Raw genomic sequence first — 72,089 nt, forward strand, 5'->3', positions numbered from 1 at the left:
GCATATCCCTAGGAAGGGGAAAGAGATAAAATTTCCTTGGTAAACTGGGAACACAAGGGGAGGAGGTTGAGAACATGAGGGAATGAGATGGTCAAGTTTGGGGAGGGACAGAGAGAGAGAACAAGGAAAGAGATATCTTGATAGAGGGAGCCATTATGGGTTAGGGAGAAACCCAGTACTAGGGAAATTCCCAGGAATCCACAAGGATGGTCCCAGCTATGACTCGAGCAATAGTGGAGAGGGTGCCTGAAGTGGCCTTATCCTGTAATAAGACTGACAAATATCCTAATTGTTATCATAGAGCTTCATCCAGTAACTGATGGAAGCAAATACAGAGATCCACACCTAAGCACTGGGCCAAGTTCCTAGAGTCCAGTCAAAGAGAAGGAGGAAGGATTATATGAGCAAGGGGGTTCAAAATTATGATGGGGAAACCCACAGAGACAGCTGACCCGAGCTAGTGGGAGCTCATGGACTCTAGACTGACAGCTGGGGAACCTTCAGGGGACCGAACTAGGCCCTCTGAATGTGGGTGACAGTTGTGTGGCTTGGGTAGTTTGTGGGGCCCCTGGCAGTAGGACCAGGATTTATCCCTAGTGCATGGCCTGACTTTTGGGAGCCCATTCCCTATGGAGGGATACCTTTCTCAGCCTTGATGTGGTGGAGGAGGGCTTAGTCCTGCCTCAACTTGATAAGCCAGCCTTTGCTGACTCCCCATGAAAAGCCTTACCCTCTCTGAGAAGTGGATGGGGTGTGAGGGGAAAGTGGGGGCTAGGAGGTGGGGAGGGAAGGGGACCTGTGGTTGCCATGCAAAATGAAAAAAAAATTGAATAAAAATACTATAAAATTTTTTAACAAAATTGATAAAAATATTTTATAAAGAAAGAAACAAAATATAGCCAGCCTTGTTGGTACATGCCTGGGATCCTGGTACTTAGAAAACAAAAACAAGACAGTTTGAATCCCAGGCCACCCTGGGTTACGTGGCAAGGCCCTGTTTCTTTCCGCTGTAGGGAAGATACAAGGAATACTTAAGATTTTGATCCCATGAAAAACTGATTTTTCCAGGACAAAGTTTGTGTTCTAATCACTTCTGGATTACTTATTTCTCTAGAAGCAACTGTCATGTATTTAGTGCAACCTTCCTTTTAGAATGCTGTTTATTGGTATCTAAACTCAGCCATCCTAGTCTTCCAGAATTCAGGCATAGCATCATAAAAGAAAACTCATAAACATAAAAGAAAACATCATAAAAGAAAAGGACTGGCTCAGTGGTTTGAACACTGGCCAAGCATGTGCAAGGTCTTAAGTTGAATACTTAACAACACACATAAACAGAAAGAGAGAGAAAAAGAGAGGAGAGAGAGAAACTTAGACACATTTAGAGCAATGATTATCAACCTTCCCAATGCTGCAATCCTTTAATACAGTTCCACATGTTGTGGTGACCCCCAACCATTTTTAAATTATTAATTTTAATTTATAAATTAATAAAAATTATTATGGGCTGGAGAGATGGCTCAGAGGTTAAGAGCACCGACTGCTCTTCCAGAGGTCCTGAGTTCAATTCCCAGCAACCACATGGTGGCTCACAACCATCTGTAATGAGATGAGATCTGGTGCCCTCCTCTGTATACATAATAATAAATAAATAAATCTTTTTAAAAAATTATTATTAAATTTTTGTTGCTATCTCATAACTGTAATTTTACTACTCTTATGAATCATAATGTAAATATCTATGTTTTTGATGGTCTCAAGAGATCCCTGTGGAAAGGTTGTTCAGCCCCAGGGAGTCATGGCCCGTATCGTTGAGAACCACTGATTTAGAGTCTTCCAGACTCTTCTCTTTAGTCTATCCCAAACAGTTGTAAGAAGTTCTATTCATTTCCCTTTTCACCTAAAGAACCTCATTGTCTACCTCAATTTGCTTCTTACCCCACGGGCAATTAAATAATCCCTCCAGGTAAGATATTACCACAATCTATGTTCACACACACAAGAGTTCTTTTCCCTCTCTTTCAAGTCAGCTCTATAGATGTACCTGTGTTGGAAGCTCTTTGTGAGGAACAGGGATACATTTCAGATCTGTGCAAGACAGGATGTATAATGGGAAACTACTTCTCTACAGTCACTGAAAACAAGTTTCATTCATGCAGGAAAGGCCACATTAGAGATCAGCTTTGCCTGTTGCTTCCTTCTGTTAATTCCTTGTCCTTCAGATTCCTTGTTTTCCCTGAAACTGACAAATTGGATTTCTTAAATTTAAAAAGTTTATATATAACAAAGAAATATGTTAATCAAATGAAAAGGCAGCCTACAGAATGAGAGAAAAATATTTGCCAGATATGCATCTTACAGAAGATTAATATCCAGAATATATAAAGAAAAAACCTAAACACAAAGAAAACAACCCAATCAAAAGTCGGCTACTAAACTGAACAACAGAAATTTGTTCTCAAAAGAAGAAATGCATATGGCTAATAAATACTTCAATAAGTAACATTGCTAGCCACCATGGCCAAGTTAATTACACTACTTTGAGATTCCATCTCATCACAGTCAGGATGGCAATTGCTTAGAAAAACAAATGGCAACAAATGCTGGAGAGGATCTGTGAAAAGGGGACTCTTTATTTACTGTCAGTGGGATTGTAACCTTGTGCAGCTACTAGGAAAATCATTGAAGGGGTTTCTCAAAAAGCAAAAATTAGAACTTCCATATGATCCAACTGTACCATCTCTGGGCATATACCCTAAGGACACAGTATCCTAGTATGGAGATAGTTGCTGGGCTGTTTTCTATTTACAATAGCTAGAAAATAGAAGCAGCCTAGATGTCCATCAGCTGATTAATGGATAATGAAAACATGATACATATACACAAAGGAATTTTATTCATCTATGCAAAATATTATAAAATTATAATATTTTATATTATAATATAATATAATTATAAAATTATAATATTTGCAAGAAAATAAATGGAATAGGAAAATATTATATTAAGTGAGGTAACTTGGGCCAAGAAAGGCAAATGTCATACATTTTTTCTCATATGTATTTTAACTTTGAACTTGTACATTTTTATATTTAAGTTGAGGGGAGTAACTTTATAGGACAAGAATCAAGAAAGTAACCAAGGAGTTGAAGGAGACATTAAGAGGGGGAAATAGTAAAACACATGATATATGAAAGTAGAAGGAGAATAATAATCATAAAAAGAATTAAAGAGAGAATTGGGGTGCAGAATGAGAGAAAGGCAGAGGTAAGGAGAAATAACTAAAGCAAACAATGTATAGAACAGCCATATAGAACCCTACTTTGTGTTTGTTCAATCCATGCTGTACCCACTATAGCTGTGGTTACCTACATGGTATCTGGGCAAGAGGAAGACAGTTATAAATTCCAGCATGAGTTGGAGGGGCTCCTTAAGGCTCCACATCTATCTGAGGAACTATTAACAGTTTTTGGCTGCTGGAGGAGGGACAGTCACTTTTCTTTAGGAGTGTAGCCATTGGTAGTTTCTCAATGTCCCATCAGGTGACCCCTCACCTTTGTGCATATGAACAGCACATTGTTCTCAGTGGGATTACAAAGAATGAAAGACTTGAAGCTGGGAGAAAGACATGATGGGGGTATTTTCTGAGGAAGTTCAAGGAAAGAGTGAGGGGTGGATATGCATGTGTGAAATTTTCAGAGAATAATTAAATTTTAACAGGAAACCTATTTTGTAAGTTAACTAAAAAATATTCTTAAGAGTTTTGAACGAAGGTTCCAAACATGAATTCATATTGTTCCTGGAAGTTACAGGGTTTTTTTATTGAAAATCTCAGGGTCAGTTATAGAACATCTCCCTCTGAGATGTTCATCAGAGAGTTCTCATGGGATCCCAAAACAATATAGTCTATTGTCACTGCTCTTGGTTGCCCACCAGAACTGAACAGTAAGATCTTACTACTGAAGGCTCCACATACTTTAGTTACAGTTAACAGAGAAATCAAACTGGAACCAGACTGGAATTGCAATCCTTGCTCACTAGCACACATTGTGCCTGAAGGTAATTATTCTGGCTGTACGGGAAACACCTGTGCATATTGGGTGCTACAATACTGGTCTTCCAGATAAGATATGCCTATGTGCATCAATGGCATGACTGTTTGAGGGGTAAACAACTACTCATTAAAAAATCTGATTTGAGGCCTGCTCTGTTGGAGGAAATATGCACCTAGCACTGTAATCCAGGTCAAACACTGTAACCTTAGGGAGAACCTAATGTGATTGTTTGTTTTGCCAAATGACATACTGTCAAATTGCCTTCTAAACACATATATTTATACTCATAGACTAGTGCTGTTTCAATCATAGGCAGAAATGTTCCTTTTCAGTCATTCTTGAGGTGAATGAAGAAAATTAGATCTGATCAGCAGATCAACAACTGATGATTATTGAGAATGCAATGAGAACTAGACATGTATATCATACCTGCTGTTTTTAATAGGGTTTCTATTACTATCATCAAATACCAAAAGTAACTTGTAGAGTGTCTTAGTTAGGGTTTCTATTGCTGTAAAGAGACACTATGGCCATAGCAATCCTTATAAAGGAAAACATTTAACTGAGGTGGCAGCTTACAGTTTCAGAGGTTTAGTCCATTATCATCATGGCTGGGACCATGGTGGTGTGCAGGCAGACATGGTGGTGGAAAAGGAGATGCTACATGTTGATATGCAAGCAACAGGAAGTAGACTGAGTGTCACACTGAAAAAGAGAACTCAAAGCCCAACCCACAGTGACACACTTCCTCCAACAAGGCCACACCTACTTCTAAAAGGCCACACCTACTTCTACAAGGCCCCACCTCATAATAATGCTATGCTTTTGGGAGCCACTTTCCACTACCACATTCCACTCCCTTGCCCCAAAGGCTTATAGCCATATCATAATGCAAAAATGCAATTAGTCCAACTTCAAAAGTCCCCATAGTCTATAACAGTCTCAAATTTATTTAAAAATCTAAAGTTCAAAGTCTCTTCTGAGACTCATGCAATCTCTTAACTGTATAGTCCCCTGTAAAATCAAAATCAAAATGTAGATCACATGCTTCCAATATATTATAGTACAGGATATACATTACTGTTCCAAAATGTAGAAAAGGGAGCATAATGAGGAAATACTAGACCAAAGAAAGACTGAAAACAAGCTGGGCAAACTCCATCTCTATATCTGATGTCAACACATTCTTCAGATCTCCAACTTCTTTCAGCTTTGTTGACTGCAACACACTTCTTTCTCTTGGGCTGTTTCCAGTACCTGTTAGCAGCTTTTCTTGGCAGGTATCCCACAGCTCTGGCATCTCCAACATCTTAGAGTCTCCAAAGCAATCCAAGCTCCAACCTCACAGCTTCACACAATGTCCTCTTTAGGCCTCCATTCAGAGACAACCCTGACACATGCCTGGCCTCAGCAGCTTTCCTTATGGAGGCAAACTCCATAGACCTTCTCTTCTATCCTTAACTCTAAATCCAGAACCATGTTGCTAAAGCTGCCAGGTTATGCTGTTTACTAGGGCTGGAACATGGCCCCTCATTCATTTACATCTTCACCAGATTCTGTTTTCCAGAGTTTCCTTCACTGCCTAAACTTGGCTGTCCTGGAACTAGCTCTCTAGACCAGGCTGGTCTTGAACTCAGAAATCTTTCAATTACATCTTCACTAGCTTTCTATTTTCCATGGTTTCTTTCACTCCCTAAGCTTGATTGTTCTGCAACTTGCTCTGTAGTTTGACTGGAGTCAAACTCAGAGATCCACCAACTTCTGCCTTCCCAGACCTAAACTTTTCTTTAATTCCTTTTCACAAGTTGGAAGCTCACCTGGGTGGAATCTTGCCCTGAAGTCAGCACTCCTTTATTCTATTTCTTAATCTGTTTGTCTCCTTGAAAGCAGGGCTTAGCTTTTGGACAAGCACAAAAAGCAGCCACATTCTTTACTAAACTATCACAAGAATGATTTCTAGGCAACATACTAAAATTCTTCTCCTCTGAAACCTCTTGAGCCAGTCACCCACATTTCAAATCACTCTTAGCACGGCTGTCTTCCATCCCCCTTACTAGTATGGCCCATAAAGCAGCAGTTAAAGCATTCAGCTGCTTTTCTAATCCTCAGTCCCAAGATTCATATTCCTTCAATCCAAGCATGGTCAGGTCTATCACAACAATACCCAAGTCCCAGGTACCATCTTCTGCCTTACATAGAGTTTCTATTGCTGTGAAGAGACACCATGACTATGGCAACTCTTATAAAGGAAAACATTTAACTGAGGTGCAGCTTACAGTTTCAGCCTTATCATCATGAACATGGTGGTATGCAGATGGTGCTAGAGAAGGAGCTTCTACATGTTGATATACAGTCAACAGGAAGTAGACTGACCGTTGCATGAGCAAAAGAGACCTTAAAGACTAACCCACAGGGACACACTTCCTCCTACAAGACCACACATACTTCAACAAGGTCACACCTCTGAATAGTGTGTGTCTTTGGGGTCTTTGGGGTCATTTTCTTTCAAACCACCACAGAGAAGAAGTGTTTGTTTCAGCTTACAGCTTGTATTTCCATCATTAAGGGGAGTTACAGCAAGGATGCAAGCAGAGCAGGAACCTGGACTCAAAAACTGATGCAGAGGCCACAGAGAAGTGCTGCTTCCTGGCTTGTCCTTCATGGCTTGCTTGGCCAACTTTCTAATAGCACCCAGGACCACAAGCCTAGCAGTGACACTGCCCACAGTAAGCTGGACCCTCCATGTCAATCATTAATTCAAGAAAATACTTAGTCTTGACCACTGGCCAATCGGGTGGGTGGCATTTTCTCAAATGAAGTTCCCTCCTTCCAAATGAATCTAGCTTGTGTCAAGTTGATATAATCCATGCAAGGGCCAGAGGATATTGCCGAAGAGATGGGAGTAAGAAATTTAACAGCTGGAGAATGGGGAGAAATGGTATGAAATACTACCATCTGTGGGCCATAAGGCCATTACCACCATGAACACTCAGCAGTTATACAAGACTGCACAAAACCAGGCCCTTCATCATTCCATCGCTGATGGATGAGACACCCATGTGAACCCACACTCCTTATGGAGAAATTATTGTTGGCTAAGGAGGTGACATTTTTAGTGGTGAAGCCCCTACAGAGTTTCCCATACTCCAGCAAACAGCCCTTTAGCTATGCTTATATGAGCAACCAACCTAAACTCAATGATAAGAAAGAAAGAAAGAAAGAAAGAAAGAAAGAAAGAAAGAAAGAAAGAAAGAAAGAAAGGAAGGAAGGAAGGAAGGAAGGAAGGAAGGAAGGAAGGAAGGAAGGAAGAAAGAAAGAAAGAAAGAAGAAAAGAAAGAAGGAAGGAAGGAAGGAAGATGGAAGGAAGGAAGGGAAAAGAAAGGAAAGAAGGAAAAAAGAAGGAAGGATGGACAGACATAAGGACGGAAGGAAGGAAGGAAGGAAGGAAGGAAGGAAGGAAGGAAGGAAGGAAGGAAGGAAGGAAGGAAGGGAAAAGAAAGGAAGGAAGGATGAACTGAGAGCGAGAACTGAAGTGTGTGTATCTCAGGGGTTACAATTAGAGAGAAGAAAAGGTTCAGAGGCAGAGGGAAGAGAAAAAGAGGACAAGAGTAGAGGTGAGTATAATGATAATACATCGTGCAAGGAAGTGGAAATAGAATATAGTGTTATAGTATTATGAAAGCAGACTAGAAAGTTTAATGGAGAGGGAGATGGGTGGGCGTGGTAAAGTAAGGAATCTGGAAAGGGACAACTAAAGGTCATTTGAGCTGGGCAGTGATGGTGCATGTCTTTAATCTCACATTCAAGAGGCAGATACAGGTAGATCTCTGAATTCAAGGCCAGCCTGGTGGTCTACAGAGCAGGTTCTAGGACAGCCAGGGCTACACAGAGAAACAAACAAACAAAAAGGCCATTTGAAATGCCTTATGGGGATCAACAGCTCCATGCCATGCCATGTGGCTGGCAGGGGCAAGACTCAACCAAACACTGTCTGGGGCCCTAGCCTAAGCCCATGACACAGCAACAGCTCTGTGCCATGCCAGGTGGCTGGTGGGGGCAATACTCAACCAAGTACTTCCAGGCAGTGGGCAGTCAGACGTCATTATGGTGAGTAAATACAGGGTGGGGAGGTGGAAGATAGAGATGGACTGGTTCATGGGCTGGGGAAAGAGAGAATTGAAGAGGTGAGGGTGGTGAGGAACAGGCTAATGTGAAAGGCCGGCCTGCTTGCCACTTGAGTCTTGGGCTGAGGTCCTGAAGCAACTGAGGGGACATGAATTGATGTCTGTGCCTCCTATCACCACTGAAGGCCATGCAGAGGCCTGCAGTCTGGGCTACCACCTAGGACCAGATTGGTGTCTGAGAGCCATGATACTGTGGGAACATTGCCAATCTGAGTGACCTACACTTCCACCTGAGGCTATGGTGACATCCAGGCCCAGGCTGCTACTGAGGACCAAGTCTGGATCCATAGTCTGACCACAACCAGGGTCTATACTGATATCTGCTGGCCCAGGCTGCCACCAAAGGTCACATGGATGCCCAGAGTCTAGGCTATACAACCTGTGACCATTTTGTTGCCCAAGAGCTGTGTTGCCACCAGAGCCATGCTGAGTTGAGTGACCAGCACTGTCACCTGGGGCCATAGTGTCATCTAGACCAGAACTGCTACTGGGGGCCATGTCTGAGTCCATAGCCCTATAGCAGCCAGGGTCTGAGTTGATGCCCATAGTTCCTGATACCATTGAAGGCCATGCCAACACCAGATGTCTGGGCTGCCATCTGGGGCCATGTTGGTATCTGAGGGCCATGCTGTTGCTGAGGACAACGTCTGGGTCCATGATCCCACCACAGCCAAGGTCCCCACTGATGTCTGGTCCATTTTGCCACCAAAGGCCACACAGATGCCCATGGTCTAGGCTGCAACCTGTGGTCATGTGGATACCTGAAAGCCATGCTGTTGCCAGAGACATGCTGATTTGAGTGTCCTGCACTGTCACCTGGGGCCAGGTCTGGGTCATCCTGGCCAGGGGTGCTACCAAGGGCCATGACTAGGTCCTTGGCTCTACATCAGCTAGGGTCTAAGTTGATGTCTGTGGCCTCTGTTACCACCAAGGGTTGTGTGGATACCTGGGGTCTGGTCAGCCACCTAAGACCATGTTGGTGTCCAAGGGCCATGCTGACTCCAGGGCCATACTAATCTGGAGAGCCTGTGCTGCTACCAGGATCATGGTGACATCTGGGCTTGGGCTGCTGCAGAGGACCATGCCTGGGCCCATGGTCCTGCTGTGGCTAGGGTCTGTGCTGATATCCATGGCCTGTGTTACGACAGGGGTCATAGGAACCAAGAGTGTTAAAATCCAACGGCACTTCTGAGCTGGCCCTACCCCTCACTGGCCCTGGGATAGCTGAACCTGCCCCTCACTGGATGCTGCAGCAGAAGAGCTGGCTTCCACGATCAGGAAAGATGGTCTCGCCCCTCACCACAGATGTTCACCTCACACTTGTAAGTGAACATGAAAGCACTAAAGGATTAACTGTGTAACTCAGTGGGCCACCCTATAGCTTCTACAATGAGATTCTTCCCCTTTGTTTGTTTGGTTTAGGGGGGTTTTGTTATTGTCATTTTGTTTTGTTTATGTTTGTATTGTTTTGTTTTGGTTGGTTGGTTTTGGTTTTTCTGTTAGATTTTGTCTTGTTTTGAGGAGGGATATTGCAAGGGGGAGGATGGATGTGGAGGGATAGGGAGATGCGTGGGATTGTGATGCATGATGTGAAATCTGCAAAGAATCAATAAAAGTTAAAAAAAAAAAAAAGAAAGAAATACCACACAGAAACCTACTACTGTACATGCTTCATAAGATATATACAAATATAAAAAGGAATCTAAATGAAGCAGTCCCATAATGAGGGAGAGAATGCCCCTTATAGCCATGTTACCAAGTAAGAATCCTGGCATTATGAATGGGTTATGTCTTGTAGAGTCATTGGTCAAAGGGGTGCTATAGACACCTCCAACCTTACAGGCTATTTCCAAGGCTATTGGTTAACCCCCATAACCTGACAGTAAGGCTCCATTGCTGAAGTCACCATTTGTCTCATGGAACATGGAGAAATCAAGCCAGTACCCAACTAGAAGCTGGTTGGTACCCAACGAGAAGCACCAAAAGAATGTGAGGTGGACAGCAAGAGGCATCAGGAGAGGCACTCGGAAAAGTTCATCCACTGAAATAGTTTTATTGGCTTACCAACTAACGGGCATGGCAAAGTTTATATAAAACTCAAGACCACTAATTCACAAGTAGCTCACAGTAGCTGATAACTTCAGGAATCTCTCTTTCTCTCAACTTCCCTGGCTTTTCAAAATTGTTTTCTTGGGGTCTGCTTACTTTACTTTATCTTCCCATATTTCAGTAAGTTTTGCTTTCCCTTAATTCTGTGTCACCATAAGTAGCCTTAGATTTCATACATCTCATTCCTCCGCTTTGTTATCTGACACAGCAATGGAAGATCAACCAACTTCACTCATTAAAAAGAAAATAAGCAAACAAACAAAAAACATGACTAGCTGTTCTCTCTCATTCAGTGCAATACTGCTAACCATGACTGAGCTACTGTGAAATGAGAAGATATTTCTCCTGCCTATTTACAACCTTATACCCTTTTTGTAAATTAATTTTAGCTGGAGGTATGTACATATACATAGGTGAATGTGGACTGTGGGGGGGGGCTGTGTGGTTTTTGCATATATCTGTGCATGATTGCTTGTGCCTATATGCCTGTGGAGGGCAAAGGGGGATGCTGAGAAGCCAATATTTGTTGTGGAATATTTGTTTAACTGTATAAGGATGTGTTGCTTTTGTTGATTCTGCATTTGTTTAACTATGTAAAGATGAGTTGCTGTTTTACTTTACCTGCCTAAGGCACCTGATTGGTCTAATAAAAAGCTGAATGGACAAAACCAAGCAGAGGAGAAATAAGTGGGGTTGGCAAGGAGAGAGAAAAAGGGAGCCAGTCTGCCAGTCTGGGGCCAGACAGTCAGAAACCGAGGAAGCAGAAAAGCAGAATGGGCAGTATGTAGATGAGATAAACAAGCCTCAGAGCAGCACATAGATTAATAGAAATGCATTAATTTAAATTTTAAAAAAGCTAGCTAAAAACAAGCCCAAGCTAAGGCCGAGCATTCATAATTAATAATAAGTCTCCATGTCATTATTTGGGGACTGACAGGCTAAGAAAACCTGCTACATGCATTCATTCCTCACCTAATTCCCTAGAGAAAGAGTTTCCCACTGAATCTGGAGCTATGCTAGTGACCAGCAAATGCCAGTGATCCTTCTGTCTCTGCCTCCACAGTGCTGGGTCATAGGGTTGTGACTATGCCCAGTTTTTCCTTGGGTTCTGGGTTCTGAACTATCTCCCTTCTTCTGTTCTTTTCAGCCTAAATGTGTGAGGTGAAAGATAAGTTAAATACTTGACTTGGTAATTATACAATAAAATTCAAGTGCTGAATCATCACACTGCATTCTGTAAACATGCACACTCATTATGTGTCCATTAGATGTAATCTTAAAAAAAAAACATATAAATAGATAGATAGATAGATAGATAGATAGATAGATAGATAGATAGATAGATAGATAGATAACGGCTTTTTAAGAGCTACTCTCTAAAGTGGTATACGTGGCATCAAGACAAATGTTTAGTCAGAATTCATTCACTCCAGTCTGAAGGACTCCCCACTGCCTTCTTGGTTCCTTCCTCACAGAAATCAATATCTAGTGTCTTTCACATTAGCAGCCTCTCCCATTGACTACTGGGCACCCTGTTATCTTCAGTCTTTATGGTATCTCAGTTCACGGTTGCCATCTTCATTTTTACATACAAGGAGTCTGAGGCTCAGCAACAATCATGGATCTCCTAAAGTCGTGAAGTAAGGATGTGACAGATTTAGAACATCAGAATTCAGATGTGGATGTATCTCACTTTCCAACCCAGTTCTTAAGTGCAGGGCACAGACACATCCCCACACATAGACATGACACTGTTAAGCAATCTCTTCTCAGCTCACAGAATGACCCAAAGGCCATTTGGGACAAGAAAGCTTTCAGGGACAGTGTGTCCAGAAGTGAGCATGTGAACCCATTGATCCGCTTGTGCTTGAAAAACATCGTTTGCCGTGGATAGGGAAGACTGGGAAGCATAGCACAGGGCTTTGAAGACACTCAAATGCCAGTGACTCTGAGCAGCCTTGAGTTCTCAGCCCTGGTGTATCATCTCAGGCCATATCAATTCTCAACGTAACTACTAATTATCAGTAGGAAATAGGACTTCAAAGTCACAAGTCTTTCTGGGTCACAGGGGCTTAGAGATTTACCACTTTTATGTGTTCAGGAGCAAAACTCACTACCAAAACATTCGGAAATTTGACTTCTAGCTAATGGTTAAACAGTTGTAATGGAAGCTAGGGGATGCCTGTGATCTCGATTGGCTAGTCAGCAAACCTCATGCTTGGTGCTGGGAAAAGGCTACAGCAAAATAGTTCAAAAATTCTTTTTTGAAGTCTTATGTGCCTCCTGCTTATCTGCTTTTCACTACAGTATTTATTACACTAATGAAATTGTGCTACTATTAGTTTATATTTAGCAATAAAATATCTTTATAATATGACTGGGGATCTTAAGGTATTGGGAAATCACTTACATTTGGGAATAATCATTTCAGGAAGAACTGGCTGGCTAAGAGCTATTTCAAAATTTGTCTTTTGTTGCCCCCTGGCGGCTAAATGTTTTCCTCGCCCCTGCCCCCACTCTACATCCAACTTTTTTTTTCTTTTTCTTTATTTTCTTTTTTTTTTTTTTTTTTCTTTTTCTTTTTAACTTTTTTGTTGTGGCCAAGGAAAATACTGTAAACATGGAAAGGCAATTATAATCAGTACCAAGTGTCAAGTAGCACTGAAAAAAACTGTGCACAGTAAATGAACAAACAGAGCTGTAATATGTCTTAGTGGATTACATGACTGTAATTTTTTTCATTTAAATTGCATAGAGTTCTCAACTGTGACAAATAAAAACAGCCAAGATAATTCTTATTTTTAAAATGATAACTAATGTTTGAATTAAGCTAACCAAATCACATGATTCAAAGTTAGCTAGGGGGCTGGGAATATGTTGAATACAATTAACATTATAATGTTTTTAAATTAGTTTACAGGATCCTTAAAACAATAAGAGAAACTGGTTATTGATAATTGGAAAGACATAAAACCTTTGCAAATTTCTGACTTAACTGGAAAAGTAAACTAAGTACCATTTGTTGTAGACTATCGCCACCTTGTGGGCTAAGAAAGAGGTAATAAAGTGGTGAATCTTTTAAGGTGGCCTTTTTTTTCTACTACTCCAAAATTCCTATTTATAATAAAAAGAAATTTAATAATTGTAAAAAGAACATAAGTCACAATTATGGTAACTACCAAACACTTAGATTAAAATGCCAAGAGATATTTGATTAAAAATTATAGCCAGAGTAGTTTATTTCTGAGATCTCAATTTCATACTATATCATCCTGGACAAGTTAATTAACCCTTCTAAGGTTCACTTATGCTATATTTTTTAAGACAGTAGGTTAGAAAGAGAGTGTATTAGAAAGATATTCCCCTCAGATCTTCAAATGAACAAATTTGTGGGTTTATAAAAACCTGATGTCCAAATAGAATTAATAATTTCTAAGACTTGATATTTATTAAACTCACAACCTGCTTAAATAGATTTGTTTCCTGATCTTTAAATTAGGACAAAAAAATTCATTTGTCCAATGTTGACGTCTGGATATATGTGCTCTGAAGTGAGACTAATGTTAAATAGCTTTCCCATTCCTAATTGGCAAAGTGTGTGGTATGAGCCTCGAATCAAATCCTTCCTGGTTATGAAATATGCTCATTAGCTCTAGACAATATTTACACTCAAGCAATCCTAACAGCTCCTCCATATTACCAGACTTCCTCACTCTACGGCTGTCATAGAGTGGAGTGCTCTCTTGGATAAAGACTTCATAGGAAGGATTCAGTCTGTGCAGAAAGGACAAACATTCTTTTTAGAAGATCAAACTTTTCATTTTGAAACAAATGATTCGAGGTCATAGCTGCAAGTTACAAAAATATGAATTCAAATCTATTAGAGAGTATTAAGCTAGTGTTCCTACAAGCTCACATAGGAAGAAATATTCACTATAGGAAGAACACCAGAAATACAAAGAGCACCGGTTAGCACAACATAGGCACTTCTGCATGCCTGTTCAAATCCAGGAGCAAGGCTTGGAGTAACACTATGAAACTCACCAAAGGACTCCATGTTTCACCATTGTCATTCTGGCCATTAATAAATAGAAACCCTATGACCTTGTTTCTTCATTCAAATATTTTTTTTCAGTTTACATTTTGCTTATAAATATATTCTTCTGTGCCAAAAGCCACAAACACTCAAAGAGTGCTGGTCTTAAAATGTTTAAGTGCGTTCGAGACTCTTCTGAATATGCACTTTTTCAATTGAGTAATTGGCAACTCCAACACCCCTGTCTCTGTTGAAGTGATTAAAAAAGAATCATTTCCCAGAACTACAGGTGCACAACAGATTGGAGCCATTATGCAAAAGAACAGAAATCTGGAGAGAAGCACAGAGAATATAAAAGCCATGTTCCTGGCAGTCCTTTCCCCTTTAACTCGGTGCTTTTTTTTTTTTTCCAGCTCTATTTGGATACAGAACATGAAATATGAAAAAATTATAATGGATTTGAAGTAACCCATTTGAGATTCGAAATGTACTCCCAAATGAAAATACCTTCCAATAAGAACATACATGAGGTAGAAATGGGCCCAAGGCCAAGCTTGCGTGTACTTTAAAAGCTAAAGTTTCTGTGGGAGAGAAGATAGATTTTTAAAGTTATATGTTTTTCTGGCGGTCTTGTGAATTCCCCTTCCTGCCTCAATGTACGGACATCACATATATACATTGGCTCTATTAGAACTTTCAGCCCCCCTTACACCTCAAGTGTCTTCAGCCTCCATCCCCCACTGGATTTTGTTTTCTGCCTTCTTCTATGCAAGGAAGGGGTTTGTAGAGGCGCTGGTGACTTCGCCATCCTTTGTATTTGTTCTCGCGAGTGTCTTTTGTTAGCAAGCATGAGAGAACAGAAGGGAAGGAGGCCACTCAAAATGGAGTGATGGTTAAACAAAAACAAAGCAGTAATCACAGAAAATGGAAATGTACCTCAAACAAAATGGGCCGACCAGGAATTTGGGGCACTTTCAGGAAAGCCCACTTTTGTGAAGCAGGGTTTTAGTCAGAGTTAGGCTGGACATCTCACAGACGAACGGGCCCCACTCCTGACTGTGGATGTCAGTCAAAACTGAAGGAGATAAAGAGGTGACTGGGAGGAAGACAGATAACATCTACGTTTCCTGGTGGGAACTCAAAGCTGCTGGATGTCCGTAGTCCAGCTATGAGTGTGACCTTAAGAAACCAAAATTAGGATTGAGACAGGACTCCTCCAGTAGGTCCAAGCGCCAAGAAGTAGTAGTAGCGCTTTGGAGGAGGGTGAAGTAGCCCTGTTTCTAGCTGACTCCCCCGCCCCTTTTTTTTCTTTCATTTGATCTTCCCTGGGGTGGGAAACAAAGTTTTTGTTTATGTTTTTCATGTAGGCTATCTAGAACCCTGGGAGAAAAGGCGCTGGAAAGTATCCCAGCAGAAACTTTTGGAAGAGGGACAAGAGCGCCTTGGAGGACTCCAAGGCACTGTCTGAGGCCCACAGAGTTAGGAAGATCTGGGGAGGAGCAAAGGGGACGTGATCTACTCGGCGCGGTTGGAGCAACGGATGGGGGTGGGGCAGCAAGTCAGGAGCCCAGAACTGGGAAGGGCTGGGATCCGGAGCCCGCCGGTGCGAGCGCGCCAGTCTGCCTCGGTACTTGGGTTGTCGTTCTCTACATTGTCTCGGTGCCTTTCCGCCAGTGAGAGCATTGTGAACCATTTCCTTCCTCTGGGTCACGGAGCCCTCCCTCTTTTTCAGTGGAGGAGCCTCTTAGCGCTCTCTCTTAGGGGCCTGGGGTTGGAACGGCTCAGTTTTTGTCGCTTTCGTAACGCGGATGCAGCCTTTCCCTTCCCGGTAGGAGGAACCCGATTTCCTCCTCCCCTCGCAACCCCCCCCAACCCCGTTTTGGCCCTAGTAGTAAAGTGGGGCTCTTAGACGCATCTGTCCGCCTGGCCTGTGGCCTGCAGCAGCTGCTGTTAGATTTTGGAAGTACGCGGACTGGGCGGGAGTTACTTCTCCAATGAAGAAGAGCTAGCACAAGTCCCTCCTTAGTCTCTAGGGAACCGAAGCTGGCTCCAGATCGCCTATTCAGGAAAGAAGAACCAGTGTTAAACGCCCCCCCCCGCCCCCGCCAAGACGTCTCCAAGATTTGAGGAAACTGTTAAGGTCATTCCACATGGGTTTTTTTTTTTTTTTTTTAAACCCAGAGCCTTAAAGTGTCCCGTGACTCCCTCACTCAAACATTCTTCCTGAGAAGCGCAGAGCCCAAGAAAAGCTGGGGTAAAGAGAGAGGACGCTGTAGTCGAGGTACTTGTGGAAGGGTAGGAGAGAGACGGAGAAGTGGGGTGCGCTTTTTAAAAGAAAAGGCAGATTTAGCTCACATTCTGCTTTGGGGGAGAACTCTATCTGAGTGGGGGGTAGGGAGAGAGAAAGTTCAGGGGCACCTAAGGCGCGGGGGCAAATCTTGGTGAAGGATCGCTTCCATTCGACCCCCTCTCTTGGAAACTGCAGCCCAGCCGGGGCACAGGAAGGGTGACAGGAAGCAGGGTGGTCAGGGAATCTACAGCAGAGAGATGAAGTTAAAGGTTCACCCTTCTTCCCAGAGCAGCCTGGGCTGTACAAAGTGCTGGTCATAGCGGTGTTTCGGCGTGATACACCCCCAGAGTGACGAGCGGTGGCGTGAGGCCAGCGCGGAGGCTGCCCCCTCCCCCTTCAGGCCCCGCGGCGCTGAGCGTGGTTTAGCACCGACTGAGATCAGGGGGCGGTGTCGCAGGGATGAGGGGGAGGGAAGGGAGGGGTTCCTAAGTGGCTATAAAGGGGCTGCCGGGGCTGCCTAGATCTTGCACTCGCTGGAAAGCAGCTCGGGGGCCAGGTGCTATTGCAAGGCCAGAGCGCACAGCACCGCGGAGAGAGCTGATCCTTGCTCAGATCCAGGCACCCCGCGGCCAAGGCGGAGGACGAAGAGTCCAGGCTCCGTTCCTGGACTTGTTCCCCAGCTCCGGAGCGCCTCTCGATCCTACAGCAGCCTCTTGGCAGCTGCAGCCCTGTGGGTGCCTCCAACTCCGTGCTGGAATAAAAAGTTCCCGCGCTCCGGCCAACCCGAAGCACCTCTTTCTAAGGGACTCGGAGCTTTGGCTGCCAGCTCTGCGCGAACTTTCAAATCAAAGTGATCGTGATTTTTAAGCATCCGGAGCAGTCCCGCGGAGCTCGGCGCGCCTAACCAGAACAAGGGTTCGCTGCGCTGCAGTGTGCGGTGTCATGCAGCCAGCAGTCCCTTTGGAGTCACGCAAGCAGAGGCCCCGCTCCGACATGGGGCACGTCCAGCGGGCAGCTAAGTCACGGAGCTCTCCGCCTTCACTCATGCTGCTGCTGCTGCTGGCTTCCGTAGCAATGCTGCTGTGTGTGCGGGGCGCACAAGGGCGCCCCGCGGAGGAGGACGAGGAGCTGGTGCTGCCTTCCCTGGAGCGCGCCCCGGGCCACGATTCCATCACCCGCCTCCGTCTGGACGCCTTTGGCCAGCAACTGCACCTGAAGTTGCAGCCGGACAGCGGTTTCTTGGCTCCTGGCTTCATTCTCCAGACGGTGGGACGCAGTCCCGGGTCCGAGGCACAGCATCTGGACCCCACCGGGGACCTGGCGCACTGCTTCTACTCTGGCACGGTGAATGGCGACCCCAGCTCCGCAGCCGCCCTCAGCCTCTGTGAAGGCGTGCGCGGTGCCTTCTACCTGCAGGGCGAGGAGTTCTTCATCCAGCCAGCGCCTGCGGTCGCCACCGAGCGTCTGGTCCCCGCCGGACCAGCGGAGGAGTCACCCGCGCCGCCGCAGTTCCACATCTTGAGGCGAAGGCGGCGGGGCAGCGGCGGAGCCAAGTGTGGTGTCATGGACGACGATGAGACCCTGCCAACCAGCGACTCACGACCGGAAAGCCAAGACCCCCGGAATCAGGGGCCGCTACGAGACCCCACGCTGCAAGGCGCGAGAAAGCCAACAGGTATAAGAATCCACACACACACACACACACACACACACACACACACACACACACACTTAAATCTCCATCCACCTCCCTTCTCCACGAGGCGTGACTTGAGGGCACACTTTAGCTCGCCTCTGGACCTAGAGGACTCAGACCTGCAGCGGGTTCTGGGTCGTGACCCGCAAAGTAAGTTGACCAAACCCAGCTAGAACATGTCTTTGCCCGAATAGTTAATGATTTAAGAAAAGAGAGAAGAATCGGAGTTCCTGCAGATAAGGGCTCAAAGCGTTTCCACCGGGAAGTTTGTAACCGGATTCCTCACACTCGAGAATCCTTTCCCAGCCCTTTATTCCTTTTAGTGAATGTATGAGTTCACTTGGGCGAAGCTGCAGCTTCTCGCTGAGTTTTGTAACCTCAGCGTGCGAGCACCGCGCTCACGGGAGGGAGGAGTAGGGGAGCGATGGTGACCTCGATCTGTGTTCAGGAGCCTAGGCAACGGCGCGGCGGCGATCTCAGTGCTGTGGCCTTCTGTCCCCTTCCCCCCTTTGAATGGCTGACCCGGATGGTTGGCGGCGCGGGGGCCCCTCAGCAAAACCTGCTTGGGAGGTCTTTGCCCTGCTCGCCCCGCCTCCGCGCGCCTCCTACCTCTGCCTGGGGACTTGCGCTCCCTCTCCTGGCCGAGGCTCTGCTCCCCAGCGCGGCGGCGGAACCTAAGCCGCGGCTGATCCGCCCTCCTACGCTCTTCCCTGCCTCTGCCGTGTTCGGTACTTACTAGTTAGTTTATTTTATCACCCAACTTTCTTTTTGTCCCTTTTTACTTCCTTAAGTGTCCTGTTCTAGATTTCTCCCCCTTATCCGTCTGCTCCTGGGAGCAGGTAATGATGGGTCATAGCCCACTTCACGACTTCCCTGACGACTGAACCCTCAGTCAGCAGCCAAGAGGAGGGCTGTTTTCCAAATAGGCAACCCTGGTTGGAGACAGGAACTTATTTCCTCCCGGGACAAAGGGAGTGAGGGGAGGCAGAAATAGACTGCTGGGCAGAGTGGGTGGTCCTAGTGCCCGGAACTGGATAGCGCAGAGAACCCCCAGGGACCCCGTGAATGAGAGAGCTGAGCCTTGCAGACTGAGATTCCTCAAGCTCCGCCCCTTGGCAGACCCCCCTCCCCCACGCCCTGCCCTGTGCCTTCCACGTGGAGCTGGATGATCTCATTCAGGATTTCAGCCCTGGCTTCAATAGTGAAAGGGTGACTCAGGGCGCTCTGCCTGCTACCCTTGCCAAGATTTTACTACAGCTGGATAGGATGATATCCATACTGCCTAGCTCTGGCTGTGGATTTTCAAAGGCCACGGAAGAAATCCTGCTGACACATAGCATAGACAGTTTGATGACTCTGAGGAGCCCGTGTTGTTTTTTGTTTTATTTAAAGCAAAACGAAAACTTTTTAAAAATAACATTCACAGTTTTTAGAAGATACAAATATTTGTTTTATTGTTGTTCCAGGTATATTTCAGTTTTATTTACTCTGACTTGGTTAACTTTCCTAATATATACTCCAGGAAGGTCGCTATTCTGAGAGAAACTGCCCACGAGCAAACTTTCTTTTCTCTTTGCAGGACCTGGAAGCATAAGAAAAAGGCGATTTGTGTCCAGCCCCCGTTATGTGGAAACCATGCTCGTGGCAGACCAGTCCATGGCTGACTTCCATGGCAGCGGTCTAAAGCATTACCTCCTAACCTTGTTCTCCGTGGCAGCCAGGTTTTACAAGCACCCCAGCATTAGGAATTCAATTAGCCTGGTAGTGGTCAAGATCTTAGTCATATATGAGGAGCAGAAAGGTCCAGAGATTACCTCCAATGCTGCTCTCACCCTGAGGAATTTCTGCAGTTGGCAGAAACAACACAACCCTCCCAGTGACCGGGATGCCGAGCACTATGACACAGCCATTCTTTTCACCAGACAGGTAAGACAAGAGGGTATCAATCATTTTATCACCTCCTGGCATACAGATGGATGAAAAAGCCATCTCATCTGCATTGCCTCATCGATTTTGTTTAATGGGCTAGCTTCACCTGTCTTGCTTATTTCTATTTTAATTTCAACATCTCACGTTGCACAGTTCCATTTTAAAAGCATCAGGGGAAAAATCTTCCTTAAAATGACATGTAGTCTTTCGGGACCCCAACAATAATGAATGGATGAGCTCCAAATCACATGTGAAGACTGGCCTGGCTGAAGAGCCAAGTCCCAAGTCCACACTGTCCTACTTAAAAGGGATTTCTCATGGTTCTCTGTAGGATTTATGTGGATCCCACACATGTGATACTCTCGGGATGGCTGATGTTGGAACTGTGTGTGATCCCAGCAGAAGCTGTTCTGTCATAGAAGATGATGGTTTGCAAGCCGCCTTCACCACAGCCCATGAACTGGGTAAGTCAGGATCAGTGTTCAAGTTGAGCCCCGTGCATGGATTCAGCCCATTAAAACGATTTGATTTGAGAGAGAGAAAATATCTCAGACTATATTGCTACTTTAGCCATCAGCGATCTTAGACGTGGTAGAACAGGTTTTCCACTGTTTCAGACATAGTCTTATTAGAAGAAGAGAAAATGCTATGAGCATTTGAAAATTGACATCTTTTTATATCTACCCTGATCCAAGTAGATATCCCTAAAACGGGCTGTCTGCTAAATATGTTCCTTCCTGTCAAATGAATCCCTCACAAAAGAAGAGTCAGGCTTATGATCGGTCTTAATGTAGGTCTTGCTTGCTTTCCAGGCCACGTGTTTAACATGCCACATGACGACGCAAAGCACTGTGCCAGCTTTAATGGTGAGGGTGGAGATTCTCATCTGATGGCCTCCATGCTTTCCAGCTTGGACCACAGCCAGCCGTGGTCTCCCTGCAGTGCCTACATGGTCACATCATTCCTGGATAACGGCCATGGTAAGATGCCAGCTACTCTTCCTAAATGGTGTCCAGCCTTCCTTGTACAGGGTTCTAGTTAAATGAATGACATGGTTCTTGTTCAGTTCATTTTCCCCCTTTCAGAATTACTTTCTCTATCATGATCATAAGTTGCAGGTCTTTATCTTCAGTGCTTCCTGCTCCTAAAATCTATTTTTTTTTAATATTTTGAACTGAATAATAACTTCTTGCCATTGTTAATCCAGTAGTACTCTATTAAGGACAATGTCTTAATAAAAATCTTAATCTCCCTGCCATTGGTTTTTCCAAAATGTCACAATCACAAGTGGCTATGTATTGTTTCACACAGTAAATATCTTGTAACATCAAATTCAGTCCATTTTATGTGTTTTCACCAACTATGTCCTAATAGCTGCCTTTTTTGTTTTGTTTTGTTTTCAGGGGAATGTTTGATAGACAAGCCCCAGAACCCATCAAGCTCCCATCTGATCTCCCTGGTACCTTGTATGATGCCAACCGTCAGTGTCAGTTTACATTTGGAGAAGAATCCAAACACTGCCCCGAAGCAGCCAGCACATGTACCACCCTCTGGTGCACTGGTACCTCCGGTGGCTTACTGGTGTGCCAAACGAAACACTTCCCTTGGGCAGATGGCACCAGCTGCGGAGAAGGGAAATGGTGTGTCAGTGGCAAGTGTGTGAACAAGACCGACATGAAGCATTTTGCTGTGAGTTTTCCCCCAATGGAAACACACTTGTTTACAACTCAGAACTGGGAAGACCAGTGAGGGTTAAGGTTCTTACCCAGACAAGGTCCCCTCTCTGTGTCCCATAGTGGGGACACCAGATAATAGTGAGAGGATAGCGAATTTTGAGAATTGATTCTTTGTTTTACATTTTTCTCCGACTCCCTAAAAAGTCTGAGAGTTCTAACAGTGATATTTGTATCTCCATTTAGACTCCTGTTCACGGAAGCTGGGGGACATGGGGCCCTGGGGAGACTGTTCACGAACTTGTGGCGGAGGAGTTCAGTACACAATGAGAGAATGTGACAACCCGGTGCCCAGAAATGGAGGGAAGTACTGTGAAGGCAAAAGAGTACGCTACAGGTCCTGTAACATTGAGGACTGCCCGGACAATAACGGTGAGTCATACTGACGTCAGCTCTCAGAAACGGGGCGAAGGAGAGGGGCGCACATGGGGTTGAAAGTTGGAAACTGGTAACATCAACACCCCATTCTCTTTTCAGGAAAAACTTTCAGAGAGGAGCAATGTGAAGCACACAATGAGTTCTCAAAAGCTTCCTTTGGGAATGAGCCCACTGTGGAATGGACACCCAAGTATGCTGGCGTCTCGCCAAAGGACAGGTGCAAGCTCATCTGTCAAGCTAAAGGCATCGGCTACTTCTTTGTCTTGCAGCCCAAGGTAGGGATTTTTACACTTGTAGTTCTGCTAAGGAGCCAAAGGCCTTGGCTTGCTGCCTCTTCATGCAAATGTCTGAGCTCTCTTTACATATTAACCTGTATTTAGTTTTGACTTTGGAATACTTCCAAATGCAGGAGCAACTCCTTGCTTTGGGATTTGTGTTGTTTTCAGTTGGGAAGGCAGTTTAAGTCTAGTAAGCATGCGAGAGTCTTGCATGTATTTAATATTGCTCCTTTATATATCCAAAGAAAAGCCCTTTGAAAACTCAATAGCTTCCCTGTATAACTAGGTTTCATATACAGCAATTCATGGTTAGATAAATTATATATTAACACAGAATCCAGGAGTTTTAGAAAGTAGTCCAAAGTACTTGTTACTGGGTACCTAACAGCCTCACACACAAACATACTAAGGTGAGAGTCTAAGCATTGACAATTTATTGTTGGCACACGTACTTTGAAAAAAGAGACTTGCCATTTCTTTTGATGTTTTGCTGAGGGGATAAGTCTTGCTCTGAAGCAGAGAGTAAAATTAAATTTTCTTATGGTTGTCATGGGCTTTTAGCATTGTAAGATAGGAAAACATGTCCAAGCTGCAGATGAAATATTTAGCAAGTGGTTTATGGAGTGCCTTCTGCTGCAGCATACTTTTCTAGGCCCTGAAGGTGGAGCAGGAATCAAACTGACAGTGAGCACTACTTCCATTGACCTTAGCAACAGGGGAGATAGGCCAGTAAATAAATAATCAAGGCATTTATAAACTTTGCAGACAGCCATTGAAAAAGACAGAAACATGAAGGGTAACATGTGGCGTGTAAGGGAGAGAATACTCGCAGCATGGGAAGAGAGCAGAGAGAGGAGCGTTCCCAGTTGCCATCACAATGCTTCTTCTCATTAGACGTTTAACCACCTGGTGCATGTTATCTCCGCAGGTTGTAGACGGCACTCCCTGTAGTCCAGACTCGACTTCTGTCTGTGTGCAAGGACAATGTGTAAAAGCTGGTTGTGATCACATCATAGACTCCAAAAAGAAGTTCGACAAATGTGGTGTTTGTGGAGGAAATGGTTCCACCTGCAAGAAAGTATCAGGATCGGTCACTAGTACAAGGTAAGTTTCAAAACACGGAGTCCAGGAATAGGGATATAGCTCAGTGGATAGAGAGCCTGTCTCATATCCACAAGACCCTGGGTTCAATTCCCAGCACATGGGAGGTAGAGACAGGAGTGACAAGAGTTCCAGGTGGTTCAGGCCATCTTTGCCTACATAGTGAGTTTTGAGGTCAGCTTGGGTTACATGAAACCCCAACTCAAAATACAAACACATAAAAATGAAACAAAGAAAATATTTCATGTAATTCCAGTGTTTGGAACGATGATTGCTATGAGTTCTAGATCAGCTTGGATTATACAGTGAGCTCTGGTATAGCCTGGGCAGCAAGTGAACCCTCATCTCAACAACCTAAAACTAATTAATCAACATATGAAGCAAAACACATACTAATTTTGACATGTCATTCTGTAGGACTAAGGAAAAGCCATTTAAAAGAATTGCATATTTTTAAGTGAAGTGGTTAATTAATCAGGGATTGAAAGACATAGAAGGAAAAGTCACATTTAAATGAATTGCATAATTTTGCTGGGCATGGTAGTACATGCCTTTAGTGCCAGCACTCAGGAGGCAGAGGCAGGCAGTATGTTCAAGGCCAATGTAGTGTACAAAGAAAGTTACAGGAAGAGCCATAGAGGTTACACAGAAAAACCCTGTCTCAAAAAACAAACAAACAAACAAATAAACAAAAAAGAAGAATTGCATATTTTTAAGCAATGGGCAATATGGTTGATTAGCAAGTGATTGGAAAATATATACCTATTTTCTTTGTCCACAGACCTGGGTATCATGACATTGTCACAATTCCTGCTGGAGCTACCAACATTGAAGTAAAACATCGGAATCCAAGGGGGTCCAGAAACAACGGCAGCTTTCTAGCCATCAAAGCTGCAGATGGCACCTATATCCTGAATGGGAACTTCACTCTGTCCACACTAGAGCAAGACCTCACTTACAAAGGTACTGTCTTAAGATACAGTGGCTCCTCGGCAGCGTTGGAAAGAATCCGCAGCTTTAGTCCACTCAAAGAACCCTTAACTATCCAGGTTCTGATGGTGGGCCATGCTCTCCGACCCAAAATCAAATACACCTATTTCGTGAAGAAGAAGAAGGAGTCGTTCAATGCTATCCCCACTTTCTCAGAGTGGGTGATTGAAGAGTGGGGGGAATGCTCCAAGTCATGTGGATCAGGTTGGCAGAGAAGAGTGGTAGAGTGCCGAGACATTAATGGGCGTCCTGCTTCCGAGTGTGCAAAAGAAGTGAAGCCAGCCAGTACCAGACCGTGTGCAGACCTGCCTTGTCCACACTGGCAGGTGGGGGATTGGTCACCATGTTCCAAAACTTGTGGGAAGGGTTACAAGAAGAGAACCTTAAAATGTCTGTCCCATGATGGAGGAGTGTTATCCAATGAGAGCTGTGATCCTCTGAAGAAACCAAAGCATTACATTGACTTTTGCACACTGGCACAGTGCCCTTAAAAAGTTTGAGAACAAGGTAGCATGGGAGGGCTGATACACGGAGATCAAGAGTGCTGGAGGGAATCCCATGAATCAAATCAGTAACCAGAGAAGCCTGTCAATGAGGGGTGTGTGTTTGGGGGGCGGGTAACATAGCAAAAGGGGTAGATCAGGACACGATCCTGCGAGTCAAAATTTGACAAGGTAGTTAGTGAGGGCTATTAGCATCTGACAGACCATACTTAGCACAATGAAGCCCCAGAGTGTTATTAGTATTTCTTTTGTTACATCTATTGTAGAAACAATTGTCAGAGTCTGGCAGAAATCTTTCAATCCCTGTTGAATGGTGCTGATTAGATGCTTTGTATCATGGGTGTTGGGAAAGGCAAAGCAGAAGAAAGGTGGGATTGTATTTCAAATATGGCTTACTTTATATCACTGGCAATGGGGGCAAGGAGAAGGGTACAAGCAAGATTGTTATTCGAAGTTTCCAACTGCTGCAGTTGCAGAGAATGATACATTATTTCTATCAATAGTGAAATGTTCAGATTGCTCAACATAAGAGAAAGACTCACCTCTGTGAAGTGGCTCATGGTTCCTTCTTACACCATCTCAGCTCTTTAACTATAATTCATGTTGAGGTAGAAACAATTCACCTACTTATAAAATGTACATTAATTCTAAAAGGAGGAAAGAAACAGCAAAGTCTGTAAGGTGCACATAAAAACTCAAGGACACAAAATGAGCAACATGTCTCCTGCCTTGCTTTCTCCCAAGGTCAGCCTACCTGGGGACCGTGAATGTTAAAGATAACCCATCTCACACAAAAGGCAGTAACATCACACATGTCAGTGTCATGCCAGAGTAAGGATGAGGTATAGAAAACAGGGTCCCATGAGATTGGGAACATGGAGATCTCTTATCTTACATGGGAAGCTGCTGCAGGGTAGCAGGTCCACTCCTAGCAGCTGGTCTAACAGTCGTATCCTGGTGAATGTCTGTTCAGCTCTTCTACTGAGAGAATATGACTATTTCCATATGTATATGTATATAGTAAAATATGTTACTATGAATTGTATGTACTTTATAAGTATTGGTTGTTTGTTCCTTCTAAGAAGGACTATAGTTTATAATAAATGCTTATAACATATTTATTTTTATACATTTATTTCTAATGATAAAACCTTTAAGTTATATCGCTTTTGTAAAAGTGCATATAAAATAGAGTATTTATACAATATATGTTAACTAGAAATAATAAAAGAACACTTTGAATGTGTATGTCTATTTTCTGAAATGGGATTAATTTCCGGGCAAGAAATCTGATGAGACACAAATATTGGATTTCAAGACAGTTTTTAAGATTTTGATGAATGAACTGTATTTTCTGTTTGTAAAAGTACTGATAAAAAAAGATTTTAATGTCTTTAGTGATAAGATTGTTAGTAATGTGGTTGGCAAATTACTGTAAAGAGCCAGATTGTAAGTATGGCATTGTAGGCTATATTTCCTGTCACAACCATGTGACAGTGAGCGCTTTTGTAGGAATGAGATCAGCCATAAATGATATGTAAATGATTAACCATGGCTGTGTTTTAATAAAACTTTATTTACAAAAACAAATGATGGGCCAGATTTGTTCTGTGAGCTTGTTTGCCAACTCCCAATGTGATAAAGTAAATGGAAAATGATTCAGTGATAAATGCATTTTGGGTTTTTGTCTCCCTTAATTATGTAAAGTAAGTAAGAAAATATAAATATATTTACGGTATTGAATAGAAACAGTGCTTCACACACTTGGGACAGATGTGAGTGATGAGCTAACACTTTAAAATCTTTGCCTTGGCGGGTGGTGGTGGCACATGCCTTCAATCCCAGCACTGGGGAGGCAGAGCCAGGTGGATCTCTGTGAGTTCGAGGCCAGCCTGGACTACAGAGCAAGATCCAGTACAGGCACGAAAACTACACAGAGAAATGCTGTCTTGAAAAACCAAAACTAACTAACTAAATAAATAAATAAATAAAATAAAATCTTTGCCTCCTTCAACAGTAATGCAGAGGTATTTGGGAGAAATCCAGGACTCTAGCCTTCTGTAGATTATCGTATTTTGAAAACTAGGTGGTACATAAAGTGACTACAAGTTCAAATTATTTCCATTATGATGTTGCTTTCAGAAAATCGTTTACTAGAAAACTGACAATGTACTCAACTATTGTCATTTCTGACTTTACATTCACCTTTTATTCTCAGCATGGTTTTTCTGTACTAACAACATGTAACAAAATACCAGCTTCAGCTTCAGTTACTTAACGTGTCCCCTTAAGAACTGAACAAATGTAAGGGAAGTAGGGACATTAATTGGGTTAACTTTTTCTAATACCTACTATAAGACCCAAAGACCAAACTAAACTTTTCAAACATCAATGAATAAATCTTTAAAAGCAGAACTTGACTATGTAATTCAGCAGTCCATGTTGTCCTGTGTGCCAGTAACCTTCAATGACATTGACTTGTCTTTAAGCATAGCACAAATTCCCATGGTGAGCGACTAGGAAAATATATACTCACAAGCCCTAACAGCTCTCTTCCACACATGACACCCCAGCAAAGGTTCATATATTGGAGTAAAAACCTATAACATTAAAAAGTTCTTTACTGAACTTCTCTCATTCACCAAGATATTTATTTTTTCTTCTTGAGCAGCTTCAGAACTTGATGTAGCTCACAATCATCTGTAACTCCAATTACAGGGGATCTAACACCCTTCTTTGACCTCCACAAGCACCAGACCTGCATGTGGTTTGCATACATACATACATAAATGTAAAGCATTCAGACACAATCAAAATTAAAAAAAAAACCTTAAAATGTGGAACACATAAAATGGTGTGTTAGAGCATGTTGTAATATCCACACTCAGGAAATGGAAACAGAAGGGAATAGTAACACAAGGTCATCTTTGGCTATGTAGCAGTTTGAGACCCACCTGGAATAAATGAGCTTCTGTCTCTAATAATAAAGTCATTCATTCATTAGTTAAACGAAAATTCAAGACACAAAAAGATAGAGGCCGGCAAAAAAGTGCCTGCCATCCCCTTATAATCAGTTCAAAGTCATATCAAAGAACTTTCTTACCTTGCAACATTATTGCCTATCCCTTTACAAGTAAGATGTTGTTGTTATTGTTGTTGTTGTTATACAACTAAGCAGTTTGATTATGTTGCAGCAATGAGAAGTCAGTTCACAACCACAGTTCACAACATGCCTATCCTCTCAATTTTGTGAGTTTGAATAGGCATCAGTCTGAAGAGGGATGTTATGGACCTTTGTCTTCTAGATAGGAATCATGAAGGAGAGTCTGGGACAATACTCACTACTAATTAAATCATGCCACTGTTTAAGAACTCAATGGGTAGAGTTCTTTCTGTAATATTTAACAAATAAAAATATAGATCAAAAATTTGACCAATAATTAACAAAACAAGTTTCAACTCCTTGCTCTTTTCAATTTGTGTTCTTGAAGATGGCACTATTCAAGATTAACTTGAATTACGAATAGCATGTAGTAGATCCTGATTGTTGGTAATACTGTTGGCAAATTATTGTAGAGAGACAGATGGTATTCACGATCCCACATCAATTTATAAGCATTAAATTTCATCCTCAAATAAGTCATGGATTTCACTGAAAGTCGAATCATTAACTAAGATTCATAAAATTTTGAAACATAAGAACATAATTCTAAATTTTATGTCAAGAAATAAACAGTGTTAAGATAGAGATTTTTGTTAGGTATAATAGTCTGGACTGGCATCCATGGTCTCTTAGTGTCTGCATAACATCTGTCCAGGACCTTCTGGCTTTCAGTCTCCATTGAGAAGTCAGGTGTTATTCTGATGGGTCTGCCTTTCTATGTTACTTGGCCTTTTTCCTTTGCAACTCTTAATATTTTTTCTTTATTCTCTATGTTTAGTGGTTTGATTGTTATGCAGTGAGGGGACTTCTTGTTGGGGTCCAATCTATTTGGTGTTCTGTGACTTTCTTATGTCTTCATAGGCTTGGAAAAGTTTTCTTCTATGATTTTGCTGAATATATTTTCTTTGCCTTTGAATTGGTCTTCTTCTTCTTCTTCTTCTTCTTCTTCTTCTTCTTCTTCTTCTTCTTCTTCTTCTTCTTCTTCTATCCTTATTATTCTTAAGCTTGGCTTGTTCATAGTGTCCCAGATTTCTTGAACATTTTGTGTTATGACTTTTTTTGCTTTAGTATTTTCTTTTATTATTATTATTATTATTATTATTAAGAAATTTTCTATTAATTTTAGATACCAACCACAGATCCCCTTCTCCTCCCTCCTCCTGCCCCTCAGCCTTCCCCTCCAATCCACCCCCTCCCTATTCCCACCTCCTCCAAGGCAAGGCCTCCCATGGAGAGTCAGCAGAACCTGGTACATTTAGCTGAGGCAGGTCCAATCCCTCCCCCTTCACCAAGGCTGTGCAAAGTGTCCCACCATAGGCACTGGGCTCCCAAAAGCCTGCTCATGTACCAGGGATGGATCCTGATTCTACTGCCAGGGGGCCCTTTAAACAGTTCAAGCTAAACAACTGTCTCACCTATGCAAAGGGCATAGTCCAGTTCCATGGAGCTCCACAGCTGTTGGTCCACAATTTATGAGTACCCAGTAGTTTGGTTTGTTTGTCTCTTTACATTTCCCCGTCATGATCTTGATGCCCTTTGTTTATAGAATCCCTCTTTGTTCTCATGGACTGGACTCCTGGGGTTTGGCATGGTGCGTGGCTGTGGATCTCTGCATCTGCTTCCATCAGTTACTGGATGTGGTGCCATATTGCTCTTTATGTTGTTGAATGTATTCTTGTACTGGCATCTACCCATCTCTTCATCTAACTGGTGCAAGTGGTGCCTGTGTCTCAGGGAGCCACTCTTGGTCCAATGGAACTGGTGGAGTTTGTGTCTCAGGGAGCAGCTGCTGTGGTCTCAGAGAATGGGTAGATTTGGGGGCGCGGCATGGATTGGGGCTTGTAGGCTACAGAGTCTGGTGGGGGGTGATGATAGTCAGGCCTGCCTGCAGGATTCCTGTCTGATGGCCTGCAAGTAGCTGTGCCCCTGGGTGTAAAGCCTAGAGGCTCGGGTGATCAGCTGGGAGAACAAAGACTCACCTCTTGGTCTAATTGGAGCTGGTGGAATCTGTCCATAGCTTTCATTCTATTGCTGTGATAAAACACCACAACCAAAATTGTAGAATACAGGGTTTATTTAGTTTATATCTCCTAATCACAGTCTATCGTTGAGGGAAGCCAAGTCAAGAGCTCACATAGGGCAGGAACCTGGAGCCAGGAACTAAAAAACAACCCATAGAAGAATGCTGTTTCCTGGCTTGCTTCCCATGTCTTTCTCAGTCTTCTTATACAACCCAGAATCAACTGGCCAGAGGTGCACTGCCCACTATGGACTGGGCCTTTCCACATCAATTATTAATGAAGAAAATGTCCTGCAGGCCAGTCTGATGGAGGCAATTCCTTAATTGAGAGTCTCACTTCCTACCCTGATTAGGAAGTTGTGTCAGCCTGATTAACTAACCAGCATACCATCCCATAGTAATAACATAAACATTATCACAGGTTATAAAAATTTGACTATTTTATGTTATAAGCTCCTAGACCCTTTTTTAATCACAAAGAGACAGAAAATTTTAAAAGAGAGTGGCTGAAAATAGAACTGAAGGTACAGACTAGGGAGTACAGCTAAAAGATTTAACACATGGGCAAGAATGGGAGATCTTTGATTTTTGTCTGTGGCTCTTTCCCCATATGGGTTGTGTTATTTTTGTTCCTAATTTCTCTTTCATTTTCTTCTTTCAAGTGGCCTAAGAACTGATCAATTCCCCTCTTCATTTTACATGAAAGCAAAAATGCACACCACAAAGAACCCAGGAGCAGGACAACTGCTGAGCTTAACATGCATCAGAACATTCATCTGACTTTTCCTTCATTTCCAGGTGGCTTACTTGTTTCTGGAATACCCAGAATTCTCAGCTTCCAATTTTTTTACCCAAGTCACTAATGGGATCAGAATGTGGGATCGGATATTCTGTCTTCTCAGAGGATGACAGAGGTGACAATGAAAAGTACACCTATTCCCAAGATACTTGAGGGGAAAGGGAAGCTCAGGGGCAAACGTCATCTATTGGCTTGATAAACGAATTCTGAATAAATGAAAATTTATTTGAAAATGGAGACCTTCATTTTAAACAATAAGGTACCATAAACTAAAATATTCACTGTCTGGATCTCTGAACAGAGTCTTTTGCTCTTAAAGACCCATGGAGATGATGTCTAGCAAGTAAAGTGCAAGGAATTTGGAGATGCTCTTTGTGACAGCGGGGTAATACCTCCTAGTGATTGGATGTTAATTGAATCTTTTGGTTTTCTAGTTTTAAAAAACCATAGCAATGTCCTATAAGTGAGCAGTAGTGATAATATGGAAAGCAACTAGCAGTGGTTATAGTTTTGTGTGAATTCGATGCACACTTTTAAATTTAACTTCCCAGTTCAGCGTGTAAGACTGCTAACACTTGAAGAATATCTTCTTTATCTTTGCTCTCTCATCTCCCTTTCTTCTATCTTCAAACACTGGGTGTTTAAAGTTATCATGCCATTGTGATCTTTTAAAATTTTTTATTGTCATCCATGTGCATTTGAAGCCCTTAAATATTAAAAAAGTAAAGCAATCCTTGACACCTAGAAAAACTCTTGGTCTCATAAATTGTGAATATTTCTAGGAAACACGCTTGAAACTACATGAGATGTTGCAGCTGGGTGTGGAAGTATATATCTGTAACCCTACTGTGTGAGGACATTGAACAGAAGGATGAGGAGTTCTAGTTCAACCAGGGCTACAAAACAAGACCCTCTCTCAAAACAAAACAAGTGCAGAAACAATTAAAATACACTAGAATATTCTTAACATGACCAGGGAAGGTAAAGGATATGATTTTACAGGTATAAAAGAGGCTCATTGGCATTCCAACAGAACTGAACATTTTTCGGAGACACTGTTCTATATAACAACTTTGAGGCTTTAGAAGGAAAAAAAGCACTGTATCATTGATGGTTTTTTTTTTTCCTAAGATGCATGACACTGATTACCAGCTATCACAAGAGAACCAATGTAAAATTAGAATGCAGGTTTATTGTTGAAAGTAATGCTATCTGTCTTCAGATTGCTGGAAACACACTTCAATAGTATTCAAGAGAGATAGAAAACTGATACTATTTTAAAAGTTTCCTTTGTTGTTGTTGTTCTGTTTGTGTGTATGTGCTGTGTATGTGTCTGTGTGTATCTATAATAGACACTCTCGCCAGTCAATTGAATAGAGAAGATCCATTTTCAATGTAGGAAGGCAACATTTAACATACTGGGGATCTGAACAGAGCAGGACTTCAATAGTCATAAACTCTTTCTGGCTCTTCTTTCTGAAATGACCAAGCTATTTTCCATACTTCTCTTGGATACTGGGCTTCAGCTTCCAAGTCTGTGAGACTTGCCAGGAGGTCCTCTGGGGTCCTCAAGATTTTGGTCTCAGCTCAGATATGGGTACATTGTTAATTCTCTAGTTCTGAAGAGTCTAAATCTTGAATTTACCCATGCTGTTGAATTCCTATATCCAATTTGCAAAAATTTTCAGTGTCCATGATTATGTAATTCTGTGGGCTAATTTAATTAATTCACATGTATGTATAAAATATTGAAGTATGTGTTGGTTTAGCAAATCTACATGCTATTGATTCTGTATGGAATATGATGTGTGCTAGGTTCTAATGACCATAACTTAATGACATTTATCAAATCTGTCTATAACATCAGAGAACCAGGACACCCTTAGATCTGTGCTTGAGGTCATCTTTGGTCCAATCTCTTGGTTCTGTTCTTCTGGGGAACCATGTGAGAAATCAAAGCTATCTAGAGAAATGTTGACTATGTGGATATTATCTAATGTAAAATGTTATTTCACATTATAGAGGCAAATGGCATGACCTGTCAAGATAGACATGCCAAAGTCTGAATATGTAAAGTGACCTCCAATCCCATATCTGATAATTAAGGATAATAACCTATAAACCCAGGGCATACATTGTTCCAAGAACTCCAACAGTCCTCCAAGGAAACATACTCAGAGCTCCTTTGAGGAAGTGACCTGTCCCATTGCCTCTCTCAGAATTTCTTTGTTTCTTTTTTCCTCCTTTCTTCCTTCCTTAAAAAAAAAAGTATCCTCCAGTTGAGAGACCTACTTTATTCATTATATCTGTCTACAAAAGGTTTTCACTGTATTCTAAATAAAACCTTTCTTCAAGGACACATTTGCCATCACAGGACATATTCCAAGAATGTGCTGTAGGCTCTAAAAGTAGTTCTATGGAATTCATTCCTAAAGTATTTCAGCCATGGCTACATTACTGGGAAAGATGTGTGAACTTCTGAAATGATAATGCTAACAGGGCCAGAGTGCTTTTGAATGTAGGCTTTGGTTCAACTTTTCAGTCATATGGAGAGGCTGTTGACAAACTGGTTGACCTTGCAAACCCGGTGTCAGTAGTGAGGGGCTAGAGCTACACAGGAAAGGATGTCAGGCACAGCCAGTTTGAAACAGTTGAAGATATTATGAAAGATGTTGTAAAAGCTTTAAGCATGAGGTTATGAGGTTCTTCACACAAAATAGGACACATCCCAAAGCATAGATTTGAGATTTTCTAAGAAAGCCACAGAGAGTAAGACCTACTCAAATGCAGGTACAGGGTGCTCAGAGAAAAAAAAAAATCACAATTTTCTTAGCATTAGTCATGTGTACCAGTTAGGTAGCTCTCAATATCTCAAAAGGTTATTTTTGAGAAATTTTCTCAAATTTCTGCAAAATTTTTGTTTATTTTCTGTTCTATCTCTTTTGATAAGTGAGATATAGGTGACTCCACAGACGCTTTGGATGGAATGGTAATCTGATAAAACCAGAAGCCACTAGAGTCGCATCAGGAGTTTAGTACTAGCCTTTCCTTGCAAATGGGGCTGTTGGTGAGATTCCTAGAAAATTGCAGGTTTGCAGCTAGGAAGGGAGGAAGCCATTAAGCAGTGGTTAATTGTGCTGGAATTCTGGCTGTTCAGCTTCAGACTTCATCTAAACCCTCGAGTGAGGGGCTCCTCTCCTTATTCACGTGCTCGCAGTTTTCTCTGACTTTCTGCCCTGTCTCACAGGGAATTGGACAGCCTAGACTGGAGCCTCTGCTTTCCCATTTGCTTGCTGTGCTCAGTGCCTTGGCTCAACTTTCTACCTATAAAATGGGAACTTCCTTTTTATTGGTGGATCAAAATTCTGTTAACATCTGTAACGTGTTTAAACAAATAGGTCATAATACAGTAAAATCTACCAGTTCTGCTGTGGTAGATACTAAGGTAACGTGACCGTGTGATAATTTTTAGAATTTCTTTGAAGAAAATATTTATATGGAGACAGAGGGGCAAGCCATGTAGTACTTGTTCTGTTCTTTTGACAGAGACCTTTGAAGAAGGATAAGAAAATGAGGGAAACTATGAGGATATGGGAAGGACAAGAAGCCTTTCACCATGGAATCTGGTCCAAGCATCCTGCCACCTGAGAAGCAAAGATTCCAATGCACTTGTCAACATTTGTTATGAAGCCTGACAATTTAGACTTAATATTCCTTTCATATATGGATATTTATATGGAAGTAGCAATGAACCAGACTTAACATCTGAATGTATATGACCTTGGGTAGTGCCTTTACCCTTCCCACACGTTTTCTAAGAACCTCCAATGAGACAATTAACTTTGTGCATGGTGAAGATGCTCTACTTTCTGCATCCCCCTAATCTAGAGTGTTGCTTATGTGTTAGTCTTTTCTTGGGGAGCCATGTCTTTCTTGACCTTTGTGCCTAATATCTATATTAGAATCCCTTTTGACACACTGCAATTTGGCTTCATATTAGCTCATAATTGAACTTCTTCTCTGTGTCAAGTATTGTGGGCTTGCCTGAGTGGAGTTTTCTAAAGAATAATTTATCTGGGCTCAAAGTTTCAAAGGACACCCCTTCACAGGGAAGGCATGGCAGCCAGAGGGGAAGGCAGCTGGTCACACTGCGGCCACAGTCAGGAAGCAGAGAGCAATGAATATTTGTGATCATTTCATGTCCATCCCTTTTTTTCTTTCTATACAGGCAGTGACTGCTCAGGGAATGGTACTGCTCACATTCAGGGTAGTGTTAGGATCCTGTACATGCACAGCTCTGGGTCTTGAGTCTTACATCATCAGAGGGCTCTGGTGACTACGTGGTCACACAATCTGTACCTTTAAAAGCCGGATGCAGACCCCACCCCTTCCTTTCTTTTCCCTCTCTCTGCTCTGCTCCCACCATCTCTCCCTCCCCCGAGGCCTGGCTCCCCTCTACCCTGCCCTCCCTTCTAATAAAATTCTCTGTAACTCTAGTAATCATAGCTCATGACTTTTCCACCAGTAACCAGCACGGTAACCAATGCCATTCATCCTTTCAGGTGGGTCTTCCCATCTCCATGGACTTAGTCTAGATAATCCTTCAAAGATGTGCCCAGAGACTTGTCTTCAAGGTGGTTCTAGATTTAACTGAGCTGTCAGCCCAGGTTAATCATAACATCTAACTCATTCCATACTTCTCCAGAGGAACATTTAAATTTCTTGACTATACGCTTCATACTCAACTGATATATTTCAAATTCTATACTGCAAAGTGAGCCTTTGGTTCTATCAAATAAGTGTAAGCATAGGAGCAGGGATAAAACAATGTGTAGTATATATGTACATCATGGTATCTTAGAGTAGATGTTTTGGGGTTATGATGACTAAGACTCATGACACCAAAGAACCCAGGGACCTTTGGGACCATGCAGGATGTTCTCACTCAAGGTCTTTGTGCTGTTTAAAGCTTTTCAAAGTGAACCCACTTCAAACGATTGTTACAACCTTATTACAGAAAGAAAGCTGATGTGTGGCAATTTGATTTGCTGTCCCTTACAATTTTTCAGCATGAAGAACTTTTTTTCTTTGACAGAGTAAGATAATTGGTTTATTTTATCTTTATGATGTTTTAAGGTCTCGTGTTAGTTTGAAAACAACATGGAAAACTAAAACAGTATGCAATTGATTAGATCTTGCTGTTTGGCTTCATCACACAAATATACACAAAGACAGTCCACCTATCACTACCATAGCCAAGGCAAATTTCTTTACATGATACTGTTTTGAATTATACCCACTATAGTGTCATTTTATTTACCAAGAAAGAAATATGCTTGTTTTAAATGAACTTTATTTAGTATAAAATCCTTGGAAGGATTTTACTTTGAACTCAGTGGTTTTTATATGCTAAGCTCTCCAGCAGATATATATCCCCAAACAAGTACTCAGAAGAATTTTATGCTCTTTGTTTTCTCTCTAAGTACATTCTATGTTTCTTAATAATAAAACAATGTCTTTTTTTCTTTTACAGTCTTGCTCTCTAGAGCAGGTTTCTAGAATTATACTTAATATCCAATAGAAACTCAATAAAAGCTTTGCTCATTGGTCAAGACATAGGTTTCTTGAAAGGATCAACCACAGACTAAAACACGGCCACAGTTAAACATGTGGTTAGGAAATCAGTGTCATAACTGCTACCAAAGTTAATACAGCCATGATTTTTAAGCTACTTTGGAAAGCTGAAAAATTACAAAATCATTCTGAGTTCCTTTCCATTTTTTTTTTAAACTGGGGAGCTCCCTTCAAGGAATATTGTAACATGAACAAGCTGTTATTTATATAGTTGCCAGTCAAACTGGAGGAATACTGCTATTGTGACTGATAATAATGTCTGGGCTACACAGCACATGGAAACCATTTCCTAGATAATTCTGTTGTCCTCACCCCAGTTCTCACTTACAGATACAATGGCCTGGTCACTTCAGGCAAGTTCCTTGGTAATAAGAAACCATCTAAGTTCCATTAGCCTGGAAGCTGGTGAATTATCAACCCAACAAAGGCTTACTCAAGATGAAGTTTTCCATGTGCTCAAAGATGTCACAAGGGCAGCAAGTATTGTAAGTGGTGAATCCCAGGCAAAACAATTAGTGGTTTTTGAAGTACTGAATTAAAAGAATAGATTTATGTATTTTTTAACAACTAAATTTTACAAACACCCATAAACATACTTTGGGAGAATTCTGTTACTGTTACATTGAAGGTAGATGATATTATTGGTGGTAATGCCTCTCTCTTCATTGGTTGGTATGGTTTCAATACAAAGTGTCTGCCACTGACTCCTGATTTAAATACTTGGTCTCTTACTGGTTGAGGCTGGGACCTAGCTGCATAAAGTAGATCATTGGAGTGATCGTTTCTTATACGTATGTTATTCTTGGCTGTTTCCTGTCTTTCCATTGATTCTGTATCCACAGGACTCTTAACAGCCTTCCTCCACACTTCCCACTTCTGTGGGAACTGTGGTGCTCCTCCATGCCTTCCCTGTGGTGATGGCCTCAAACTTACCAGAATCATGAGCCAAAACAAATTATTTCTGTTGGGTATTGTGGTCACAGCAACTCAGAAATAACTAACACATGGTCAAGGTCTTGACCTACAGTGTATCTTGCCTAAGCTCTTTAAACCAAATATCATGTTCTTCCCTTCTTTGGTTCACATTTCAGAATAAATTAGAAATTAATTAGCATATACTTATGATCCATGACTTCTGTGGTGCAAAGCCAAGGCTTCTAGAGCTGTAGATTAATAATCATAAGAAAGAGCAAGCCATTAGGCAGTTCCAAATATGTTGTTTAGAGATGAATCTCTAGAGGAGATTAACAGGCCTTGTGTAAAAGTATGAAACTTTCAAAGAATAAAAAAATTTAAAAAATACTCATTAGAAAACACCTCACATACACTTCCCATTGAACAACATTGACATCTCTTTGTGTTCATGTAAACAAAGAATACTGTGCCTTTATAAAACTTTTTGCAAATGATTGATAAATATGATTGTAACAGAAACTATATAACAAAAACTGAACATTATGAATAAAACTTAATATTATTGCCATGATGGCTATTCTTTTGGCATTATTTTGCTATCAGATGTATTCACAGTAACAGTAGCTCAGATTTCCCTGCAGGTTGGGGGGGGGGGTGCAGGGAGCCACACACATACACATACAAACTGAGACCTCTAGTGGATTTAAGTGGTAAGTGTTCCAACTGCTCACCTTTGAACCTCATCAAATAGTAACAAATCCTTAGAAAATGCAGGGGCTTCAATAACATCAAAAGCATATAAATTACCTCTCAAACACTTATTAATGTTTTAACAGATTTTTCTATTGAATTAAAGTGATTATCTGTAAAAGTTGAGAAAATGAGTTAGTGTGACTCTGAGTACTCTAGAGAACCAAGATACAGTTTGAAGCACAAGCATGAAAACAGCATTGGGATTGAAAGCTCTTTTATTCCCCAGTGAAATGACTCAGGGAGAGTGTGGACGCTAGAGACAAAATGTGCACTGGGAGTCTGGGATCCAGTCACAGTGATGATGTAGAGACTAAAAATACTTGACATTTATGCCTTGTTTGACATACTGGGACAGGAAAGCAGCACTGACGTGATACGATCGTTGTCACAGACCCAAACAAAGTGACAAACACTGCAGTGTACTGCCCTAAATATGAATCCCACTGGAAAAGGAGACATGGCAAAGGGGGGGCTACAAAAATTAGTAACAGGATTATGAGCAAACCCCAGTGTCTACACAGATTTTGAAGTTGTCTATTAGTTAGTGGCAGGAACGCCTTAGCTCATGTGTTTTCCATGTACCTTACTTTATGGCTTTATTTATTTGCGCCACACAAGGAAAACCAGAATGAGTTGTAAAGAGAATTCCTTCTCTGTCATTAAGATAACACTGTTTGGAGATTTTCCAGGAAGACAGGTTATTGCTCAGCTTGGTAAATACTGTGTTCAACTGAAACACTCTGAGTTCAAGTGGAAAACAATGCTTAGAGGATAATGTCTTCATGATCATTCCAATACTGTTAAAATTAAAAGAGTGTTATTTCTAACCTACAAATGAATAAAATAAAAACATATACATAAAATTTTTAGAGTAACTACAAACCCAAGGTAATGTTCATAAACAGATAGTGAATAAGATCCTAGTATGTTTTTACTAATTAGGTGTCTTTTGAAAATATTTATTAGTTTATCCTTCTATATAGAGATTTTTATTTATTTTGTGGGAAAGATGAGGCAGATAAGAGGGTAATTATTTCTATCTTTGTGTTTTCCATTGGGAAGTCAAGCCCCTAGATAAGATCACTGGGCAACAAAGCACAAAGTATGCTCTGGTCAACACTGTGAGTTACAGATAAAAACAGCCAGGAGAGTACACAGAGAATAAAGCCGACTGAGAAGCTTGGGAAAGGCTTGCGGAAGAAGAAGAATTTGAACTATGATCTAAACAATGAGTGGAGTTTGGTTAGGTGGAGAATGGCATTCGTGGAAATGTAAAGAAACTTAGAAGCAGAAAAGGGTTTAGGTTAGAAACGAATAGCCAATTAGAACTGTTTGGACTTGAGACAAAATGGTGATGGCAGCCGTGAGTAGTAAGGATTCCACAAAAGCTTATGGACAGAAGGGAGCATGCTTTGATACCAGAAAGGTAGTCAACATTAAGTGGAGGCTTCCAAGACTGCATTTGCTGAACACTGACTTCTTTGAGTGCTCTAGAAGGTGACAGGTGACACAGGTAGAATATTAAATAAATCTTGCTGCAAGCCCTTTGTTGTTACAAGAAAAAAAAACTATCTGAAAAGAACAACTTAGTGGAGGAAAGAACTATTTTTGGCTCACAGTATCAAGATTTTAGTCTGTGGTCATTTGATTACATGGATTCTGGGACTGTGGATAGAAACATTGTGGCTGGGAGCAAAATGGAGCAAATTGAGCAAATATGGCCATATCCAGGAAGTGGAGAGTGCTAAAGGCATTCCACAGTAACCAACTTCCTCACACTAGGACCCACTTCTAACAGGCCATTCAGAAGGAACTCATCACTGACTCAGCCCATTGATTAAGCTAGAGCCTCATGATCCAGTCTCCTCTCGATTAGTATCATCTGCTGGGAACTAAGTTTGTAGGGGATACTGCATATTCAAATCATTACGATCTTTAATGAAAATATAAATTGTCAAGAATTTGTGATCTATAATATTTCAAAATGAGTAACTTTCTGAGTAACATGAAACCCAACTATGATGGAACTAGGAACTAGAAAATGATGAACTGAATGTAGACCTGAAGTACTTTATAAAGATAATCATTTTGTTTTTATGGTTACTGAGTCGTTCTCTGTCCCACCAGCTGGCTCTCAAATCAATAAGACAGCAACTTCTTATTAATTATGAAACCTCAGGCGATAGCTTAGGCTTGTTTTCTAACTAGTTTTTATAACTTAAATTAACCCATTTCTATTAGTTCTCTCTGAGCATTCCTTCTGCTCCCCAAATCCTGCCTAGCTATTGGCCATTTAGCTTTTTATTAAACCAATCACAGTGACATATCTTCATACAGTGTAAAAGAATATTCCACAACATTTAAGGAAGCACACTATTGTCGACTTGGCTAGGCAACAGTACAAAGATATTTCTAAACACACACACACACACACACACACACACACACACACCCAGAAATATAATGCCACACCAAACAACACAATACAATATAATTCATTATGTTTTAGGAAACCTAAAATGTGTTGTGATAAAGAGAACAAATAAATTCTGGCATAGAGAATCCTTATCTTATTGCTTTGATCAAGGGTTTTGTTTTAGTTTCTGTTATTTACTTTGTTGTTCTTACATGAAAATTTTATTTCAAAGTATGTTCAGTAATTATGGTAGAGGTAGGAAGTAACAATATGCTTCAAAGCTGCCCTAGGGTCAAGTTTTGTATTATATTAATACTAACAGGTTGTTGTTGCTATAATGTGATAAAAGGCAGATGATACATTTGTGAGTTGGGTGCTCCTTCTTTAAAGTACCACCTCTCAAGAATGGTGCTTCCTCAAAGATTTAAATCAAGATTAAAAACACATGACTACCTGGTGCAGTAATTGTACTTGTGAGCATTGGTAAGAGCAGATAGCAGAGTTTCAACCAGATATTAATAGATCAGTTTTGAGTGAATCATTCACAACAGACAAAAGCATGGAAATAGCTTAAATGCCCATTAGTGGATGAATGGAAGAATGAAAATGTGGCATTTAACAAAATGGAATATTATTGAGCAGAAAATTTGAGAATTCTTGTATATGCTACAATAGAAATTATTACAGAGTATTGTGCTGAAGTAAATGAGGTACAGACATATGACATATATACAACAGTGCAGTTCACAGAGTTAGAAAGTAAAATATTAGTTGCCAAAGGCTGGGGACATTATTTAATGGCTACAGACTTTCTGATAGGAAGGATAGATGTTCTGGAGACAGTTGGTGATTATGGTTACACACCAAAGTGGATATACCTCATTCCATTCAGTGCTAAGCTTCAATGATTACAATGACATATACAATACAATTACAATACAGCTAAGCCTAGCATACTCATGGCCCTGCGTTCAATTCTAGCACAACACCAATACAATGAAATCATTATATTATAAATGATATGCTTGTATAATTAGTATGTCTTTACTCTGCAGAGAAGTAATGCTGGAAAAGCATACAGAAAACTGAGGGAAATTCATAGGGTCTGGCAGAGGTATCCTGAATTTAGGAAGGGAAAAAATGATTGTCCTGGGAGTGATATTGGAAGGAGATAAAGAAATCTGCTGAATGTGAACTTGAGGGTCTCAAAACAATGCTAATGTCTATATCCTGAGCCAGGAAGACTCATAAGAGCCAAAACACACACAGTAGTAAGCAACATAAACCCTCAGAGGATACACTCCCACACAAAAACACATGCAGGATTTTCCATCTGAATTCTTGTTCACGAACAGCAGAGGAGATTACAAACAAGCCCTCTGAATTTGTTCTGAAATTGCTGTATGATTAGAGACAAAACACATCTACAGAGTTTCAAATAAGTCCAGAGAAAACAAGGGATTCTTATTTTCTCCACATTTTCATATCTCATGGACAAACAGTAAAATATACTCATTTCCTAAAATTTCTTATTACAAACTTTGAATTTTTTAGAAATGCTCAAAATCCTAATCTTCACGTATCATCTGCTTTAATAAGAAATTTTGGTTATCTACCAATACAAACCACTTGAAAACATGCCATTGAAAACAATACTCACTTATTTAGTGCACTGACTTACAATTTGTACATGCTTTGGAAGGATAAGCTTGTTTCTCTATTACATGAGGCACTGGTTGAGATGACTCAACTGAGCCAAGAAACTATGTCCAAGATAGTTGGTCATTATTTTAGAGAATATGGTGAGGGCTAGAAGATGGCAACTCACATGAGGTTGTGTGTTTGTTCTTTTAATTTTTTTTAATTATGTTTACTTGTTTATTTTGTAGGCTTGTGTAGGTGCATATACATCAGGAAACTTGTGTAGAAGTCAGAGGGCAATTTGTGGGATTGATATCTCTCCTTCCACCATCTGGATTCTACAGTTGAACTCAAGCCATTAGGCTTGGTCTCAAGGGGCTTCACCTACTGAGTCATCAATCCTCGGAGGACATTTCTCCTTCATTTTCTCTGGCCTCTTCACATTCACCCAGATTTAAGTGGAAGGAGGATATTTCACACTTTTCTATAGGACAAATGTAAAAGTAATACTATTAGTAGTCTATATAAAATGAGACATTATTTCAACCATGTTAAGAAAATACAATGTTGTCCAAGAAATTGTATAGGAGAAATTCAGATAAATTCAAATTTCAAATTCATTTAAGTTTAAAATGAATATCATGCTTAAATAAATATGTTGAAGTAAAGACACTATCATGCTTCTTTATACTCTATCTGCTCTCATGGCAACTTGAATTTTCTCAGTATTGATTCTAGGTACTTCTGTTATCTCTGTCCCACAGGTGGTTTTTAACAATTATGGCTATCTCATCCCATTCTCCTACCTTTACTGATGTGATGTTTATCTTGATCTTTAGCTTGAACTTGTCAAATAACAGCTATAATAATTTAGTATCAGTGACAGAAATTTAACTTTCTCATTAAAGGATTTTTTCAACATAAGGTTTTTAATGATTGTTTGGGAATTTCACATTACGCACCCCAAACACACTCACTTCCCAATCCTTTCAATTCTGCCTTCCAACCCTTGTGATATCCTCTCCACTAGAAGAAGAAAAGAAGAAGGAGGAGGAGAGGAGGAAGAGAAGGAGAAGGTCCAATTTGTATTGCCCATATACTCACTTGAACATGGTCATATTCTCAGTAGTCAGCCCCTTAAAGAAAACTGTGTCCTTCCCTACCTGCTGCACAGCCAGAAGCCATCAGTTGTGGAGAGCTACACTTCAGCATCCTTATCACAACTTTTAAGAGTTCTCTTTGATGGCTTTCTGTCTAGGCTGTTACTTTTTATGGAGGTGGGGGGGGGAGATGACTGTGGGTAGGGAATGTCACTGAAGCTCAAGGACAAATTTGAAAGTAATTTTCATGACTTCATACAAGCATATAAAACGCACATGTTCCTGTGATATTTTTGAAGGCATTAATGAATGAGGGAACCAGGAAGATGTAATAACAGACTGAAGAATGCAAAGGACTCAATTCATTTATGAAATGAATTACAAATAGCTTCAAAACACACCAGATTATTCTCTAACCATACAGCTGATGGTCACGATTTATATTATCTGGACAAGAACCAATTCTATTCCTTCTAATTTTCTATCAATTAGCTTCTATTCGTAAAGCATTGCAAAAGAGTTGATTCAAAGGTGGCAGGTTGGACCACATGATCTTCAAGACTATTGAATTTCATTGAATGGACTTTAAAAGATCTCTTTTCCTCATAGCAAATATCTTCTGTAATCTTCCTAAGTCTTTAAAAATGTATTTATGTGTATGTGTATGTGCACATGGGGATATATATATATATATATATATATATATATATGTTATGTGTGTGTGTGTGTGTGTGTGTGTGTGTGTGTGTGTGTGTGCAGGTGCATACACACATGTATGTGCATGCATGTGAAACCTAAAGAAACTTTGTGAGTCATCCTCAGGAATATTGAGACAGGGTCTCTCATTCACCTGGAACTAATCAAGTAGACTAGATTGGCTGAGTACTGAGCCATATGGTTCTTTCTGTACCCACCTTCTAAGCATTTGGACTAAAGCCTACACCATCACACTGATAGTTTTACAAGGGTTCTCTTATCTTTACTAGTATTTTAGCAACAACAAAAATAGTGTTTATGTATGATGTAGGTATATGTGAAATATGTATGATGTGTGTGTGTGTGTCTGTGTGTGTCTGTGTGTGTGTCTGTGTGTGTGTCTGTGTGTGTGTGACAAGCATTATGAATGCAGGCACAATTCTACCATGGCATGTGTGGAGGTCATAGGACAACTTTTGAAAGTCAGTTCTTTCCTTCTATAATGGGTTTCTTGTTTCGAGCTTGGGTCATCAGGATTGTTCAGTATTGTGTGATAGATTATACCCAGGAGAAACATAGAAGAGTGAATAGAAACATGTGTCCTTTCAATCCCAGAAAGAGAATCCATGACAGATCAAAGTAACAATTACACCAGTACTCAGCTTTGTGAACTAATGAGTTTTTGTTGTGGTTACTAACATGAGTATGGGAGAGGAGTTACTTACAAAAAGCAGTAATAACTCCTAACAGCTAGCTGCATTTCTAAAAAGCCCATCCCAACATAGATGAGCATGCATGAAAGCTGCAAGCCTGAGTCTCTCCATGCAGCCACATGAAACTAGACAGCCAGACGGTCTCTCTTCAGCTTGTCAGAGTCTCCTCCACCAGACATTGCTTACTCCTTTGTATACTTCTGGAGAGGGGCCACATAGAATATTCCAAGATTCCATTCTCCCAGACTTTGACTTTATATTTAGTCCCTGAATCTCACGAGACTTCTAGTACCTTCTGGAGAGAATTTTCAATTTGAAAACCGAGACGCAACACAAGACAAGTGCTTTTACTCACTGAGCCATCTCAGCCACCTTTTACATAGGTTCTAAGTATTGAATTCAGGTCCTATGGGCGTGAGACAAACATTTTATGGAATAAGCTACCTGCCCCCGTCCCCCAACACCTTTCCTAAGTGTTCAACTGTCATTATTATTGCCTTAAGCTAATCTTGGTTTTCTAATGATTTCCTAGCCAAAAGAGATGAAATTGCTTGATGGCTTCTTTTAGAATCTTCTTGTCATCCACTACCATGTTAATGGAGAGAGTGACTACTTTTTCTTTAATAAAAAACTATTCTTCATTAAGGTATAAAAAAAACCACCAAATTTGCATTTGGAATTTTTTGAAGATATATATTAAACACATATGCAGTAAATAAAAAAGTCAATCATAAAATAATTCTTAGCACCAGACATGTCAAATTGCCAGGGCTTAAATAAGAACAAAATATGATTGGCCACACTAACAAGTTAGAAGTTAAATGCAGCAGACTAGTTTTGTGGGTTTTTTTTTCTGTTTTGCTTTGTTTCTATATAAACATTATTTTAGAGCAAGGTAGCATGTGTCCCCACTGTGTGTAGGTAGAGTTTTCCTGTGCCAACAACTGCTCTTGAATAACCACTCAGAGGCTTAATATTATTTGCAAATGCTTGGCAAATGGTTCAGGCTTGTAAAAACCTAACTCTTACATTTAATAACCCATATTTTATCTATGATTTGCCACATGGCTTGAAAATTTATTTTCTACATGCCCTGTTTTCTCGGTGGCTGGCTGGCATCTCTCCTGACTCTGCCCTTCCTCCTCCCAGAGTACTCAGTGTCTAGATGCCTCACTTATATTTCCTGCATGGATGGCTACTGCATTGTCATTGGTTAATAAAAAGCCAAGAGTAATACAGATTTGCTGTGTACAAAAGGATTATTCCACAGTATTTCTCCCTTTCTGTCTAATTAAAAGGTTTTTAACATAGAAAAACTATGTACATAACAGAACAGTTATTAAGTAAGAATTACAGTTACAATATCCAGTCCATTTGTATTTGACTAAACTAGAGAAAACTACTCTATCATTTTTCTTATTTTTGTGAGTCCAAAATTTTGTATCTAATTTACTTTTTATCATAACTAAGGAAAACTATAACTATCTAGTCTTCAACTCCAACAAAGACACCAGAAGGGTAAAAATGTTACCTAACAATTGGGATCCAAAGTTCCTCTGTAATGTTGGGGCATCCAACTTTGGCCGACAGGCCTAGCATATCTGACAGACTTTTCTGTGAAGCAGGAAATTCTGAAGGACTGTCCTATCATGTTTTGGCAAAGTCTGGCAATTGCCTTCCTTGTGTCCTTCTAGTCCAGTTTAGATAGTATTTTGTCAGCAACTGAGGCAAGGGCAGTTTCTTTGCCCACAACGCTAGTTTTTCCCATGAAAAAAAAAATTCCATATGGAGTTTCTTCAAAGCCCATCATTGTAGCTGCAGAGTTTTCTCTCCTGGTCCCACCAAGCCCTGTCAGTCTGACAGCCCACTTATAAAATAAACACACAGATGCTTATATTATTTAAACTGTTTGGCCTAATGGCTTAGGCTTCTAGCTATCTAGTTCTTACATCTTAAATTAACCCATTTCTATAAATCTATACCTTGCCACATGGCTTGTGGCTTACTGGCATCTTCACATCCTGCTTGTCATGGCAGTGGCTGGCAGTGTCTCCCTCCGCCTTCCTGTTCTCTCTATTCTCCTCTCTGTTAGTCCCACCTATACTTCCTGCCTGGCTACTGGCCACTCATTGTTGTATTTATTGATCAATCAGAGCAACACATTTGACATACAGACCATCCCCCAGCACATCACCTTCCCTGAAGTAAACTGGTGCTGCCAGGAACAGGCAAGTCTGACTGTCATGAAAATCCTTAGATATTAAACATATTAAATGTCATATTCTGTATGTATTTGAAGTGTTTGAAGACCATCTATTTATTCTAATATAGCTGTGTATGATGTTGAAAGCATACCTAACATGACTATAAGATTGACTATTATAGATGACTATTAACCTGTATTTCTTAGTTATGTATTACATTTTAAATGAACTCCATAAGTACAATATCCCAAACAAGAGTAGAAGTATACATACAGTATAACAAAATTAACTTTAAATTTGTATCAATAAACTAAAATACATACCACTGTAAAATATTCAAGATTAGTATTTTAGATTAAAGTAGATTCAATAATCTACCTTTTTATCCTATCATTTCTATATCCCCCTTTTCCTTTTAGAATGAGATCCCTGTGTCTAATATCCTTTGTTCAGCTTTTTTTTCCTATTACCAATAACAACTTATAACCAACCACCCTTAAATAATAATAAATATCCATAACCCAATTTTGGGGGGAATGTAGACATAGTTTCCAGGATACTTACTGCTGATTGGGAGTGCTGGCAATCTTTGGGGGACCCTGAGAAAATTTAGGATTATGGTCAAGTCCTGAATGGAGTATTCTGTGAGGCTGGATCATCTCAGCCAGCAGCCTTCAAGCTGTCTGGATGCTAGATACAGAATTCTGAGGAGACTGTACCAGAGGCATTTTAAGATGTTGTATCACCATTCATTTTGATTAGTGTCTGGTCCCCTTGTTCTGAAAATACATAAACTTTTAAAGGTAACATACATATCTGCATTAATACAAGTATAGACTGTGCACTGTACATGTCAGTCAAAGATAATTTTTTGTTTTATGTTTGAGCAGGTAAAATATACATCATGTATCATGTAGGTCTTCTAGGTTTATTTTTTATGTCTGTAATCAGTATTTCAGGGGGTCTTCCTCAAACAAACCTGGTTTCCTTTAATCCGGAATGAATCCACAGTCTCTTATTTCCTGTGGAAATAAAAGCATAACTTCTCCCCACAAGTAACACATTTTTTACTTAAATTTTGAAGTCAAGATATCTTTAAATTATATAGGTTGGTTGAATCTTGCAGTTTTCATAATCCAGTGTCTCTTAGCCACCAAAAAAAAAAAAAAATCAGACAACACAATAATATGCAGGATCTAGACTCTCTGTATTTCCCATCTTTACATGGCTTATTATATTTTTATTACTCTATTCCATTTTTAAAGATTTTCTCTGTCCTTTTTCTTTTCTCTCCCAAGCCTGTATATATTTTTAAACACACTGTGACCCATTTAGAGGCTTTTCCTACCTGAAGTTTCTTTACTGTGTATCTCTATCCTTTTCTGACCACTTGAGCCAAACTTTAAACCGCTAAGCAACTTGGCTAGGACCAAAGCCTCTGCTTTGGCAACTGACACTGCTAAGCATGGTTCTCTAAGCACCTAGATTCATGGCAGAGGTACTGGCATGAGAGCCACATTTACCACCCTAACTCTGGGAAGTTGTTGGGTCCATGCTGCCACCAAGTAATGCGTAGCCCACCACCCACAAACCCCATTCAAGTGCTCTGTAGCAGGACTTCCCAAAAGATCCTTCCGTGCTGACAGCATAAACCAGGAAGCTGTGTCTTAAAGGAGCTGTGCCTCTGCTTGCCACTAGCAAACAAAACCCATCCAGGGAAAGACAGTTACCAAGAAACGACACTTGATTTTATTTTCTGTGGTTTTGGAACTCCAGAGAAGCTAGCGAACAAGAAGGATGCGAAGAAAGACACATGGATCACCCTGGGAAGAGGAAATAAATGAGATCTCCATGAGTAAACTGGGGGTGAGGGGTGGGCAATGGGAGGGTAGGCGATAGGGGATGGAACATAAAGGGATGGAATGGTTGAGCTGGAACAAGGATGGAAGGGAAAGCAACGAAAGAGATGCCATAATAGAGGGAGATATCATGGGGATAGAGAGAAAGCTGGTGCTAGGGAAGTTGTCAGCAATCCCCAAGGATGACCTTAGCTTGGACTACTAGAAATAGCTGAGAGGATACCTGAACTGAACTGGCTTACCCCAGTGATCAGATCGGTGAATACCCTGTCATCACAGAGCTTTTCTCCAATGACTGATGGAAGCAGATACAGAGATCCACAGCCATACACCAGGCAGAGCTTCAGGAGTCCAGTCAAAGAGAAAGAGAAGAGGGATTTTATGAGCAAGTGCATCAAGACCATGATGGGGAAACCTACAGAGAAGACCAAACCAAACTAGTGGGAACTCATAAAAACTGGATCGATAGCTGTGGATCCTGAATGGGACTGGACTAGGCCCTCTGCATGGTGAGTCAATTGTGTCCTTGATCTACCTGGGGGGCGTTGGGAGGGGGAGGCTGGGAGGTGGGAGGAGGGAAGAGGGGGATCTTTGATTGCTGTGTAAAATGAATGGAAAATTTTTCTTAATTACAAAAAAAATTTTTTTTAAGTTTTCTCAGGTTTCATGTGGACATATGTGGCCTTGGATGCTGGGTGCCACATATAAGTGGAGTTTTCCTGTGCCAACTGCCAGTCTTGAATAACCACTCAGAGGCTTAATCTTTTTTGTAAATCCTCTGCAAATAGTTTAGGCTTGTAGCTACCTAACTCTTATATTTAAATTAACCCATATTTTCATCTGTTTGCACATAGTTCATGGCTAGTTACATCATTTTCTGCACATCCTGCTTCCTCAGTGGTTGGCTGGAATCTCTCCTTATTCTGCCCTTCTTTCTCCTAGAGTCCACTGTGTCTGCCTGTCCAACCTGTACTTCCTGCCTTGCTACTGGCCTGTTAGCTTCTTATTCACCAATAAGAGTAATACGGATTCACAGTATACAGAAGAATTATTCCACAGCAACTGTGCCAAAGTCCAGTGTGTACAATAACAAGAAGAGAAGTATAACTGAAGAGCTGCCATTTGGTGACTGAGTCCTATGGACAACCACATCCCCATCAATGAGCAGAAAGAAGGCAAAAAGCATTGTGGAAGTCCCGAATCAGATGCTTGGTTCTTCCGATGAACAGCTATGCACAAGCCAAGTCCTACATAAACAGGACTTTCTGGGTGGTCATTCTGGCAGCATGTAGTATGATTCACTGAAGTGGAGAGAATTAGAGATGACAGAGGCCCAGATGACCCCTGTGAGGTTCAATGAGAGAGAGCCCAGGAGCAATAATGACTCCAAAGAGAAACTGTGAATATTATTTTTGTCCCAAGTCAAAAATATTCTCTCAGCAGGGAATACAGCATATTCTCAACCCATCTCTTCCTCTTGCCCATCAATAAACAGTTCTTAGTTTTATTAGGCTTGACACCAAGTCCTATTTCCTCATTCAAATATCTTACATCCAGTCTTGGTGGCCAGAATTCATGGGCAGTACTTGTCTTATTTATTCCCCTCTCACTGGGAACTAAAATATTTGGATTACATTATTTTTGACAATGAGAGTTCTCCTGGTACAAACATGATCACATTTCTGCCAGAAATCTCAGATACAATTTTGCAAGCCATGCATGAAATTTGCTTAATATCGTGGTGTCTAAGTTTTCATTACACATTTCCTTTTCATGTGGAAAAAATAATTTTGTTTTTATCCTCATAGCAAACTCTAACACAACCTCAAGAGCAATAATTTTTAATCATAAATTAAAACTGTATCAAGACAGCTTTCAATTTTTTTGTTAATTTGGAAAATTGTGGTGATTAAACACTTGATCAAAAATCAATTGTGGACATCCTAGGCCTAGAAGTAAATGGGATACCAAGCTCCACTAAGAGAGTGTGTACATTATACATGGCAAGAAAAACTTTGCTGATAAAATATATCATATCAGATGCTTACATTACACATTTTGGGGGTTCTTACACTGGGTTTGTGATACTACTGTGTATCTAAATGGTTTTAATGTGTGTGTGAACGGGGTAAATTTGACCACAGATATATAGTGATATAGAGAACTTATTTTTCTTTTTTTTTTGCATGTATGTGTGTATGATAGGCATGCTTTTATGAATGTTTTCATGTGTGTGTGTGTGTGTGTGAGTGAACATGTGTGTGCAAATGTGTGGAAGCCAAAGATGGGCACTGAGTGTCTTCTTTGATTGGGCTCCACTGTATATATTGAAGCAGGACCTCTCACTTGAACCCAGAGCTAACCAATTTGGCCATTCTAGCTAAATGTCATTCTGTGAGAGACATTCAGTCCATTGGATGCTGAGACCTCAGAGAAACAATGGCTGCCACTTTGAGTGTCTAGTCAGCTTACCATGAGATTTCTGGTCTCCATTTCTCCTGTCTACTGGTGGTGGGGCATTTATGTGAATGGTAAGGATTGGAGCTGTGGTCCTCACACTTAGGCAGGAAGGGCTTTTAGTCACTTAGCATTTCCTCAGCTCCAAAGTATAATTTCTGTAGTGTAATGTAGCAGTGGGTCATTTGTTGACTTCTTATTACATTGTCCTTAAAAGAGCTGGAAAGTAGTCTGTGAGGGTCTAAAGGTTGAATATGAAAAGTGAAGAAAGTAACCTTACCCTGAATACATAAGAGAAAATTCCCTGTGATCTTCTAAGTAAAGTACCACTATTGAAAGCTCTCAACTTAAGCATAAACTATCCACTTAAACTGGAAGTTATTTCTTGGGGACCAATTTGAAATTTTGTCACCATAAGTTACACATATACATAGTCATGTGTCGCTACTATTCATGCTGTGTTATGTAATAGTGTGAGTGACATTCAGTCTGTTGGATGCCACTTTGAGTGTCTGGTTTTAACCTCAATGAGGATATGAAATACTTCAAGTTTGTTTTCAAATATAAATTTTGCTTCTGACACATCCATTGAAACACACACACACACACACACACACACACACACACACACACACACACACACACCTATGCTTTCTTTCTCCTCTATGGAATTTTTAGCCAAATCCAACTTTCCAACAAGGTCATCTCTATCAGTATCTATGAGCAGATCCTAAATAGTTGTGGCTTGAACATCAGTGCCCTTATGACAAAGATAAGAGAAATCAATTGGATGACAGTTTTTAAAGTCTCTTAAAAACGGACCTTTTGTTTTGTTTTTTTACTTCCCTTTCTCTGTTAAATTCCAGAGATTAAGGACTCATTTACAGAAAGCTTTGGAAAGGACAAGGAAGCCCATCAAGACTCTGCTACCATTTAGAGAAGTTCAAGACAACACTGTTTCTGGGGTGGATGATGTATTTTTCTATCATATTTTGATGACCTCAAAATTGAATATTGAAAAGAAAAAATATGAAAAGCATTTCTAGCCTAGCATAGAAATCTCAACAGTGCTTTAATAAATTCCGTACTATCTTTGCAAAGAAAGATTATCCCCCACTAACATGTGAAGTGCTCATGATCCGTCTGAGCTCTTAAAAAGCCTTTGATGATGAAAGCAAACTGGAGTGTCTGATCGCTTTTTTCCAAAGAGAGCCTCCACCCTAAATTTCCAACCATAATACTTAATTTGGCAAGAGAACAGTAAGCATAAAATTGCATTTTTCTCATGAATTATATTTTTCCCTACTTTTCATGACATTTTTGCAGGCCAACTAGAAATGACTGCTCATGGATTAAGTAACAAAAGTGTTTTTTTTTTCTTTCCAGTAGCACACATTTTATTAATAAGAATTTTACCCAATAGAGTGAAGAAAAAAAAAAGTAAGATGATTTTGTGGAAATAAATATCATACCCATCTGAAGTGAATTACCTATGTCAAAATTTCAGTCCCTGTTTGCATCCCAGAGAGTTATGTGTCCCAAAGAGAGAAGCTACTTCTTAGAAGAAATCATTTACCTCAGGTGGAAGAGGAACAAAACTGTGACTCTTCACTGGAGTTCATGTCCTACCTAGACTTGGGGACCCATTCACTCAATAGATCTCAGTATGACTCAGGGGACCTCGGCAATCCTGTCAAACTCAGCGTAAGATCTAGAGCTTTTTTTTTATAGCTATTTCAGGGATGTTATGGTGTAAAGTGGAAAATTATTTTTATTTTTATTTTATGCATATGTGTGTGTTTGAGTGTGTACGTACATATATGGGTGTCTACAGTGTTCAAAAAGGGAATTGGATCCCCTGGAGCTGGAATTACAGGAGGTTGTAATCTACACAATGTGAGTGCCAAGAATCAAATTTTGGTACTCTAGAAGAGCAGCAAGCACTCTTAATAGCTGAGGCTTCTTTCTAGCCCCACAAAGAGCTGTTTGTAAAATGTGATCACACACCCATGTTCCCACAAACCTCATTATTGACCTAGATTACCAGGTCCCATATGTGCTTTGATCTTTCTGAATGTGGTTTCATGCAGGAATTCGACACTCAGCTTTTCAAAGAGTACTTACTGTCATGGTTACTTGAAAGCCATTGTCTCACCTGTCCTTCTTCTAGGCACAGATTCTAAGGAACTTCCCATATTTCAGGAAATGTGAAAATCCAGTTTACAAGTGGAGCTGGGGCCCTTCTGAGTCCTCTGCTTCTTCTGCTGCTGCTGCTCATTGCCCAGCTTGAGTCCAGGTTGCTGCTCCTGTGTAATGTTAATTTTATATTTTCATATCTGGATTTGATATTAACTCAAGACATTTACTGTTGTGTATGGATCATTCCAGCTACTTTCTAGTTCCCCTACATGTGGGTATCTAACCAAGACTGTGCTCTGGCTTCTGAGCCACCTCCCCTTTCTCATCACTGAACCCCAAGATCATGTTTCACAGTGTTAGCAGACTTTTCTCCATACCAAATGGAAATTCAGTCTTGAACTTAAAATCCAGTTTTAGGGACACGAGGAAAAGAAGTTTGCAGTTTTTTTGCCACAAACACTCCCTGGTATGACTTTTGTCTGCTGTCCTGAAATGAGTCTGAAAAAAATTAAGACATGGGGTTAAAGAGACGGCAGAGTGGTTAAAAGTGCTTTGTCAAGCAAGCCTGATGAACTAGAGTCTGATTCTTCAAACCAGCTGAATAGCCATAGACAGAGGAGACGTGAAGACAGTACATTAAGCTTTACATGCATGGCCAGGCACTATCATATAACCATTAATCTGAATACATCAGGGGGTGTCCAGTCATCAGTGCAAAGTTTTTGAGGCTCTTGAGGATATTTATACGAGGAAACAAAAATCATCTCTGAAGAAAACCCAATGTGTGGGAGACTGATCCAACAGAAACTTGCAAGAACTGAAGAATCACTCTGATAGGGGTGGGGCTCAGGTGTGATCCCATAGTTCACTGTAATGAAATTTCACTTGGGGTTTTTTTTTGGGGGGGGGCTCAGGTAACACTAGAGAAGGAAAGAATTAATTCAACGCAAACTCTACAAATAATGAGTGTACCAAGGCAGAAGAAATACCCTTGGAAGCTGGCTGGTGAGGGAGGGGTTGACCCACTCGTGGTGTGTCTTTGCCACCTGAACTTAGAAGACTGTGGAATCGCCATTCGCTGGACTGTGGGTTTGTATCCTGTGAGAATGTCCTGAAGAGAGCAGCTCTTTTGTGGGAACAAATCCACCAATGTTGAAGGCAGTGGAGCAGCAGGACTGTGGCTCTAATGGTGGCTGGTGGTAGCTCGCACTTCCAATAGCTTCGCCTCCGATTACAGTGCATAGCCAACGCAGGGAGAAACAGGAGCGCAGTGGGGAGCAGGGTATAGCTCAGCACGCTGTGTGTTTCAGAGTTCGATTTCTAAGCCTATCCTCTAGGAATTACAAAAATATTCAACGGGGTGGTGGAGGTTTCAATAGTTCTTGAAGAGCATGTGGAGAAGGTCGGAAAGACAAATACTCTGGGAGACTTCTTGTGACTCATATTAGTCCTCCAACCTGTGTGGTCTAAGCTGGAATGCTATATCCATCAAGAGCCGTCTATGTGCTGGTCAAAAGCAAGCTTGATGAGTATGTTGACCCCCATTACCGACTCTTTACAAACGCTGACAACAAAAGTCTTCTCATTTGCTGCTAGGCGATAGCCATGTTAAATAGCTTGAATCAGTGAGATTCAGAATTCTTGTCAAAGGCCAATGGCAACGACTTGTGAGAAGGAAATTGGTTCTTTACACTTGTCGTATTCTTTCTGTCTAAAATGAGAATGTGATGGCTGGAGCTGTCACAGCCATTTTGTGATCCTGAGATCAAAGGAACATAAGACAATTGAAAACAAAAAACCAAAAACCCAGTCTTTATGTGTCCTTAACATCTGTCTGCAAGAACCCAAACTGGCAGTTTGCAGTCTTGTTGTATCTGAGAAAATCTTTTGCTATTAAATTTACTCTTTTGTTTTCTGTTCATGCACAGTGTATTAGATTCTAAACCAATATGTTTTAGAATGTGTCAGATCATCCTAAATACACTGCCCCTTGTTTCTTAAGTGATGAGGGAAAGAGTTAGGGAGAGAGGGAGAGGGGGAGAGAGAGCCCACACATATCTCTGAATCTAAAGTTTTTTTTTTTTTTTTTCTTCTAGCTAGGTGGCCAGAGAGCTCTTGGCATCATCTTGTCTCTGTCCCCTCACGCTGAGGTGACAGGCACACCCAGCTATGCCCCGCTTTTATATGGGTGCTGAGGATTTAAACTCTGGTCCTCCTGCTTAGTCACCGAATCATCTCCCTGCCCAGATTATCACGTTTTTGCCATGCGCTACTTTTTATTTCTCTTCATTTTCATAGCAGAGGAGTAGAACTGGAGGTAAAAATGTCAATGTGTTAATGAATTTGGCAGCAAAGTTCTCATCACTTCTCTAGGTTGTAGATAAGAATAACAGTCTCATTTTCCTGAGGTTTTAGAGAGATTATATAAGAGACACCATGAAGTGAAGTTGGAAAGCTCCATTTACTCTTACTCATGACCTCCTACTTATACACTCACAATGTCTCTTTAATAATCAGAGCCTTTTACTCTACAAACATATAAAAAAAAAAACATGGAAATGGCTAGGTAAAACTTACTGGAAATCAGACACAGGGAAAAGCTGCTGGCCATATGAGGGGCTGGTGTTTGTAACTCAGTGCATCCACACTGAGGCTGAAGTTTTCCCATATGCACAATAATCTCTTGTTTTTATCACTATTATTATAATTTTAACTCAGCACCCCAACTGTCCTTAACCGTGTAGCGATTATAGCCATTACAGAGATGTACATTATTCAGAGAATAATGTATGGCAATCTTACTTTTTAATGTCATTAGAAACATCAAGTGCTCATTCACTGGAGATAAAGGAAGGCATGAAAGGAAGAGGGTGAATGTGTCTAAAGAGTAGTGGACCCGTGCTGTGATGGAAACATTGCCACCTTGCTTTTTCTGGATACTCTAATTAGCATAATATGATCCAGATGGCCATCCCCAAAAGATTCCCTTCCTGAGGAAAGTTCTGGGTGGGGTGGATCACTGTGATCAGTGGAGAAACTGCAGCTGCATGAACTCTGGGTTACCTTGGAGAATCACTGAAATCATTTTGATTGCACGGATTCTGACAAATTTCCCAGGAGTTGTTCTTCAACACACAAACAAACAACAAATACGTTCATGGGCTAGTTCTTACAACAGCAAACAAGAAAAACCTGCTAGAGACCCCTAGACCTTCTGAAAGTGTAAGATTCCAGCACTTGATGAAAGTGCCGAGTTTTCAGTCAGAGTCAGTAAGCCGTAGTACGGCTGCACAGCTTTCTCTTCCAGCCAGAACCACTTCTGTGACTGGTTCCCGCACAGGCTGTGCCAACTGATAAATATTTTGAATGTTGCCACTGCTTTGGGAAGGACTGCTGGCGTTGAGGAGATTCTCTTGGCAGACTAAGAAAGGTGGATCCAATCAATAGATGAAAGGCATTTAAGTGGAGTGATGATGGGACAATGTGAGTACTGTCCATCAAGTGCTTGTGGCTGTTGCTATGGATACTTCTGTGTAGTAGATTCCTAAGCATTTGATGAGTAATATCTCCTTCAAGTTCACTCAAGAGTTTAGGCGTGCTAGTGCCAAAACCGCTCAGATGCACACCAAAAATTGTTTCCTTGACTAATCCATTCATTGAGAACTATTTATCGAGTTCTTTCTTTTTGCCTCGTGTTCAGTCAGAGACTAGAATTTAGGCAGACGATGACCAAATACATTATTTTAGAGTGTTACAGTTTAGAACACCTATCAGTGGCTTGTTTAACTTACCAGCTTCCTACCAAAGGAAAGAAGCCAAGGGATTATAAGCACAATTTCCCAACAAAGGTTTTCAAAGAGACCTTTGGGTAGTATCAAAAATCCACAGAATTACTTTTGCTTTCAACATCTTTTTAAGAAAAAGAATCAAGTCATTAATAGTCCAGCAAATAATGATAAAAGCACACATTCAGAAAGTTTAACAGGAACCGATCCAACAAGGAAAGCCATAAAGTCTTGGTCTGATTTCTAAGCACTGGCCACATTATTATCCTGGGCAAGTCACTGCCAAAGAACAGTAGTTAGTAGCAAAGAGACAGTAATTTCAGGAAATGGGATGAATCTGACCTCATCACTAATTAACTATGAGAAATTAAGCAACATTTAAGTAGTACAAGCCCAAATTTCCTAATCAGTAGTGACAGTGACAGTATCTACCTCCTAAGGCTTCATGAAGATTAAATTTTTTTTTTTTTTTTTTTTTTTTTTTTTTTTTTTTTTCAGATTTTCTTTACTTTGTTTTAGCTCATTGGTACCAGCTGCCTCCTCACAAGATCTGCTCCTCCGATGCATAAAGGCTCCCCCACCCCTGAAGATTAAATTTTTAATCAGACACAGTAAAACACTAAGGTCATATTATCTGTAATCATAATATAATAATAAGACCAACTAATGGTGTGATATAAAAGAAAGTAATAGATCCTGAAATACAGGAGAAAAAAAATCTCAAAAACTAAATTTACAGAGGAAAAAGTATTTGTCCAGAATTCTTCCCTTCAAAACCTAACATTTTCAATCTTGGAACTTGTGTCTGCTTATTTCTTAAGATGTTTGCTCATTGGAAAAGCAAAGAACAGTGAAATGAGCAGTAGTGAGAAAGGAATGAAAGGTCATCCATACAGTAATGCAAAATGGGACTCTAAAACCCATTTACAAATAAATAAAGCTAGGAACTTGAGATTGTCTGCCACTTTTAGACCCAACTGCACTGCTTTGAATTAAGGCATAGATTTTTAAAAAGGAGTCAATGAAGCGATGGTCATAAAAACCTTTACAGTCTTGGTGACAGAAGAATTAATTAATTCCAGTTAGGAAAAAAGTTTCCCACAATTCTCAAAGCCACCCAGAAGTAGGTTATGCTTATTATGGAAGATAGCAAAAGAGGAAGGCAGGCCAAAAGGACAGTTTTGGGATGAATTGTTTATATTATTTTCTTTTAGCTGTTAAACTTTTATGAATATTTTCAGATATTTCTTTGCTACTATGAAAAATAAAAAAATATGTAAGGTACTCAAATTGCATTCAAACATGTTTAAACATGTTAACAATATTAAAATATTAGCACAATCAGAAGATTGAAAATCAGCACTGGCATTTATATGTTCCACAGCACTTCATTTCTATAGTGAAAAATTTACAATCCTTCAGAAGGATCTTTGTTATGAACAGCCAAACGCCCACTAACCTAGTATCCCACAAAAGAAGCATTCAGTCAGGCATTGGTGGCGCATGCCTTTAATCCCAGCACTCGGGAGGCAGAGCCAGGCGGATCTCTGTGAGTTTGAGACCAGCCTGTGAGCTACCAAGTGAGCTCCAGGAAAGGCGCAAAGCTACACAGAGAAACCCTGTCTCGAAAAAACCAAAAAAAAAAAAAAAAAAAAAAAAAAAAAAAAAAAAAAAAAGAAAAAGAAGCATTTATTCAATCCATAGATATCTGTAATTAGGTCAAGAGATACCCCAAATATGGCTGATTTATTATAGACTCATATTTCTGTTTTTCAACTAATGGTTAACATGTAAGATATGGTCTAATTTGAGGAAAATACACCATAGGGAATAAATTCTATGTAATGATCAACAAAGAAATTTACATACATTGCTTATTGGGTTTACACTCTTAAACTGTCTTGAATTAATTTTGAGTTTTTAGGAATTTTTTTCTTTTTATAGACATGGTCTCATGTAGCTCAAGATAGACTCAAACTCACTATGTAGCTTTGGATGACCTTGAACTCCTAATTCCACTGCTTTACCTCCCAAGTGCTAAGATTACAAACATGTGCCACCCTGACGAGCCTGAGTTCCTATTGGAAAACTAACACTTCCAATCATAAAATGTGCTTAATGTTGACAAGCAGTCATTGATAAACATCTAAAATGAAGTAGCGAGATTATCTGAAAGAAGTTAAAGAAGTGATTATTAAAACTTATTTGAGATCCTGATAATATTATCCTAAGACCAAAGTTTGTGGGTCCATGATACTACTTTCCTAGACATGAAAGGAGCTGAAAAATGTAATTCACACATTTTTCAAGCTATTAACAAGCTACACAAAATTGGAACTATGGTGAAGATGTGTAAAGATGTCACTTGAAACCTTATCCTGTTTGTACTGATGAAAATAGATCCAAGACCTCCACTTGTAATGATGAACTTTCATGGATTGATATTGTCTTTCCTTAAGAACAATGGTCTCCAAGAATAAAGACCATAGAGTCCAAAGCAAACCCCCTTTCCTGTAATGTTTAAAATACGTATCTGGCCTTAGGATACACACATTTGTTCGATCTAAGCAAATCATCTTCTAACTTTTAGATGTAGCTCACCAGCATGAAATCTGCAGCGTACACGCAGCAAATGAAGACAGATGGGAGTGGAGGAAAAGCCCGTGCCTGGTTCTCATAAAAGCTCTCCAGTTCCAGGCTGGTGGTATTTTCTCCTTAAAAGGTAGCAGAATCTACAATTACAAAAGTTTTCATGGTGGGAAGTTGCATAATTCTCCCCTCCAGAGCCTGTTAAAAAGGAAAACTCATCATTTTCTCCTTTAATAATCCTTATTTGCCAGTGCATCCGTTTCCACTGACACATCCCTCCCCCCATCCCCCACGCCCCACTCCCCACCGCCACCCCTCACCCCTACTATTTCAAATCAGGAACTGAACAATGCAAAAAAAAAAAAAAAAAAAAACACTTCATAGCTGGAGACCATAACATGTTCTCTTTAAATGTTTTGTCACTTGGGTAGAACATGTGACTGGAACAAACTGCTGAGCTTTCCAGTATGTCCCTGGGGCTGTGGTGAGCGGACACTAAGTTAATCACGTAACTGCTTTTCATTTGAGATAATTGCATCCTTGTTTCATGGTAGTCCTCTCTTCAAGTCCCCCTCGGGCTCTTTTCAGACTCTGTGACATTTGCAACTTGCTCAAGTGCAATGCCTCTCCAAGGCCCTGTCATGAGAAGGCCACCGAAAGGCAGCAGCTCGAGTGGAGCACAGGACTCTGACGTGCTGCGCATTTATGTGTCTGCTTCCAGAAGATCACACTCTGGGAAAAACAAAACTAGACAAGACAGTTAGCATTTTCTCTTTCTCAGTCTTTGGAAACTGTTCCAAATGAAAGTAAGATGTGTGATCCAGTGATCCTGAAAGCAGCGATGGGCAGGAAGAGAAGGTCACGTGGTGGGTTCACAGTTCTTTATAAAAAGGATGTATACAGGGACACTCAGTTCCCAATGACAGTGCAGGACACAGCCCCATCCTTTTCTTCCATGATTCCTCACATTACAAAATTAGGATTTTCTACCAATGGATTCTATGCATCCCCTCCAAGTTGGAAACACAGAAGCCAAGCTCTAACAATGATGAATGGCCACAGAACTCTCCTTGTCTTCTTAATTATGTCTGTTCTTGATACTGACAGCCAAGCAAAATAAAATGGATTTTAAATCATAAAACTAATAGATGACAACACAGTTTCTGCTCATGTCATATACAGGAAACGGAGGTGGTTGGCGTTTGGCATATAGGGAGACATAGTGAGTAACAGAATAAAGCCTGAGGTTGGGAGGGACGGACAGAAACACTCCTAAGTGAAGAATATAAAAAATACATACCATAGTCATCAACAGGCTCTGCCCACACCCATGTGATTGTGTATGAGTGAGTGGCTTCATACATTTCCCCAAGGCATATCACCCACCTGTCACCCACAGACCACACTGTCCCAGAGCCTGGGAATGGCTCTTTACTTGGGGCCCTGATGTTTGAAAGTCTTCTGAGAGATCAGTTGCAAGGAACGGGTAGTAGAACTCTCAGCAGAGACCAATTGAAAGGCTTAGAAATGAGGCTTTTGTGTCTTCCTGCCTTTTTTGTACTCAGAGGCAAGGACGGGGGAGTAAGATCTGGAGACTTGGGACTGTATGCATTCCTAAGTGTGAGCACAGAACAAGCCACCCACAGCTGGTCTTGACCTATAAGAATCAAATGTACTCTCTGGAAGGAGAAAAAAAAGTTTTTTCTTAATGTGCAGCTTCAAAATGAAGATAACAGAAAGCAAACCTTTTTTATTTCATCCATGTGGACATTTTTATTTTGTTTTTCTCTCTTCAGCTTATTTTATTGTTTGTTTGTTTGTTTGTTTTCCTATGGGAAGGATAGGTCTTAGCATTAAATGCAGCCCTTCCACCATGTCTTTGAGCACACTTTCTCTTCATACATGAATTAGAATGCACATTGAGATGGAGATAACTGGTGGAGTCAGACCATCCAACGAACCCATTTCAGGGGTTCAGAAAAGGAAAGAAGCACCCAGAACTGACTTTCAAGGTAGGCCATTCTCTAACATTTAGGTTTTCTATGACACATACCCATGCTTAAGACGGGCTTCTTGTTCTTATTAGCAGTAGGAAGAAAAAGCTGTGAGCCGAAGGGACTTCTAGAAAGTGAGAAACTTAGTAAATTAGAAGTAAGCCCAGATCATCAACAGTACCATTCACTCAGAAAGGCTGCTGGTTTTTCACACCATGTGGACCATAAGCAGAGAGGTAGACTAGACGAAGAGGCAGATGTGACCTTCAAAGTCCGGCCACTGCTGCCCTGATCTAACAGTTAAGGCACCATGTCCCAAAGCTTTCCTAACCTCTCAGAACAGGGCCACCATCTGTTGACCAGGTGTTCAAACACAAGAGCCTGTGGGGAACATTTCAGATACAAATTATGCCGCACTCCAAACTGCAAAGCTCAAAAACTGACTGTTCTCTCTTGGTGGGTTACTGCCCCCTCTGTGTATTAGGTGAACATAGGAACTTTGATGAAATAGCCATTCACAGCTTTGTATGTAGTGTGCAGAAATCCCAGACTACTGGAGCCATTGCAGAAAGCCTAGGCTAAGAACTCTTCTACAGGAAAAGCTTCAGGAAACATCTTCCAGTGTATTTAAAATACTTGATTTTTTTGAGAGACAATGATACCACGGATTATAACTCTGAGAACATTCCACAAGTAGAGATTTCCTTATGTGGAGTGACTTTTCCATGGTAAACACTTGATATAAATAATGTGTACATATGTGTGTGTGTGTATGTGTGTGTGTGTGTGTGTGTGTGTGTGTGTGTGTGTGTGTGTTGAATGGTTAAAAAAAGCAAACAACAGGGTTTTTTTTTTTGCAATATCCATACCATATAATTATATGCATTCCATACCAAAAGCACTTTAAATTAATTAGGCAGCTTTTTGAGAGCAAGAGACATTCATATGTTCAGAATCCTCTAGCTCCATGAAAGCAAACACACGCTCATGGTAAGACCTGGCTCATGAGAATACAACATGAACCCAGAATGGGTAGGCAGAAATACAGGATATTATTCATGTAAGGAGAACATATTCATGTTTTTATTCAGATTTCCAGCAGCAATGTCTCTCTCCCTGTGCCGAGCAGAAAACTGCTCTCCCTTGTAATGATGCCAACATTCCAAACGTGGAAGATGTGGGTTTGTTACATAAGCAGGAAAAATCACTTTGCAGATGTGATTAAGGTCAGAGCCCTTGAGATTATTCAGGATAATCCTAGTGGGTCTGATGAAATTACATAAATTCTTCAAAAGCAGAGACGTTCTATCAGCTGTGTCAGACAAAAACTGTGATGCGGGGAGAGGGTCACAGAAATGTCACGTCCCTGGCTCGAAAGACAGGTGGGACTGGGAGGGAGGGATGTGAGAGAGCAGGCTCTGGAGAACAAGGAGCTAAGAGGAATTTGTACTTCAGGGCCTCCCGCGAGGTGGCAGCAAGTCTTGAGAACACCTTAGATTTACTACCTATCTATCACTGGCCTACAGAAAGAACTAACTTGTGTTGGTCTAAGCAACTGCATTCATAGTAACTTTCTATAGCAGTAATCAGAAGTCAATACTGACATGGAAAGTGATTAACAGTAATTCCAAACACAGTCACTGTCTGAAACCTTCCACAGGACTTCTCTCCAGCCCCACAAATCCTTGCCGCAGATCCCCATCTTAGCAGTGTTTAGCAGAAAGGAAATGGAAGTGACCTAAGGTTCTTGAAGCCAGACTATCTCTGTGGATTTCAAGCCCCTGGGTAGGGAACTCAGGAAAATGACCATGGTGCAGGCCAGAGAACTCACAGGTCTCAGGTTGGTAGATGGGTTAGAGGCAGTGAAACTTTACTGTACAATCGTGTGTGTGTGTGTGTGTGTGTGTGTGTGTGTGTGTGTGTGTGTGTGTGTGTGTGTGTACTCATGTCCTGGTGCCTATGTGTGAATTTTTGTGTTCACCTGCATAGTTGTATAACATCTTTGGGTGAGTCAGTGTCCTCTTGGGGCCAAAGTTAAAACCAAAACATTTCTGAAACTAGAGGGAACACTTCATAGGTTCCCATGTCATAATTATTATTTTTTAATAGAATTTTGTATCCCTGTTATTGTCTCCTCCAGATGGAGGAGATAGCACAAATGGGCAGCAATTACTAGGCAAGAATGAAAGACTCCTTCACAGAGAGCGATTGGCAGTTGACGGTTGCTGGGGGAAAAGAGGGTCCGTGTCTTCCCAGACATACATAGCCACTTGTAAACCATGCTCCAGAGGATAGCTCCATACTCATGCCCCTGAGGTGGTCCTAGTTAAACTCAGTGGATCATAAAATAAAAATAACCCCCCCAAAAAACCAAAATAAAACAGGATAGTGGGAGGAGGGGCCGATGGTGAGGGTAGGAGGGTAGATTGGTGAGTGTCACCAGAATATATTATATATTCATACATACATATTGGTATGTGTATGTAATTGTCAAAGAATGAAATATATATATATATATTCATATATATATATGAATATCTTTCAACCCTCATCAGAGAAGCTTCTTATAGTAAAAGACAATTAACACAGAGTCCCCAAGTCAACATGTAGAAAATAAGAGTGTTCGCGCTGAATTGTACAGGCACATCACACTCTTCCCAGAAAGGCACAGGGAACTTGAAGGAGGTGGAGAGATTGGAGGAGCCAGAAGGAGAGGGTAGCTTCAAGAAGACACAGCAGGGCTGTTGCACATACTGACTCACAGCAGTTATGACGGCATGTGCACAATTTGACCAAGCTCAAGCCAGACAAAATCCGACAGTGGAGATAGAGACGTTGTAGTTGGATGTTTTCTCCAGTCCTGCCTGGCCTTGCACGAATCTCTCCCACCCGTGTCCCGTAGCTGCCTGGTCCCAAATAAACACACAGAGGTTTATATTATTTACAAACTGTATAGTCTATGGCAGGCCTCTTGCTAGACCGCTCTTACATCTTAAATTAAGCCATTTCTATTAATCTATGTTTTGCCACATATTCCGTGGATTTACCAGTGTACTGGCATCTTGCTTCTCCTTTGGTGGCAGCTGGCATCTGTCCCCTTCTGTCTGTCTTCGTGCTCTCTATCTGCTTGTGTTTCTGTCTGCCTCTAAGCTGCCTTGTCATAGGCAAAACAGCTTTATTGATCAACCAGTCAGAGCAACACATATTCACAGCGTACAGAGACATCTCACTGCAAGATGTGGCACCAAATCCCACCTCTAGCTGACACGCTATTGGCATTTGAGAGCTGGGGGAGGGAGTGTAGGTTTTCTTTAATGACATGACCCTGATCGTTTGATCACATTCCTGGGCAGGCCCCACTCCCAGGAGTAGTTACACAACACAGACTAGATTTGAAGGGGGTGAGGGAGAGTAGAAAAACTTGGTGAGGAGAGAGATGAGGGTGGGGAGGGTGGACATGGGAGGAGTTGGCAGGGTGTGAATACGGCCAAATACATTGTATGAGTTTCTCCAAGAATTAATAAAAGAATCATTTTTAAAAAAAAAAATGAAAGAATAATCAAGAGAAAGAAAGAAAACCACCAGGCTTCTGGGGGTTGAAGGCATCTATCTCCCTTCCTAAGCAACATAGCAGTACATTCATTGTGAAACTCAGCAAAGTTAGAAAGACATTGCTAGTATTTGCATCCCTCTCTCCCTCCCTCCCTCCCTTCCTCCCTCCCTCTGTTCCTTCCTTTCTTTCTCCCTCTCCCTTCCTTTCTTCCTTCCTTCATCTCTTTTTGCTTCAACCTTTTCTTCAGCCGCTGTGTGTGATTTCAGATTCCTAGTCTCAGCAAAGTGATGGTAGATTAAAAAAAAAAAAATCAACTGCAGGCCCATACCAGTAAACAAACAAGAAATCTTTAGGGCAGTGATTCTCAATCTGTGGGTCATGACCCTTTTGCTAACCATCTATCTCCAAAAACATTACAGTTGTCACAGTAGCAAATTTTCAGTTATGAAGTAGCAACAAAAAAAATAATTTTATGCTTGGGGGTTGCCACACCATGAAGAACTCTAAAGGGTTGCAGCATTAAGAAGGTTGAGAACCTCTCTCTGCCTTAGGGCACAACTGTGACTGTCTTGTCATCATTCTAAGGAAGAATCATGTCAAAGAAGAAACATTTTATCATCTTGGATGGAGGGAAGTCACTTGGGAGTGTTCACATACATGAGAGCTTTGAATTTAATGTCAATGGAAAGGAGCATCTGCAATAATTTGATTTCTTACTTGTGCAAATTCAAGAAAATACTTCTCACACCATTTCCTAGAGATACTCTGGAACAAGTGGAGATATATGCTGGGCTTGTTTATACAGGAAAATATCAAAATTTTCTCAGCTCCTGACACACATGATAGTAAATAATGATGGTGCTGATGAGAACACAAACGGAATATATTGTGGCTGAGAGCACAGTGACCTTAAGTGTATACTTCCCATATGATTTATTTGGGTGAATGAAAAAAGGCAGATGGCTTTGCTCAGAAATTTTTGAAATGCTGTGTGTTTCAAAGATTTAGAAACTGGTTTGATAAGCAGTTCCTGGCAGAGCTAAGTCCCGAGTCCTGAATGCGGCCACCATCTAGTCGGAGTTTCTGCTTGTCCTCTGTGTACTTTGTTTTCTTTTAGAAGTTTCCCAAAGAAAATAAAACTGACAGTCTCAGGAATGGTAATCTGACTCAAAGGAGGCCTCGATCCAATGGTTTTGCAGTGTTCTCGCAAACAACTGGAGTCATCACAGGCTTCACTCCTACGTAAATAAGGCCTGCTGGGCGAGGGTTCCAGCATCACACAGAATGAGTCACTGTTATTTATTTATGCTCTCTTTCTAGCTATCTCTAGAGAAAGAACTCTTTGGCAGTCTTCCCAGCTCTTTTTCTCTCCTCCACCCCCTTCAGTCAGACACAGCAGCCCTCATACTTCACAGTGGCTGCCTTGGGGGCCTCATCCTACCTCTACTCTGCATACTGTGGCAGCTACTGGGTCATAGCACAGTCTCGATTATCTTTGTGGATGTTGCTTTGTAGGGAAGTTGCTTCTAGTTTTCACTCTTTTCTAGCCATTTGTTGGATTATTATTTGTATGTAAGCTTTAAAAAAAAAATCATAGATAGATAACCTCTGTGTTAAGGAATTTTCATCTCCAAATTTCCAACATAAGGCCTTTGGGGTTCTATGGCAGCTGGAAAAAGTCTTGGAAGGGATTGTGTCCCCCACTTCAACTGGGGGAAATCATCGTGGTATATTTGGTAATAAAAATGGAGAATTAGATCCTTGAAAGATGTTGTGTTCAGGAGAAAGGGATCCAACTTTCTGAAACACATTTGAAACTATTCCTCAGGGAATTGTACAGATGTGAAAACACCCCCATATAGCTTTGTCTATGAGGTGAATATATTTCAGGGAGAAACAGATGAACAGCCAAATTATCCTCCTGACTTGGATGCAGTTCCTTTTCCTGCAAATATTAGCAACTTTCCTCAAGGTGGTAGCAAAATACTTGACAGAAGCAACCGTAGGAAGGGTTGCTTTGGCTCATGATTTGAGAGTACATTTCATCACAGCAGGGGGTCACAGTTGTAGGAGCATGATGTTGCTGGTCCCATGGCACTCATAATGAGGATGCAGAGAGATGCATGCATGTTAGCATTCAGCAGGATTTCTCCTTTTTATTCTGTCTAAGACCTCAGACCTTGGACTAATGCTAACAATGAACATAACTGATGTGGGTTTTCCACTTCAATTATCTAATCTACATAACGGCTTATAGACATGACTAGAGGTTGGTCTCATAGCTGACTCTAAGTCCTGTTAAGCTCACAAGCCGCATTAACTGTCACTTGGCTCTTGCTTGCTTAGGTACTCTTAGGGTGATAACTAAGAGACAACCCAAGAGCCTGTGCCAAGTTTTGGTCCTCTTCCCTGGCAATGGATTTTAATAATGGAGACCTCTTTGTCCTTGAAAACTTCCTTTCCTTTACTTCCAGGAAACCTCAGACCCTATTTTTTTTTTTAACTTCCTACTGGCTGTTATTTCTCAGCCTACCTTTTCTTAACTGCTAATAATTACTTTTTTTTCCCACTTTTATCTTGTCAGTAAGGCCATTTTGTCTCTTCTGACTTTAAATGCCCCCTTGATACTGCAGACTTCTCTTCTGACTTTAAATGCCCCCCTTGATACTGCAGACTTTCAAGTTCCTATCTCAGTCTTAGAACTGTCCCTGAAATCCAGGGTACTGTATCCAACAAGCAGCTAAGATACCTTCACCAGAGTACCAAAAAAGCACCCAAAACCAACATATCCAAGCTGAACTCCTCATTTCCTTCCAGAAACAACTGCCTGCTTTCCTCAGCAGGAGGACACTGAGACAGTGGGGGAGTGGGAAGGACAGAGCTTCTTCGTCTCTAGCTCAGGAGTTTGCCCTTTCTTTCTCCAAGTCTCCAGGTCATCCTTCACCTTTCTCTCACACTTCATTTCTGATTTTCCGTAAATCTTACAGCTTTTGCTTCCGAGAATTTTCAGTGCCGATCACTGCTACAGCCTCTAGCACCACTTTCCTGCTCTGAGCTGCCTCAGGAGTCCACATCAACCAGAATGGGGCTGTTAAAATACAAGCACAATCTCCTTAGTGGATGGATCAAAGTCTTCCTTTCAAAGTCTTTTCACAGGAAAAGACAAAGCTCCAACTGATTTTATCTTGCTCCCAATTAACTCACTTTATTCTTCCCTATTTTCACATTTTCAGCCTTCATCCCTTTTGTAGTTGGCTTTTCTCACATGTACTCCCTCCTCAAGGTCTTTGTCCTCATTTAGTCTAGACTCTCTCTCCTCATAGTCTATGTGGGCAACTCCTCAGGTAACCCGCCAAAATTAGGAATCCCCTCCTCCACATTCTCCTTCTGATTATAATAATATTTTATATTATCATGTTATATTTATTCTCTTGAGCCCTTTGACATCGAATGTCTCATGTAGTAGAGTTATCACAAGATGAAAGGCTCATTAAGCAATGCATTTTTGATTCTCTTATTCACCACTATGATCAAAATCCCAGTATGGACCCAGTCCCTAGAATATTATATGGCTCATAGAATGATAGCAAAGATTTGGATATTGAAAAGAAAATAAATGAATCAAAGAATACAATTAGAAAATATACACTAATCTGGGCTGAAATGCAGGGAAAATATGCTTATGGATTTGCTTCGCTACCTGAGGAACAAGTGAAGAAAAACAATGCTTACTTGTAAAGATATTCTTCAAAGTTGACATAAGGAGTCCAGAAAGCCCAGTTCTCCTGTTCTTCACTTCAGCTCCACCATGTCCTACAAAGTTCTCTTAATGTAAGACTCATCACTGGCCCAAGGTAACCAACACTCCGCCTTAAAACACTGTAGAAAAGAAAAGAGTTGAACAGGGATGACATCAGCTACTCTGTCCTTTTGGAACAACATTCTAAGTTTTAAACTGTCAGGCAACAGAATGCTTTATTTCATTCTGTCTGCATTTAATCCTTTATTCACACAAAAACATCATCTTAATTACATGTTAGATGCACACACACACACATATGTAATATCTATGTATGTATGTGTGTGTATATATATATATATATATATATATATATATATATATATATGCTTTTGTCAACAGGAAATGCAGGCATCAGAATTCTTTGGTTGAGCATGAAAAGTAGTAGATGACAAAATTAGTAAAAGCAGAGGTGTTTAAAATATTTATGAGTTTATGCTGAATTAATATTGGACAAACTGATTCTTGGTGATAAAGTAACTTTTTTTAATTCTTGAGTAAATTACTAATAGCAAGAAATACAAGCTAGGTGTGGTGACCCACATCTTTAATCCCAGCACTCAAGAGGCAGAGGCAGGAGGAATCTCTGAGTATGAGGCCAGCCTGGTCTACAGAGGAAGTTCCAGGACAGCCAGAGCTACACAGAGAAACTCTGTCTTGGAAAAACAGGAAGAAGAGCAGCAGAAACAGCAGCAGCAATAACAGCAGCAGCAGCAGCAGCAACACTGTCTGTTTCTTGTCTTTGATCTCACCAATCTGCCTAAGAAGTGCATTGAGACTTTGATGTTATGTGTTGACTGCAACAATAACTGAGGCAGGTGTATCTGAGAGGATTTGGGGGATGTCAAACCTAAGGGTGAAGTAAAATGGCCTGGTTTCAAATGCACTAATTTCTAGGTGATTTTTATATGAAAGAAATCTGACTGACACAACCATCCTCTAACTGGCATTTTGTGATGAGACTGTTGAACATGAGAGTCCAAAGAAAAAGTGATTGGGGGTTGAGGGCAACAGGTACAAGTATAGTGGATACCATTGACAGGATTAGAACAAGGAGACCACGAGGAAGAGGAAGAGGCACAAATTCATCAAGAGACTGATGTGAAGCAGAAAGAAACTAGGAAGAACAAATGAAATAAAACAATCTAAAACTCTCAATCTAACTGCAGTTGATGCTAATGTGAGAAAATACCAGAGACTATTTTAAACTATGTTTAAACTATTTGCTATGTTAAAGAGGCTTAATTAACTCATAGTTAACTAAAATTAACTCATAGTTAATTTTGGTCCAAGAGTGTGCAGTCAGCATCTGCCTCTTGTGAGGGCCCTAAGACAGTATAGTCACATAGTAAGAAGAATGTGTACACACACACACACACACACACACACACACACACACACACACACACGAGAGAAAGAGAGAGAGAGAGAGAGAGAGAGAAGAGAGAGAGAGGAGAGAGAGAAAGAGAGAGAGAGAGAGGAAGCAATAGACTGTGGAGGGTTCAGGCTCTTTTTATAATAATCTATCAAACAAAAGTGAACCTTTTTCTGTTAATCCCTTCTAGGGGTAATACCTCATAATCTAAAGAAGCACCCCTGCAAGTCCTTGGGGACTTGTAACATTGTCACAGTCGGGATCAAGACTTAGCATGAATATTGGTAGAAATAAGCTTTATTAAAGACCAGAGAGGTCTCTGACTGGTAAACAGTGGAATTGAATTTATCAAAATATTTTTGTCCGATGTCTAGTTTAAATTCTCCACAATGAACAGTGAAGGAAGAAAAGAGTGACATGGGCACAACAAATATCTTAAAAGCTGCCAGTTTGGGGTGGGAGTTAGAAGCAGGGCTTTCCTCTATAGGCCTTCTCATCAGAAAGACTGTGAGCTTTTAGCAAGGAATCCGTTTAATCTCCATGTTCCTTATTAGAAATCAGTAGCGGAGATTGTATCTTAACTAATGTCTCTCAAGCCAATGAAACACTGATATGTTTCAACAGAATGAGAAGATTGAAATCTGGAAAAAAAAAAAACCTACATGAAAGTTTTCTGTATGCTGAGTGCAAGGTCTAGAACAAGATGGCAAAGGCAGTGAAGTTCTAGACAAAAAAAAGAATGCCAGGTAGAGGCCAGCATGAAGGGACAGGAGGGTGAGCGGCACAGATTGGGCAAAGCAACCCCCTATACATACATGGAAGTGTCAGGGGAGCGCTCAGCTGCCTGCTCTGAGACCAAGCGTGCGTCTGTAAAACTCTCCCCCCTTCCTTATCTTCCTTTCTCTCTTCTTTCTTTTTCCTTCTTTGTTTTGTTTTGCTTTGTTTTTGTTTTTCAAGACAGGAGTTCTCTGTGAAGCGCTGGCTGTCCTTGAACTTAATCTGTAGACCAGGCTGTTCTTGAACTCAGAGATCATCCTGTCTCTGCCTCCCGGTCCGGGAATTAAATGTATAGGCCGCCAAAACTTCCCTGCCCTGCCTCAACTGTCAGATTATTGCAGGCTGCCCTACCTTTCCCCTGCTCCTCTTTGTGAATCTCTGTTTCCAAAGACCCCGAATCCTGATTTAAAACCCTGAAGCAAAACA

The 72,089-nt window shown here is 40.9% G+C and overlaps 1 protein-coding gene across 1 annotated transcript; it reads left to right on the plus strand.

Moving 5' to 3' along the window:
- Positions 1–17,175: 17,175 nt before the first annotated feature.
- On the plus strand, positions 17,176–26,872 carry Adamts1 (ADAM metallopeptidase with thrombospondin type 1 motif 1). Its single transcript, XM_028875971.2, is given in 11 exon segments — positions 17,176–18,349; positions 19,950–20,296; positions 20,631–20,763; positions 21,112–21,279; positions 21,703–21,732; positions 21,735–21,988; positions 22,219–22,246; positions 22,249–22,404; positions 22,510–22,685; positions 23,617–23,792; positions 24,571–26,872. Coding segments are annotated over 11 exon segments (2,901 nt in total). The 5' UTR covers positions 17,176–17,616; the 3' UTR covers positions 25,271–26,872.
- The last annotated feature ends 45,217 nt before the right edge of the window (positions 26,873–72,089 follow it).

Source organism: Peromyscus leucopus, chromosome 12, assembly GCF_004664715.2.
Source record: "Peromyscus leucopus breed LL Stock chromosome 12, UCI_PerLeu_2.1, whole genome shotgun sequence".
Lineage (NCBI taxonomy): Eukaryota > Metazoa > Chordata > Mammalia > Rodentia > Cricetidae > Peromyscus > Peromyscus leucopus.